Source organism: Canis lupus, chromosome 24, assembly GCF_011100685.1.
Source record: "Canis lupus familiaris isolate Mischka breed German Shepherd chromosome 24, alternate assembly UU_Cfam_GSD_1.0, whole genome shotgun sequence".
Taxonomy (NCBI): Eukaryota; Metazoa; Chordata; class Mammalia; order Carnivora; family Canidae; genus Canis; species Canis lupus.
The window spans coordinates 5385041-5450077 of NC_049245.1; the positions used below are offsets into that span (position 1 = coordinate 5385041).

General features: G+C 46.8%; 1 protein-coding gene, 1 long non-coding RNA gene and 1 other non-coding gene across 5 annotated transcripts; 2 read left to right on the forward strand and 1 right to left on the reverse strand.

Annotated features, from left to right (window-relative positions):
* Positions 1–23578: 23578 nt before the first annotated feature.
* Positions 23579–25349, reverse strand: LOC111092119. The gene is made up of 2 exons (XR_005377512.1): positions 24778–25349; positions 23579–23697 (listed from the first exon to the last, which is right to left on the reverse strand). It is a non-coding gene; the product is annotated as an uncharacterized LOC111092119 (long non-coding RNA).
* On the forward strand, positions 24899–55919 carry OVOL2 (ovo like zinc finger 2). 3 transcript variants are annotated; one of them, XM_038571523.1, is made up of 5 exons: positions 24899–25260; positions 25921–26748; positions 27385–27605; positions 40700–40889; positions 55226–55919. In XM_038571523.1, the coding sequence occupies exons 2-5, from the start codon at positions 26649–26651 to the stop codon at positions 55534–55536; spliced, it is 822 nt and encodes a 273-aa protein (XP_038427451.1). In that variant the 5' UTR covers positions 24899–25260; positions 25921–26648; the 3' UTR covers positions 55537–55919. The 3 variants fall into 3 exon arrangements, with proteins under 3 accessions (XP_038427451.1, XP_038427450.1, XP_038427452.1); XM_038571522.1 differs by lacking the exon at positions 24899–25260 and having other exon boundaries at positions 25695–26748; XM_038571524.1 differs by lacking the exons at positions 24899–25260; positions 25921–26748; positions 27385–27605 and adding an exon at positions 39399–39669.
* On the forward strand, positions 41796–41927 carry LOC119865803. The gene has a single exon (XR_005378157.1). It is a non-coding gene; the product is annotated as a small nucleolar RNA SNORA43 (small nucleolar RNA).
* Positions 55920–65037: the final 9118 nt, after the last annotated feature.

Consider the following 65037-nt stretch of genomic DNA (forward strand, 5'->3'; position numbering starts at 1 on the left):
AAATGAATTAATATTAGGAAAATGCATGCAATAATCTATCCTTTTCTAATAGTAACCAATTTCATAAATGTGCTTTTTAAATCATTTAAAAATATAATTGTCGGGGCAGCCCGGGTGGCTTAGTGGTTTAGCGCCACCTTCGGTCCAGGGTGTGATCCTGGAGACCCTGGACGGAGTCTGCATCAGGCTCCCTGCATGGAGCCTGCTCCTCCCTCTGCCTGTGTCTCTGCCTCTCTCTGTCTCTGTCTCTCATGAATAAATAAATAAAATATTTAAAAATATATATATAATTGTCGAAAACATATAATTGTCTTTGGTTCTTTCTGTTTGGAATGACTTTTTGCATTTTAAGGATAGGCTATATTTGGAAGTATTTGGGAGCTTGAAAAAATAAGTGTAAAAATTATATCATCATACAAACCTAACATATGTAAATAACCTCCTCAAATAAAGGATTTGAGGTTTAGTATTTTTCTTACATTTTTATTTGGAAACTTTTTGTGAGGAACATGAATGCATAAGACAAAGAAAGTATAAGTCAGACAAACATGGGGACAAAGAGAAAGAGCAGTATGTTTTCAGGAAGCTCCACTAGAAGCTAAATGGCACACAAAAACCCCTGCTCCTCTCATCATTCTGGTATGAATTCTGATCAGTACTTTATTACACTCTGCGGAAAGTTTTTCCTTTAGAAGTGGTCTGTAGTAAGTATGGTCTAATCCCCTCCAACCCCCAGGGAGGTATTATCGGTACTTTTAAAAACCTTTTCCTCTTGAGGAAAATGGTCATTTGTTCTTCTCCTGCAGCTGTGTTTTCACCAAGAGGGACAAAATGTCATCCTGAATTTGGGGGATTCCAAATATCAGCATTTTCCCCTTTGTTATCAACAGCAAATACTTATCGAGGGCAGGGATGGCATTTTCACTCTGCTGTGTCCCTGGAGCCTAGCAAAGTGCCTGTCCATGCTTGTTAAGTTACCGTAAGAAGTCTCAGGAGTATACGGCTGGCTCAGTTGGTGGATCATGCAACTCTTAGATCTTGGGGTCATGAGTTCAAGCCTCATATTGGGTGTAGAGTTTACTTAAAAAAAAAAAAAAAAAAAAAAGAGGGATGCCTGGGTGGCTCAGTAGTTGGGTGCCTGCCTTTGGCTCAGAGCGTGATCCCGGAGTCCCAGGATCGAGTCCTACATCAGGCTCCCTGCGTGGAGCCTGCTTCTCCCTCTGCCTATGTCTCTGCCTCTCTTTTGCTTTGTGTCTCTCATGAATAAATAAATAAAATCTTTTAAAAAATAAAAAGAGACATGCCCACAAAGAACCAACAGCCAACAGTGAAATTTAGCACTTTGTACAATACCACCTAGACATGGACAAATCAGATTAAAATAGTCTAAATCTTTTAAGCAATTAAAAACATATATACTGGGATACCTGGGTGACTCAGCGGTTGGGGGTCTGCCTTCTGCTCAGGGCATGAGCTTGAGGTTAGGAGCCCCTCATCGGGCTCCCTGCGAGGGGTCTGCTTCTCTCTCTGCCTGTGTCTCTGCCTCTCTCTGTGTGTCTCTCATGAATAAATAAAAATATTTAAAAAAAAAACACATATACCAGTAAAAGTAAAAATCTTGATTATATAGCTTAATGACCTTTTACAAGTGAATAAGTTCTTGAAGCCGCCATCCAGGTCAAGATGGTACACAGCATTAGCTCCCTAGACTACTCCCATGTTATATTGTGTATATAAGTGTCCCCTTCCAATGATGTTCCTGACTTAGCTCGTCTTAGATGGATTTTGCTTATTTGTGATCATTATACAAATGGGATTATACAATGTGTTCTGTTTTGTATCTATTAATATTATATGAGATTCACCCACACTGTTGTGCATGCCAGTAGTTTCTTCTTTTTCAGCTCTTGGTAGTATTTTGTCATACAAACATACTATGATTTACATTTCTGTTCTCCTGAATGGACACTTGGGAGGCTCCCAGTTTAGGCTGTCATAAATAAAGTGCTATGACACTCTTATACACATTTTTAAAAAATTCAATTTGTTGATTGATTTTGGGTGGAAGGTGTCATTTTATGAACTTTAACATGTGTGTAGATTTATACAATTGCCAAATAATCAAGGTACAGTCCCATCACCCCAGGGAACTCCTTGCTCTCCCTCATCCCTAGTTCCTGGCAATGACCACCCTACTCTCTCCATCACTATAGTTTTATCTTTTTGAGGATATCCTATAGATGAAGTTATATAGTATGTAACTGTTGAAGGCTGGCTTCTTTCACTCGAATAATTCCTTTGATATCCATCAACATTCCTTTGTATTGTTGACATGATTACATGCCTTTTGTTTTTTTTGTGGTTTTTAAATTTATTTTTTATTTTTTTGATTACATGCCTTTTGATGGGCATAAGCACTCACTTCTCTTGGGTACATGTAGCAGAAGAATTCTTGATCTTTGTTTAAGTACAGTCAAGTATTTTCCCAAAGTGATTGAACCAACAATGTAAGAGAGTTCCAATTGTTCCCTGTCTTCACCAGCGTTTGGGAAACATTCTGGTCAGTGTGTATGTGACCTATTAGCCATTCTTATAGGTATGTATGGCATGTATTAGATTTTAAGGTTTGTCATAAATCATGGAAAGAATTAGTCACCTTCTGTAGCAGTTGCTGTTGGTGCCTTGCTGGAATACCCTGGGATCCCTTTTACTCTCCCATAGCTGCTGCAGGTGCTATTGCTAACAGCTCACACCTGCAACTTTATCCAACATTGCCCTTGGGCCATTAGAGCTGCCACATGGATGATGGTCCGAAACACAGGGTGGTCCCAGCCTATGGCTGGCTATAATGGGGTGCTAAAACCCAGTTCCCTTGCCTCAAGGCAGACAGATTCAAAATGTTGCAATTTATACTTCAGAGCTCCCCATGGGATCAAGCGAGGCCAGCTTCACCTGAAACTACATCTGTGTTTGGCTTTTCCTCCTGCCAGGTCCCATTCTCCTTATTTCCTTACAAGATTTTCCTGTGAGCACCCAGACAAGAACCCCCGTTTTCAGCTCTCCTTCGAGGGAACCTGCCCCAAGACAGCTTACAGCTTTGCAGCATCCATGTCTCTATCTTCCCTGCCCAACCGCTCCACTTTCTGTGTACATGCTGAGTTAATAAAAAAAAAAAAAAAAACTTGACATTTGACCGAGACTGACAAAAAACCTGATAAGCGGTAGCTTAGACAAACAAATGTTTGTTTCCTCAAACAATATTAACCTCAAAGTGACAAGTGCCAGTTAAATTGTGGGGCTTGCAGGCAGAACTATGAGCTAAATGAAATTCCCCTTGACCATCCCACTGGGTCTTCAGGCCCCTGTGCCTGTATTGATCCTTCCTTCTGCTTGCTTCCCCTACAATGTGTCCTCATGATCTTGGGATGCTCGAGCCAGTCTTTTCCAAACAGTACCCCCTGAGAATTTTCAGGTTCCTGGGGTGCTTCAGCAATTCAGGACACATAAATTAATATTTTATGTTGAATGATAGAAACATTTAAATCCTGAGATTTTATCACTTGGCAAATTAATAACTGGACAGTTAATGTCATTAAGCTTTCCAAGGTGTCCCTCTAGTTATTTCTCTTCATAGGAAGTAATCAAATAAACTTGTTACCCAGGTGTTGATGACATTCATTAATTACTTTGTTCAATTAGTATTTACAGAGGTTCTGATCCAGACTCCTTAATTAGATGGGTTATAAACATAAATAATATATTGGCCTCTCTTTTGAAGACCATGTGTGTGGGGGTGCCTGGCTGGCTCAGTCAAAAGACCATTTGGCTCTTGATTTCAGGGTTGTGAGTTCAAAGCACATGTTAGGTGTAGAGATTACTTAAATAAATAAAATAAAATAAAATAAAATAAAATAAAATAAAATAAAATTAAAAAGACCATATATGTACACATATTATATTTTTCACTCTATTGTAGTTATCAGTTTGTGGTTTGCCTTGTTCATTAGATTATAAGCTTCTTGAGGTCAAGGACCATGTGTTATCCCTGTACTTCTACAACTAGCATGATGGCTAGGAAAGTTCCACACACCTATGTGGAAAGCAGAGTGGCTGGGATGGCTGGTGGAGGATAGAGAAAGAGAGCAGGTAAGGGAGTGGGGTAGATTAAAGATGGCCACCAATTCTTGGTGATTTTCCAACTGGGGAGCAGAGTCTATTTCTGCTCCTCTTGAATCTGGACTGATTTTGTGACTTGCTTTGATCAATAGAACGTGACAGACATGATGCAATTTCAGGCCTAAGCTTTAAGAAGTTCTGGCAGCTTTTGCTTTTGCCCCCAAGGGAAGCCAGCCCCTGTAGGCAATCCAACTATCCTGAGACAACCAAGTCAGTTGCTTAACTGAGTGAGCCACCCAGCACCCCTAGAACATTAATACAAAGTTAAAGCTGTAAAAGTGAGATTTGGGGGGCAGAGAAGATATATTTGACACATTCCTCATATCCTAGGAAAGGTACAGCATGCCTCAGTTGGTCGTGTTAGATGCCATGATCAGAGCTAGGAAGGAAGCTCAGGAATTCACTGCATGTGTTGAAACTCAATTATCGGGGTGCCTGGGTGGCTCAGTCGGTTAGGCATCTGCCTTCAGCTCAGGTCATGATCCCAAGGTCCCAGAATCGAGCTATGCGTTGGGCTCCTTGCTCAGAGGGGAGCCTGCTTCTCCCTCTCCTCTGTTGCTATCTCTGTCACTATCTCTGTCTCTCTCAAATAAATAGATAATTTTTTTTTTTTTAAAGAAACTCAATGATTTACTGTGGTCAGGAGGCTAAGGTAATTGAATGAAATGGATCAGTCACAGTAGGTGTAGGGAAAGGTGGGAATGTTGGGTTGGGAGCCACCAGCATTCAACTGCAGCCAGTTATAGTCATGAGGGAGCATGGAACCTTGTATTGCTGGATCTTCCACTTTTTTCTAGAAGCAAAGTAGCCATATTTTTATGTGAAATCTCCAGATTTCATACCCAGGCTACAAAATATGTCAGATTGCCAATTTGAGCTCCCTAATGCTGTGAATGAGAACACTGGATGAAATGTCATATTTGTCATTCATTGCACGTGTGTCTCTCCAAGCATCCTGAGGCTTTTGAAAGTGAATGATGGTCTGTCTATGGTTTGTTTCCAGCAAAGTCCAAATGGATCAGAGTCCATGCTTGAAGTTGTAAGTGTTGGTGGGGATATGGAGCAACCCCAATTCCCACACACTGCTAATGGGTGTGTGAACTGGTACAAGCATTCGGAGAACTCTCTGGCAATAAGCACCAAGACTGAGCATATACCTACCCTGTCCCTATGACCCAGAAATGCCACTCAAGGTAAATGTCCAAAAGAAATGCAATATATATTCACCAAGAGACATGCATTAGAATGTGCATAGAAGCGCTACTAGTAATAGTCAAATACTGGAATACAATGTCCATCAATGGTAGAATGGACAAACAAGGCATTCATCAATGGAGTATTTCCCAGCAGTACAACAAAACAAAACAAAACCCCAAGCAATAAACATTTATTGCTTGTTTGCTACATGCAATAACTAGATAAATCTCACAAATAAAATATTACGAAGGAATATTTTCCAAATGAAAATATTCCAAATGAAGGAATTGAACATGGAAGAGTCCATACAGTATGATATACAGCGTATAAGGGTCCTGGCTGTTGCACATCTCCAGCAACACTTGGTATATAAAGTTCAATCATAGGCAAAACTAATCTATGTTTAGGCATGACAGTGGTTAGTCTTGACAGGGTGGTGGTAAAGACTGAAGCATAAGGGGGTTTCCAGTGCACTTTTAAAAATATTTATTTATTTTATTTTTAATTTTTTAAAAGATGCTATTTATTTATTCATGAGAGACACAGAGAGAGAGGCAAAGACACAGGTAGAGAGAGAAGCAGGCTTCCTGCGAGGAGCCCGACACGGGACTCGATCCCAGGACCCCGGGATCATGACCTGAACCAAAGGTAGACTCAACCACTGAGCCACCCAGGTGCTCCTTATTATAGATAGATACATAGAGAGAGAGAGAGAGAGAGAGAGAGAGAGAGAGAGAAAGAGAGAGAGAGAGAGGCAGGGGTAGAGGAAGAGAGAGAATCCCAGGCAGACTCCCCTTGGGTGCCTGGAGCCCTACACCTGGCTTAATCCCACGGCCCTGAGCCAAAAACAAGAGTTAGATGCTCTACCATCTGAGCCACCCAGGCACCCACAGTGCCCTTTTTTTGATTTGTGCATTTTTCTTTATGCATGCTATGTTTTAAAAATATTATTTGGGGGCGCCTGGCTGGCTCAGTGATCAGAGCATGCGACTCTTAATCTCAGAGTTGTGAATTTGAGACCCATGTTGGGTAGTGAGATCACTTAAAAAGAAAATCTTAACAGAAAGTATTTTTTAAAAAGCAAAATTTGAAAAATGTAGCACTTCTTCAACCTGGATCCAAAAGGACAGCATTAACCTGGAACATGTCTCTGGGTGCTGACCACAAAGCCTTTGTTTTCTTAAATCATAGAGAATAGGGCAGTGCTCTGGGCAGCCTGCTGGTCCTTCTCTGGGATCTTTCCTCCATCTCCCCAAGTAGGGCTGTCAGACAAGGAGCTGCAGTCCTTCAGAACGGCCATGTGGTCTGGGCCTCTGCAGCCGTTACTGTAGAATGGAGCACTGAAAGAAATGACATCATATTCAGTGTGGATGTGGTGAGGTCAAAGCAGTGGTTCTCAGAGTAGGGCCCAAGAACAGCAGCAGTAGCAACAGCACAGGGAGCTTGTTAGAAATGCAAATTCTTGGGCCCTCCCCTGAGATGGAATGACTGGAGACTCTGGCACAAGGCTCTGGCAGTGAGTTTGCTAGCAAACCCTCTGGGGGATTCTGACACATGCTCAAATTTGAGAGCCATTGGCTTAGAAGGGTCGGCAAACTTTATCTGTAGAATGCCAGATAGTAAATATTTTAGGTTCTACAGGTCATATGGTCCCTGTGGCAATGATTCAGCATGCCACTGTAGAGCCTAAGCAGGCATAGGCGATCTGTAAACGAGGGGGCATGACTTGACGATTTGACTTAAGTTGGGTATTAGAGAATCAGGTGAATGCTTGGAGCATAAGGTAAATGCAGAGCAAAGGCTTTATTTTATTTTATTTTATTTTTTTTTTAATTTTGGAGAAAGAGAATGTTCCCTGAGTCTCCATCTTCCCTATGGTCAGTCTGAAGTCTACACTAGGCACCCTCTGGCTCTTAGTTATGAGTTCTTTATCGTCTTTGGCTGAGCCCTTCCTTCCAGGTTCCTCATCTTACCTCCTGCATGCTATCTTGACAATCTGTGAAATTGTGTAATAAATTTTCTTTACGTATTAAAGTCTGATAGTAGGTAATAGAGCCACCTATCCTAGGTTGCCTCTGCATTTTGACTTGGGATAGTATTTGTTGGAGCCAGGGGGAAAGTATTGCATCCCAATATCAGCCTGGGCCGATCGGTGGGTGGATGTTTTTGGAGTAGGGGAAGGCTTCCAGTTTCCCTGAAGTCACCTTCAGGGGACAGACTGCTTTCGTGTAAATCCTGATCTGCCTGTTTGGGCTCAGATATTCCTGGAAGGAAAGTAGAAATCTGTTGCCTTTAATTTTACCTGGGTTTAATTGCAGTATTCAGTGGGAGCTGCTGGTAGCTTGTTTTATTTTGGGTTCAGAGAGTCTGGAGGGAGGAGCTTCAGCTGAACAAACTGGCCATCCTCTTTCCCCTAGGCTGCCGCCCTGGGCTTGGGGGTGCCTGGCCCCTTAGGGACCAGAGCAGCCTATACGGCTTTCCCTGCTATGTAAGCAGAGAATAATCCCCACTATGTCTCTGAGCATTCAGGTACTAGTGCCATAGAGCCAAGGTCAGCAAGCACCTCCTCTCTCTGTTCTATTCAGCACCCCTCCCCCAACCCCTGCCTCCACCAGCCATGGATTGGACGATGCTGCGATGCTGCGATGCTGCCCGCAGTGGTGAGGGCAGACCTCTCAGTCTACTGAATCAAATCCCAATCTCTTCCAGAAACCCCCTCACAGACATACCTAGAAATAATGTTTTACCACCCCTCTGGGCACCCTGAGCCCAGTCAAATTGACACATTACATTGAACTTCAGAATTCTCCCAGGCTCAGTCAGTGAAATGAAAATCTCATCACATCTCATTGGCTCTGAATGGGTAACATGCTACCCTGTGTGACTAGTGAAAGATTAATGCTAATTGGCTAGGTCTGATCCATCCATTGTGTTGGAGCTGGAGTGGGACCATTATGGAAACTGAGGGAGAGAGAGAGGGAATGAGGGAGGTGGTGTTTTTTTCTATTTATATATTGTTTTCATTTGTTTTTTTAATAATAAATTTATTTTTTATTGGTGTTCAATTTACCAACATACAGAATAACACCCAGTGTTCATCCCATCAAGTGCCCCCCTCAGTGCCCGTCACCCATTCACCCCCACCCCCGCCCTCCTCCCCTTCCATCACCCCTAGTTCGTTTCCCAGAGTTAGGAGTCTTTATGTTGTCTCCCTTTCTGATATTTCCCACACATTTCTTCTCCCTTCCCTTATATTCCCTTTCACTATTATTTATATTCCCCAAATGAATGAGAACATACAATGTTTGTCCTTCTCCAATTGACTTACTTCACTCAGCATAATACCTTCCAGTTCCATCCGCGTGGAAGCAAATGTGGGTATTTGTCGTTTCTAATGGCTGAGTAATATTCCATTGTATACATAGACCACACCTTCTTTATCCATTCATCTTTTGATGGACACCGAGGCTCCTTCCACAGTTTGGCTATTGTGGCCATTGCTGCTATAAACATCGGGGTGCAGGTGTCCCGGCGTTTCATTGCATCTGAATCTTTAGGGTATATCCCCAACAGTGCTATTCAACATAGTACTGGAAGTCCTAGCCTCAGCAATCAGACAACAAAAAGACATTAAAGGCATTCAAATTGGCAAAGAAGAAGTCAAACTCTCCCTCTTCGCCAATGACATGATACTCTACATAGAAAACCCAAAAGCCTCCACCCCAAGATTGAGGGAGGTGTTTTAAGGAAATCCAAACCCGGGTGCTGTTCCTGAGAGAGTGACCTGGATGTATCTTAGTTTGTGTTCCCCCAGGACCTGACCCTGAGCTGAGTATTCAAACGCAAGCAGTTTATTTGGGAGATGATTCCAGGGGAGTGGGGAAGCAAGGTAAGAAAGAAGAGAGCCAATAAAGAAAGAACGTGCTATCAAACAAATTCCTTCTGGGGGCAGCTGAAGCCCAATCCCACTGGGGAACTCTGGATACCGTGTAGAGCCTGCCTCAAAGCTATCCCAACAGAGGGGCAAGGAAACTGGAGTAGTTATCCAGCTTGTCTATCATGGATATAGAGCTTCTTCTAGGGTATTAATTCTCCAGAACTTCAGCTTGTCCTACATACCAGCTAACCTTGCTCTTATAAAGCCCACCTCCCACACAAAAAAGTCCTCAGGCAAGAGAATTTTTTTTAAAGATGTATTTATTTATTTATGAGAGAGAGAGAGAGAGAGAGAGAGAGGCAGAGACACAGGAGGAGGGAAAAGCAGTCTCCATGCTGGGAGCCCAATGCGGGACTCGATCCCGGGACTCCAGGATCGCACCCTGGGCCAAAGGCAGGCGCCAAACCACTGAGCCACCCAGGGATCCCAGGCAAGAGAATTTGGAGGTGTTTGCAGCAAGCAGCCACAATGTGTAGAGGTGAATGCCAAGGGGATGTGTGTGATGTGGCAGCAGCGTCTGCCACAGGATGCCAGGACAACGGATCTGCCAACCTTCCCCCATCCCATGCTAGGGATCCTTTCCCATAGCAGGTGTTGGGTCCTTCTCGGGATCCCCTGGGCAGGACACATTCTTCCTTCTGACAAATGAAAGAGAACATCAAGCCCATACCATAGAAATAAGAGAGTACCCAGGCTCCCCTGAACATTCAGCACACCTGATTTCAGAGGTACTGCCCTGTACAAGGGAAAAAGTTTGCAGGAAGGCACAGTGTTCTGGGCCACAAGCTAAAGATCTCAGAGTGGCATGGTGGACTCAGTTGACAGGAACAGATAAGCTGAGTTTGAGACATCTCCAACCTAAAGCACATGGACCAGGATTGGGAAGTGTGGACATCCAAACAGAACTCAGCACTGCTCCTGGAATGGGGCTTGAGCTCACACCCTGAAGCTTAAATGAAGAGTCAGATGCTTAACTAACTGAGCCATCCAGGTGCCCCCAAAATAATCTTTATTTTTAGAGCAACTTTAGGTCTACATCAAAATTACAGAGATAGTACAGATACCCTACACCCATTTTCCTTATTATTACCATCTTAAATGTGTAGTACATTTGTTATAATTAATCAATATTGACACATTATTATTAACTAAAATCTATGCTTTATTCACATCTCCTAGGTTTTTACTTAATGCCCTTTTTTCTATTCCAAGATCTATCCGGGACACTGCATTACATCTAGTGATCATGTCTCCTTAAGCTCTTTTTTTTTTTTTTAAGATTTTGTTTTTTTATTTGAAAGATAGAAAGTGTGAGAGAGTGCACATATGCGGGAGTAGGGGCAGAGGGAGAAGTAGGCTTCTCTGGGCAGGGAGCCTGATGTGGGACTCGATCCAGAACCCTAAGATCATGACCTGAGTTGAAGGCAAATGCTTAACTAAGCCACCCAGGTGCCCCTCTTAAGATCCTCTAGACTGTGACAGTTTCTCAGACTTTACTTGTTTTTGATGGCTTTGTCAGTCTTGAGGGGTAAAAACAGGTATTACGTAGAATGCTCCTTGTTGGACTTTACCTGAGATTTTTCTCATGATTAGACTGGGGCTATATGGGTTTTGGGGGGAAAGATAATGGAGGTAAATTGCCATTCTCATCGCGTTTTACTATTATCAGCACATATTATCCTCATGACTTATCACTGTTGATGCTGATCTTGACCACCTGGTTGTGACAGTGTTTGTCAGATTTCTCCACTATAAAGTTAATCTTTTCTATACTGTCCCCTTTGGAAGGAAATCACACTTGAGGAGTGGAGAGTGATGCTTCATTTTCTAGAAAATGGTGCAGAAGGCAGAATAAACACCCTTCCCAGAACAAGAGGTCTATGTCCTCCTCCCCAGAACTTGTCAGTGGGTTACACAGTGCAGAGCAAATAAAGATGTGCAGGGGTGGTCAGGGAAAGGAGGAATCAAGGATGACTTTGAGGTTCCTGGCTGAGGATGCCGAATGAATGCCATTTATCGAGACGGGGCAGCCTGGGGTAGGGACACCAGGAAGGAGAGGTAGAGGGGGAACAGCAAGATTTTTTCCAACTAACTAGGATATTTTGGGGACATTCAGATGGAATTAGCAAATAAACAACTGGATCTGGGGAAATGGGGAGCTCTAAGGAAGGCGGAGGTTGCACTTATGACTTTGAAGGTCATGAGATTTAACATTAAGGATTAGGTGAGATTTCCTTAGAGAAGAATAGGGAAGATGAAAACAGCCAGGATCAAGCTCTCAGGAAGAGCTGAGAATAGAGGCCAGGCTGGAGGGGGTTCCACGGGAGGAGGAATGAGCACAAAGTGAAAAAGTGTAGGCACTTATTGTAGAATATGGATTGTGGTTCTTGAAATTAAGCAAACATCTGCAGGGGTTTATAAAACTGATATGCTGGGGCCCAGAGTTTCTGACTCAGTAGGTCTACAATGGTGCCTGGGAACCTGCATTCTAACAAATTCCCGGGGTGATGCTGATGCCACTAGCCTGAGAATCACCGTCAGCATGAACTATGCTTGGGTATGAATGGGCGTGAAAGAACCAGCAGGGAGTGGGAGTAAAGGAGAACTTTTTAAAAAAAGATTTTATTTATTTATTTGAGAGAGAGCATGCATGAGAGAGCACAAGCAGGGGGAATAGCAAAAGGAGAGGGAGAAGCAGGCTCCCCATTGAGCAGGGAGCCTGATGGGAGACTTGATCCCAGGACCCTGGGATCATGACCTGGGCCGAAGGCAGACTTTCAACCAGCTGAGCCACCCAGGCATCCCTAAAGAACTTCTAAGGATTAGAGGTAACAGCATATTTGCTTGCTAGTGGGAGCAGCCAATAGGGTGGGGGAGATGGATGGTGCAGACCAGAAGGGGACAAATGAAGGGACAGTCCTTGGCAACGATTTGGATCATTGTAGAGACTTGGCCTCTGGTAGGCCTTGCTTCCTTTACCCCAAGGGAGCAAGTGTGCTGATTTTGAAGATTAGCAGTGGGAGATTGAGCAAGTTTGCTTGTAGTCTTGATAAAGAATGGAGATTTTATCTGCAAGCTTCTGTACTCTATATTCTCAAGGAAGAATGAAGGGAGAGTACAGTAAACGTTAGAGAGTTGAGGCAAAGGGAGAAGGTATGAACAAGTCATTTTAGGGGACAGGATTTCAACTTTCCTAGACTGGCCTAATAGAACTTTCTGTAATCAGGTATTGTTCTATAACCTGTGCTGTTCAATATAATAGCTGCCAGCCACATGACACAATTTGTACTTAATTAAAATCAAATAAAAATATAAATATAGTTCCTCGGCTCGCTAGTTACATCTTAAGGATCAATGGTGTGTTCTTAGAGAGACATAGTTGAGCTGTGGAGCTGTGCGGAGGGGTGCTTGAAGTTTGAGAAATCAGCAGCCCTGGTTTGTGATTTTTTCTCCATCAACATTCACCAGTTCAGCAACAGGCCCAGAGAATGTAGGTGATACGGGCATTTGGGATGAGCTTTTCTCAGATAGGTAGGACGAAGGGAGAGAGGGCTGAAGCATCAAAGGTATTAGGGATGGAGTGATTATAACAGAATTGTTGAATGTCTGCTTTTGGACTCCAGACAAGAGGAGCCATGAAGCCAGAAGGACTCTCAGATGTGTCCTTAAATGTAGAAATGACCCTAACAGAATAAAACACTTATCTTAGATTTTCTATAAATTCCATCCCAGGGATCCCTGGGTGGCACAGCGGTTTGGCGCCTGCCTTTGGCCCAGGGCGCGATCCTGGAGACCTGGGATCGAATCCCACGTCGGGCTCCCGGTGCATGGAGCCTGCTTCTCCCTCTGCCTTTGTCTCTGCCTCTCTCTCTCTCTCTCTGTGACTATCATAAATAAATAAAAAATTAAAAAAAAACATTTAAAAAAATAAAAATAAAAATAAATTCCATCCCAGAGATAAATTGTTGACAAGGGGAAGTTTCTCTTTATACAGCACTCCAGCTAGAGAATGATAGAATTAGAGCATCAACAATCTTTAAGTCACTGATGAAATAATGCTCAGATAAGCCATGCTCATTAACAGCTGCTAAAACCACAAAAAAGGACAGGATATTTTGTGTCTCTTGCTGGAAGAACCCAATACCACCTGATGTGTCCTTGGGGAAAAAAATCAATGCTGAATCTGATCAAGCTTCTAGATCCAACAACCAACCTACAGAACATGTTAGCATGAAGAAGATAGAATCAGTAAAATCTAGACTGGAAAATTCTACTAAGTAAACAACTTGCTTTCTTCAACAAATTAATTGCATAGAGAGAAAAAGAGATGGAAAGGCACATGTACAATAATGATACAGTGGTTATGTATGTTAGGTATTGTTATATTTTAGGAACACATACTGAAATATTATCAGCTGAAACTATATATCTGGGATGTATTTTAAAATAATCTCAGTAGTGGGAGCATAATGAAGGAAGAGGGTGGGGTGCCGGTTGGCTCAGTCAATGGAGCATGTAACTCTTGATCTCAGGGTTGTGAGTTCAAGCTCCATGTTTGAACATCGCTAAAAAAAATGCTCCATTCTAGACATTACTTAAAAAAAGAAAAAGAAAAGAAAAGAAAAGAAAAGAAAGAAAAGAAAAGAAAAGGGGTGCCTGAGTAGTGAAGTTAGTTAAGCATCTGACTCTTGGTTTCAGTTTCAGTTCTGATCTCAGAGTTGTGAAACTGAGCCCCACACCGACTCCTCATTCAGCAGGGAGTCTGCTTGAGATTCTCTCTGCCTCTCCCCCACCATTCTCTCTCTCTATCTCAAACAAATAAATAACTCTTTAAATAAGAAAGAAAGAAAGAAAGAAAGAAAGAAAGAAAGAAAGAAAGAAAGAAAGAAAGAAAGAAGAAAGAAAGAAAGAAAGAAAAGAAAGAAAGAAAGAAAGAAAGAAAGAAAGAAAGAAAGAAAGAAAGAAAGAAGAAAGAAAGAAAGAAGAAAGAAAGAAAGAAAGAAAGAAAGAAAGAAAGAAAGAAAGAAAGAAAGAAAGGGAAAGAAAGGGGGCCATCTGATGATTAGTATAGCTGGTGATGGGTACCTGTGGCTTCATTATACTATTCTTTTCACTTTATGAATATTTGAAGTTTTCCATAATAAAAACATTAAATAAAAATAACCCCTTCTATACTGGATACTCTTTCTAGATCTAAATATGCATCCCTCCTTCATTTAGTAGCCAAGAATCTTGAATTCTCTCTGCTGGTTTTCTTGCATCCTTACTTTCTGCTCATGCCTTTAGCCATGCAGTCCTCCCTCTGCCTGTGTACCTTCCCCAGACCTGCTCAGACCAAGATCCCTGGGACCTGCACTCCCTTGACCCTGTCGGCCACATCCACCTTCCTAAACCTCTGCCAACCAGGATGACTGGAGTCAGACAATGGCTCACACCCAGGCTGTCCACATCCTGGCTTGATTTTACCAGAGAATCCCTTTTATTCTCCATCTTCCCACCTCTAAGATGATGATAATAGTAGTATATACCTTCTTCAGTATTTATTCCTATGGAACAATCCACCCCCAAATTGAGGAATTTGAAACACTGTTTATTATCTCCTATGGTTCTGAGGATTGATGGTCTCAGGTGGGTGGCTATTGTTGGGGTCCCTCAAGAGGCCACAGTTAGATGGTGCCCAGGGCTTGGGTTGCCTTCACTTAACTGTCTGGCCCTAAACTGGGGTGGCTGGAGTAGCTAGAACTGGTCAGGTATTTCTCTCTCTTTCTTCATGTGGCCTCCTCTGTAGCTAGCCTGAGTTTCTTCTCAGGATACTCGGACTTTTTATCTGACAGCTTGCTTCCCCCAGAGTGAGCATTCAAGAAGACAGGAAGTGGAAAGCTTAAACTGTAGCAGATATTTTTCTTTCATTATAAAAAATATGAAAAGGAAAAGTTGTAGGAATTACTTTGGTTGCTCAAGTTTGTCTTCAAAGGCCATGCTCTTTCTTTTTGCTCTGCTAACATTGGCATCTGGGCTTTCAACATCATGTTGGTATCCTCATGGTCACAAAATAGCTGCCACACCTCCAGACATCAAATCTGAGCAGGGTTCTATTTAGCACTCATTGGATGAAACTATATGTCACATGGCCAGAATTACCTGAAAGGGAGCCTAAGAAAGAGATAATGGAGCTTGGTACGTTACTGTGCCACACAATATTGGAGGTCCATTATCAAGGAAAAGTAGGGAATGGATATTTAGTTGACAAAAATGGTGCCAGATTATATCGCCCACATTTATGTGTGTAGGTCATTGTTGGGTACATGGTGGGTGGTAGATGTGAGATGGTGGCCATCAAGGATTGGGAAGTCAGGACTCCAGGTCACCTCTACTAAGGGACGTTTCTTACTCTTCATCTTGTAACAGAATTAACAACCACATCCTCTGCCCAACAATACCCAGTACAGACTTTTATCAAAGCACTGAGGGTACCTGGCTGGCTCAGTGAGAAGACCATGTAATTCTTGATCTCAGGGTCATGAGTTCAAGCCCCATGTTGGTCATAGAGATTACTTAAAAAAATAATAATAATTTGGAAGGCACTAGGACTCAGTTTTTCTGTCTCCTTTTTCTAGATTGTGACCCTTTGAAGTCAGGAACCAGGGTTTGTTCACTTTGGGTCCTCATCACCTAACACAGGTTAGGGAAATGGATGTGATACTGAGTTACAGGTTTGAGGAAAGTTTTGAGGGCAGAAGGCCTACTTAGGAAGAGTGAGGGAAGTCAGAGAAAGAGAAAACAAATCAGAAGAAACAATCAGGATGAGTCAAAGTTTTCTTGAAAAACAGGAACATAAGGGATATTAGCACATAAAATTACTTTTGCTGATTCTGTAAAAAGAATAATAAAAAAAGATACAGAAAGTGGTTAAAGAAAATCGAAATGAGGAGTAAGCACAAAAGGAAGGGAGAAAAGAGAGGGAAGAAGGAAAGGAGGGGAGGTATTTGTTTCATGGGGCGGCTATAACAAATTACCACAAATTTGGTGGCTTAAAACAATAGAAATTTATTCTTTCATAGTTCTGGAGTCCAGAAGTCTGAAATCAGTATCCATTGGCTAAAATCAGAGTGTTGGCCGGGCTATGCTCCCTCAGGAGACTCTAGCCCTCTTGGAGGGTCTGGTGGCCATTGGCATTACTCAGCTGTGACCACATCACTCCAGACCCTGCCTCTCTGGTCACATGGCTTCTGCCTCTCTTTCTGTGTGACATCTCTCTGTCACTCTCCTATAGGGACACTTGTGATGGCATTTAGGCCCCCACTCCAGATAACCTAAGATAATCTCCTCATCTTAATATCCTTAATGTAATTACATCTGCAAAGTCCCTTTTTCCAATAGTATCTCATTCTGGCTTCCCGGGATCAGGGCATGAATTTCTTTAGGGTCGGGAACATTTTTCAGCCTGCTGCAATTGAAGAGACAAAGGAAGAGGAGAGAACATGACTGTGTCATCCTCCCTCCCCCACTTGAAAGGCCACCTTCTTTCAGAACAGTATTGCCCCCAAATCATTCTTTCAGCCATTATCTGTAGGATTTTAGCTCTACGTATGCCACACCTATGTCATCATATGGTGGCCACTAGAATGGGCTACTCACATCTCCGACTACAGGGAGGTGGTCAGCCTTGGGTTCCCACTGCTGCTCTCTGAAATCCATCACTGCATTGGGGGTTTGGCCATGCTTCCCATGGCTTGTTTCAGCTGGTGTCACATGCAACTGCATGAAGGGAGAAGAGGGGTCACTCAGGTTAGAGAGGAGGGCAGAGGTCCAGGATCCAGAGAACAGTGAGGACCCTCTGCTAGAGGTAAGGGAGGGAGAATAAGATGGCTTTGTGGCAAACCCCTCACATTGGGATGGACCTTTGAGTCAAAATAAAGACAATAAAATCATGTCACATCGTCTTCCACCCTGGTTTGTGGATCTGGATTTATATATACCTATAAGCATCTTAAGAATATTACATTGGTAATTTTTAAAAAGAATATTATTTATTTGTTTATTTATTTGAGAGAGAATGAGAGTAGAAGCAGAGGAAGAAGGAGAAGCAGGCTCCCCACTGAGCAGGGAGCCCAGATATGAGGCTCAATCCCAGGACCCTGAGATCGTGAACTGAGCTGAAGGCAGTCGCTTAACCAACTGAGCCACCCAGGCATCCCTAGATCAGTAACTTTTATAGTGATAGTCAATTCACTCCCAAGTCATCCATTTACATTTATATTTTTGTGGTACCCAAAATGATAGAGATTGGTTGTTTCACATGTATGCAATTAATTTACTTGCCCTCTGTCTCACAGAAGTAAGCTGAAAAGTGACTGTGGTCTGGTGACTTGGAAAACCAGCTTGCAGTTTATTGGGAAAGAACACATTGCCTTTTCCATGAATCACGGGAGTATAGAGAAGGAAGGCAGTGTCATTTAAAAAAATGTTTAGTTGAAATTCTTGGCAGCAAGTGAGAATGCATAATTCTAACCGGCTTAAGCAAAAGAAAGAGACCAAGATAGAAGAATTTACTTGACCATTAGACTTGCTCCAGGCAGGCATAGGGCCAGGACTATCATGAGAAACTCGGTCTCTCTCCCATCTCATTGCTTTGCTCTCTCTGTGTTGGCTTCAACGTCAGGCAGCTCCTGGTGGCAAAGGTGGCTGGCTGTCCTGGGCTCCTATCCCATCCTCTCTCAACCTCAGGGAAAGGGTCTCAGTTTGGATCTCTTATGTCTGCCCTTGAAGCAATCACTGTGGCCAAGGTGAAGGTTCTAATTAGCCAGGTTAGATTCCCGCCTCCCACAGAAAGGGTGGAGTCAGCCTGCCCAGAACTGCATGTTCAGTTACTTGAAGAAGGCAGGTGAAAACACCAGGTGTCCTCCTTAGGTTGACTCTTCCCTTCCCCACACTCACAGATGTGCCTGGGACCAGGGAGAACTCAATAGTGTGAAAGATACACTGAGACCTTGTTCTCAGAAAACTCAGTGTGTTTACAAATTGAGTAACCCACAGGCAAGGGGGTGCCTGCCCCAACGGCACATCCCAAACCGACTGGGAGCCCTGATGGGTGGACTCACTGCTGGTTTCTGCTGAGCTCAGGATGCACATTCTTGGCATCATAGTGCATCCCTAATGAGGGGCTTAAGACCAGGGGTTCCTGACTTTTCTAAACCTTTGTTTTCTCTCTTGTGAAATGGGTACAAAATGAGCATTTCTCTCTCACAAAAGATTGTCTAGTGAAACAATATGTCTAGGGCATATTACCCAGTGTGTTGATCAGAGAAGGCATTTGATTAACGTTGGCCATTCTTATTTGAACAATAGGCAAACACTTCCTACAAACACATTCGCAAATCTGATTCCATTAGATTCTCATAGTAACCCTGTGCAGTAAGTGAGAGACACATTATTTTCCCATTTTAGGGATGCTCAAAGAATTTTAGGGAGGCTCAAAGAATTTAAATGATTTTGCCATATCCTTAGGGCTTCTCAGTGGCAGAGCCAGTTAAAGCCAAGTTGTTGGCTTCTCCATGCTACCCCCGTTACCCTCAAATCACAATGCTGACCAAGAGAAAGTAGGGATGCCTAAGGACAGCCTTCCAGAACAACACAGGCTATTCATGCCAGTCATCGTAGTCTAGACCAACCCTGACCAACAGAAATACAAAAAGAACCACAGATGTAATGTTAAATTTTCAAGTTGCCGCACAAGAGTCAAAGCAAAACAAAACAAAAACCCCAAATAACAAACAAACAAACAAAATAAGTGGAAGTTGATCTAACACTAATATTTTATTTAACCCAATATATCCATGATATATCATTTCAATGTGTAAATCAGCATACAAAACTTTTTTTTTTTTTTTAATCTGGGACTTCTCTATTACATGCATTACATGCATGTCCTTTTTTTTTTTTTTAAGATTTTATTCACCCATTTCATGAGGGACACACAGAGAGAAAGAGATGCAGAGACACAGGCAGAGGTTAGAAGCAGGCCCCATGCAGGGAGCCCGATGTAGGACTCGATCCCAGGACTCCAGGATCACGCCCTGGACTGAAGGCAGTGCTAAACCAGTGAGCCACCGGGCTGCCCAGTATACAAAACTATTAACGAAATATTTTAGATTTTTTTTCACAGTAAGTTTTCAAGATCTGGTGTGCATTTAACACTTACAGCACGTCTTTGTTCAGATCAGCTACCTACATGTGACCAAAGGGTGGTTTTGTTTTGGACAGAGGCAGACAAGGCATACACTAGAGTTCCAGAAAAGCAGGAGTATGAAAGACAGGGAACTAGGGGGAGAGAGATGTGGATTTTGCCTTAATGGGTTTAACAAGTACCTTGCAAATTAGACATTTAAAATAAGCACACGTATTTTGTGCATTAGTGTTGTTTTTATTCTGAATTACAGTGAAGCGGGGATGATGAGACACCATAATCCTGTCCTGGATTAGAGGACGACCAACCAAAGGTCTTTTTTTTTTTTTTTTTAAGATTATTTATTTATTTATTCATGAGAGACACAGAGACAGAGAGAGAGAGAGGCAGAGACAGAAGCAGGCTCCACGCAGGGAGCCCGACGTGGGACTTGATCCCGGGCCTCCAGGACCACACCCTGAGCCGAAGGCGGGGCTAAACCGCTGAGCCACCCGGGCTGCCCCAACCAAAGGTCTTAATGCTGTCCGGGGGACAATGCCAATTACAGAATAGATGAGCCAATATGTGGCAACAGAACCCACTGTAGCTAGTTGAATCAGAAAAACAGTTCATTAAAGGATGTTAGGTGGCTCTTGGAACCTCCAGGGCACCAGAGAATCCATCAGTCTCGGAAAGGAGAAGCCTGAAACAGTTCCTGGCTTCTCCAGTAGGGGCTCTGTCGTTGCCATTTGTAGCCCAGAGCACCTGAGCTCCTACCATCCTCCCCGAGCACCCCAGCACAGAGCACTGGACATGGCCACACAGACCTTCCTTCCTAAATGGAGTCTGTGGGTATATCCCAGTTGTAGAAACTGAGTCACATTCTTGTAGCCCGTAGCAAGGGGGTCTGGAAAAGCTATTTTCTGGCAAGTGAGACTCGTAACAGAGAACTACCCAGAAGTCAAGGTGAACAAAGAATATTGGGTTTCCTCAAGCACGGTGCTTGTCCACCACGCCAGTTACTCTGGTTTTCTCTTTTATTTTTATTTATTTATTTATTTAAAGTAGGCTCCATGCCCAACATGGGGCTTGAACCCTGAGATTGAGAGTTGCATGCTCTACCTACTGAGCCAGCCAGGAGCCCCTGGTTTTCTCTTTTAAAAATTATTGTGAAATACATCACACAGACAAGAGTGATTATAATATATGTACATGGTTAAATAATAATAATGATTATTCTTATCCTCCCGGTTGAGGAAAACAGCATTATTAGTACTATGGAACCGCTGTCCCTATTTGTCCCTCCCTAATTTTATCTCTCTTTCCAAGTGACCACCACTATCCTGACTTTTGTATCATTTTCTTGCTTTGCCTGTTGTTTTTTTGAGATTGAGATATAATCGACATATGACAGTTTATTAGTTTTAGGTGTTTAATGTCATGATTTGATACACGTATATTTTGCAAAATGATCACCATAATAAGCTCAGTTAATAGCGCCACACATAAATATATATCTTTTTCCTTGTGATAACTTTTAAGATTTACTCTCCCAGCAACTTTTGACTTTTTTTAAATTAAGCTTTTTATTTTGAGATCATGTAGATTTACATGCAATTGTGTACCTTTCATTCAATGTCCCTCAGTAGTAAATTTTATAGCACTAGAGTAGAGTATCACCAACCAGCAGGATATTGACATTGAGACAATCCACAGGTCTTTCTCAGATTGATAGTTTGACTTATACTCATTTGTGTGTGTGTATGTGTAGTTCTATACACTTTATCACGTGTGCAAGCTTAGGTATCGACTGCCACAGATCCTGAACACTTCCAGCACAAGGGTCCCTTATGTTGCCCTTTTATAAATCCTTAATTTCTGACAACTAACCAGTGATCTTTTCCCCAATTTTATTACATAAATGGAATCAGATAATACATAACCTTGGGATTGCTTTTTTTAACTCAGCATACCTCTCTAGAGACTCTTCCAGGTGGCTGGTTGGTGCTTAATGGTTTTAATGGGTGCGTTTGAATTCCTATATCAAGATATTGTTTACTTTCACTTTTAAAAATATTTTATTTATTTATTCATGAGAGACACAGAGAGAGGCAGAGACATAGGCAGAGGGAGAAGGAGGCTCCCTGTGGGGAGCCCAATGTGGAACTCGATCCCTGGACTCCAGGATCACGCCCTGAGCCGAAGGCAGAAGTTCAACCACTGAGCCACCCAGGCGTCCCTACTTTGATTCATTTTTAATAATAATTTGAATCTTATAGCACAATTCTTCTGTAACTTGCTTTTTAAAAAAAATATTTAATTTATTTATTCATGAGAGACACACAGAGAGAGGAGAGACATTGGCAGAGAGAGAAGCAGGCTCCACTCAGGGATCCCTATGCGGGACTTGATCCCAGGACTCCAGGATCATGCCCTGGGCCAACTGCAGATGCTCAATTGCTCAACGGCTGAGCCACCCAGGCATCCTTGTAATTTGCTTTTTTTCATTCAACAATATGTTTTTGAGATTTACCTTTGTTAATGTGTGGGCCACTCATTTCCACTGGATGCATTTATCACAATATATTAATCCAATGGGTTATGGATGGGCATTCCAGTTGTATTCAGATTTTTATTTCCAGTTGTATTCAGATTCATCATTCACATGAATGATGCTACTGTGAATATTCTTGCCTGTAATTCTAGGGGCAAAAGTGCAAGACTTTTTCTAAATTTAAAAAGTTGGAGTTTCTGGCTTATTCAATATGTGCATGTCTAATTTTACCAGATAAAAATCCAACTCTTTCCCAAAATGTTTGAATCAATCTCTACACCTATTAGCAATGCATTAATTTATTGTTCTTACATCCAAAGCGACACTTAGCAGGAATGGCAAACCTTTTAATTTTGGCAGTCTGGTAAACATGAAATAGAATTTCATTATCATTTTAATTTGCATTTCCCTGTTTACTAATGAGATTGAGCATCTTTTTATATGTTGATGGTCATTCATGTTTTCTCTTCTGAAAAATGCCTGTTCATGTCTTTTGCCATTTTTCAAAAATGTTTCTTTTTCTGACATTTGAATTCTTTATGTTATCTGAATTCTGATCATTTATATGCCAAATGTGTTGCAAAATTTCTCTCAATTTATGATTTAGTTTGTCATTCTCCTTACTGTGTCTTTTGATAAATGGTCATTCTTAATTTTTCCACAGACAGATTTATAAATTTGTGTGTGTGTGTGTGTGTGTGTGTGTGTGTGTGGTTTGTTCTTTGTGTCTTAAGAAATTCTGCTCCAGGGTAGGGGGATGGGTAACTGGGTGATGGGCATTAAGGAGGGCACTGATGTAACAAGCCCTGAGTTGTTATATGCAACTAATCAATTACCGGACTCTACCTCTGAAACTAATAATATGGCTATATGTTAATTAATTGAATTTAAATAAAATAAGTTTTAAAAAATAAAAAATTCTCCATGTGCATCAATTGTACTTCAATAAAAATAAAATTCTGCTCTAAGTTATGATCATAACGTTATTCTCCGTTACCTATCTATCTATGCATATGTATACACATACACATTTAAACATTTAATCCACTGGAACTTGGTATGTGTGTGCATTATTCAATTTCCTTTATTTTTCCCCAAATGGATAATCTATCATTTCCATTCCACATCTCTCCCCACCCTTCTGCAATGCCCTGTCTCATAAATCAAAAGTCCACATGTGTGTAGTGTGTTCCTGGGCTCTCTACTCTTGTGCGGTGGTCTAGCTGTGCACGCTATTTTAATTACTATTGATATCTGATAGAGTGAATCTATACACCTTGTCCTTCAGGAGTCTTTTGGCTATTCTTTCACATAAGCTTTAGAACAAGTTTGTCAGATCTCCGAAAAAGATCTTTTTTTCAAGTATTAAATCCACAGATGACTTTGGAATGTTGTTGACATTCAGAAATGCAATTGACACACAGATTTTCTATAAAACAACCTTACAAAACTCTCTTATTAATTCTAATAATTTGTCTCTAGATTCTTCTGTTCCCCATAAAGCTAATCATACTGACTACAAATGAGGAGAGTTTTGCTTTTTCCTTTATGATCTTTATATTTTTATTTCTTTTTCTGTCTTCCTCTATCCATAAAAAACTCGGTCGGTCTCATGCGAAGTGGAGTGTTGAGAGTAGGTAGCTTGGTCTTGTCCTGGGGTGCTGCCTCCTACAATTTTTGTAAAAATTGATCAAGCTGTGTACTTATGATTTGTACATTTTTAAAAACACTTATATTTTGGTAAAAACTAAAAAACAAAACAAAACAAAACTTTTTTAGGACCATTTCCCCATCATCCTAACCTCTCCTTACCCACTAAAGATACCACTGAGCAGGTTTGTACCTGTCTATTTTCTATCTGACTACACATTACTGGAGAAAAGAAGTCTTAAGTGAGAACACCCATACCTATTTCCATGCATTTGAAGACCTGCCAGGGGGAGGGGGCACAGGCAGAGTCTCAGCACCCCCAGAGGGAAGAATGCAGAGGAGAGATGGAAGTGCAGGCAAACAGACTTCCACAAAGCAGAAGGAAAAGCTTTCTAACAGAACTGTTGCCTAACCAGAATAGATTTCTTTTTGAAAAAGTAAGCTCCCGGCACTGTAGGTATTCAAAGAGGGCCGGACACATCCCCACTAAGGACTCTAGAGAGGGCCCCCCCCCACACAACTGGTGGAGAGGTGAGGGACAGGCTGTGGGCCAGATCAGGACTGCTGTCTCTTTCAACCACCAGCTTTGAGGTTTTTAAAGAATTGAGCTTATTTCTTAATCTACTTTTAGGGAATGCTCTATTAGCTCCCCATAACACTTAGAAAAGTAACCCTAAAATAAAGAAGAGTCAACAAAAGCAAAACATAGAAAATATTAATACTGATAAATCCCTCTCGAGTCCGATCAAGGAAAAAAAAAAAAAAAAAAAAAGAAAGAAAGCTAACACATTAGAATTCCTTTCTCCCAAAGAAACAGCCAGCAAATATCAAGGTAAGCGTGCAAACAACCGTCGTAGAAAAAAGTGTAGTTATTTTTTTCATCCCGAATATCCTAAACGATGCACTGCTTCTTGATTTTCTAGCCTTATATCCTGTCATTTTATACTTTTTTCAGATAAAGGACAAAGTGGTCAGGCATTCATTGATTTGAAATCCAATAAAAGAAAAAAAAATGTTAATGGGGTTGACTGCCTTTTTCACAACATGAGCAATTTTGAAGAAGGCAAGTCTTAAAGATTTTTATGAGATGGGAGTTACTTCTGTGATTTCGTAGTTTTCTCTATTTTACTTTCACTCAACCAATTTCTAGAAATTCTTCAGTTTGTTGGTAGATAAAAATACGTTCTGATTCTCCCATAAGCTGCGCCATCAGCCTCATAGACTAGAAAGAAGCCTCGCTTCCTCGTGCCGCTAGAGAAATGTCTTCCTTCACCGGATCAAAGTCTGTTTTCTTCTTCGTTGATTGTTCTCAGAAAATCTGGAGTCCAGACAGGCTTGAGCCAGGAGAGGGTGACCCCTTGAGGGCGGACCCCGCGGCAGGGCGCTTCTCTTCCCTTCTCAGACCCAGGAGAGCTGCGCCCCCTCTCCGCGCGCGGGGAGAGGACTGAGCTGAGCCGAGAAATCCGTTACCAGGCTGCTGTGTCCCCAAGGGCCATTCCAGCGCGGAAGAGGACCGGGCGAACCGCTGTGTTGATCCTCGGCCCTGTGGGCTGGGCGCGCGGCGGGTCAGGTTACAGACAGGTGAGTCCGGCGGCAGGGCGAGCCGCGGGCGCCGGGGAACTCCGGGCTGGACGTGCCCCGCAGTCCCCGGAGGGGTGCGCCCCCCGCCACGGCGGGGTCACAGCTGCGCATCCCCGGGCGCACCCGAGCAGGGGCCGAGAGGGACCGCGCGCGCGCCCCACGAGCCGGCTCTGCGGCTCTGGGAAACTTGGCATCTTTCTCTTACCAACTCCTCTTCCTTCTCTCCCAACTCCCCCTCCAGGTATAAAGACAGAGAGGAAAGCCAAAGCCAAAAATAAATAGCTCTGCAGCCACCTCCCCAGTAGCAGCCCATCTTCACTTTATTGGGAAACGGATTCCCAGCCTCGGGATTTGGGGAGCGGGCGGTTAGGGGGGGAGACCCTAATGGGAGGGGGTAAGGGTGAGAGATTTGTGACGAAGCCGCGTTTGTATAACATGCCCTTGGCTTTTGTTTCCATTGTGTGTTTATTTGGGGGGTCGGTGGGGCTCTTGGGGTGGTAGGTCTTGGGGTGGCAGCTGCTTTTTCCTAGATTGTATGGCACAAATCGGTAATAACGACGTGTTCTAAAGCTGCCGAACTTTAAATCTTATTGTGTTTATTTGGGGGGAGTGTTGTAAATGATGGTAAGCTGAAGCCCCCCAAAACCCCCCCTTTACCAGATCAGAGTCCTGGAGAGTCTCTCTGCCGCCTCCACCTTCCGCCCGCCGAGCTTTCAACTAGCCGGGGAAACCATCTACCAAGTCCGGAGGGACTGAGCCATTTTCTTGATTGCCTGTCGGAGACAAATCCACCTGGGGGCGGGGAGGGGGGTGCCACTGGCAGGAAGCTCCAACTCTTCGGATGGATGCCCCGGGAGGCGGGCCTGGGGACTCACCTCTAAGAATTTGCCCTGGGGTTCCTGTGAGGGGGACCGGAGCAAGAGGCTGATTTAAAAAAACGTTCTTCCCTTTTTAAAAAGGGGAGGGGGGGAAGAATCAGACGTTAAATTCTTTTGCAAACATTCATGCCTAAGGAAGGGCTGGAACAGGCAGCCCCGGCCGCCGGAACCGGTCGGACAGGTAGCGAGCTTGTTGACACCGTTATGTTGCAGGGCGCATGCTCACTCCCAAGTTTCCTGGTGCCTTTTCTATTCCACCTTATGAAACTTTTTCCTCGGCGTGGTCTCACCCGCGATTTAAGGCATAGGTGTCGCCGAGCCTGGAGGCTGGGAGTCGCCGGGCGTGCGGGGGAGAGGCCTGGGCCGCGGCGCGGCGGGGGCTGGAGGGAGAGGGCCAGCGAGGCGGGAAGGTGGGCTCTGGCCGCCGGGAGCCGGGCACCGAGCCCCCGCCGCAGCCTGTAGCGGGGAGCAGGGGAGGAGGGGGCCGCCGGCCGCGGAGGGGGCCGCACGATGCCCAAAGTCTTCCTGGTGAAGAGGAGGAGCCCGGGGGTCTCCGTCCGCAGCTGGGATGAGCTCCCAGACGAGGAAAGGGCAGACACCTACATCCCAGGTGAGCGCCGCGCGGGGGCCGGGCCTGGGCGCGGGAGTCCCGGGGTGGGGGCAGGGGGCGCCGGGTCCCCTCGGCTCCTCGGCGAGGGCTGGGCTCCCCACCGCATGCCCCCCTTTTGGGGTGGGGGAGGTCCCAGGCGCGGGAAGACCGAGTGAGGGGCTGGAGAACCCGCGACGCCCTGCGCCCCCTTCCCCCTAGTGGGCGCCCGTAATTGCCCGGCGGCGGGACCGTTGACTGCCGCGCGGGCCCAGGTGGCCCAGGACGGGAGACTCAGCCCCGCGTCCTCACGGGGGTGCACCAGGATCCGCCAGGCCCGCGGGCTAGGTGGGTTGAGTCAGACCCCGGCCCCCCAGCCCAGGGAGAGGAAACTTGGCGCGCGGGGCCCCCCGCCGCCCCGGGCCCTCGGTTCCTGGTGGGCGCGGGGACTGGGGCCGCGGGGCCGCGGGGCCGCCCCTCCCACCCGGAGGCCGAGCCGGGATTCGCTCGCCCACTCCCGCGTGTTGCCCACTTGGCCGGGTGCCCAGGTCCAGGGCGGGGCGGGGCGGCGGCGGCGGCACCGCCCGCAGGTCAAACTGCCGCGGACGCCGGGGCCTGACGCCGCGTGTCTGTGTCGGGGCGCCGCCCCTCCCTCCGCAGTGGGCCTGGGCCGTCTGCTCCACGACCCCCCCGAGGACTGCCGCAGCGACGGCGGCAGCAGCAGCGGCGGCGGCAGCAGCAGCGCGGGGGAGCCTGGAGGCGCAGAGAGCAGCTCGTCCCCGCGCGCCCCCGAGCGCGAGATCCCCGAACCCGGCGACGCCGAGGGCCCCGGCGGACACCTGGCGGCGACGCAGCGCCCGGGCGCCAGGTCGAAAATCAAGGTACGGTGTCGACTCTGCCCGCCGCCACCTCGTGCCACGCCCTGGCGTCGGGCTCCCGGAGCGCGCGCCCCTCCCCTCCCCTCCCCGCCGCGCCCCCGCCGCCCGCGCCCCCCGCGCCCAGCGCACCCTCCGCGCCGCTCCTGCACCTGCTTCTGGGTCTCGGGCGGGGCGGCTCCGCGCGTCCTCCCGCCCGCTGGGTGGCGGCGGCCCGCGCCGCTGGGCCTGGAGGCCGCCTGCCCCGAGGACCCGGGCCCGGCTTCCTGCCTCCGGCAGCCCCTGTCCTGCGTGCGGGGCCGGAGGAATCACCAGGCCGTCGGGGTTCCCGGGTGCGGGCAGGAAGGACCAGGCTCTCCGGGATTCCGGTCCCCGCGGCGCCTTTCCCAGCGCTCGGCGGAGTCGGTGCACACACCTCCTGGCGTTCTGGGGGCGGGGGCGGGGGCGGCAGTTCAGGTCGGCACACGGTGGACCCCCCCCCCCCCCCCGGAACAGCGGTCCCCACTGACGAGCACCGAGTGCCCGTTACGCTGGAGGTCTGTGCGGGCACTTTGAATTTGTCACATCTCTCGACTTCTTGAAGTGAATTGATGGATAAAGGGGCTCAACCGCAACTGCCTCTGCGCCGCCCCAGGTGGTGTTTGTTACCCTCCATGATCATTCTTTCGTACCCCGCCCCCCGCCCCTCCTAGAATTGTAGGCGACATCTTATGGGACATCACCTGGCTTTACTGGGGAGAACTTCCGTGTTCGTCTGCTCAAGTGAATCCGCTACCCGCAAGATTAGGGAATCCCATTCCACTGATTTAGTCAGCTGGAGCCGGGCCGTGGTGTTTTAGGAATCACATGATCCCATTTCCTAGCCTGGCGGGACTCCGCGGGCTCCAGGCCCTGGGTGGGGGGCGATCATTCCTGCGCGCGCCGGGACGGCCCTGGAGCCCTGCCGCCGGGGCGGGGGGCGGGGGGTGGGTGGAGGAACTCTGGTGTTTGCTGTGGATTGGGTAAGACTAGGTTACTTTTCCTGGGCGAGGCTATCCCTCCCTGTGCATATTCCTGGTTCCCGGGGTTTGGCTTGGGGGCGGACTAAAGGTGCATTTGGTTTTGAATTGAGGCTAAAGGCTGGAGCAGAAATCCCCAGGAAAGACCTCTTTAAAGGTTGCTGCGGCGCACGGTGCTTGGTGTTAAGTGTGCTGCTGAGGTTCAAAGTCAGCTGGCCTGAGGCTTTTCTGGGCCAGATGGGGTTAAGTGGGAGGGGACAGTTTGCCCGGGGCTGGTAGCTCTCCCCTCCAGGAAATTCTACAAAGTGTCCCACTTGCATATTTATCACCAGGCTGGAAGGACAATTGCAACGTTGTTTTGGGATTGACTGTTAGTCGTTTTGCTCCTCTGTCCCCCAACTTCCCAGATTACCCCGGGAAGAAAGCGGCAGGAGAGAAAGATCCAGTCCCTTAATTAACGTTTTAGAAGCTCTCTCGTCCCAGGCAAACAGTGCCATTGGAGCCCTGGATTAAAGGAATAAATAAATCACGACCTTATTTCTAGGATCTTGCCTACATGCTGCCCCCAGGACCAGGGGTGGGGGGCGTTTGCTCTGTGACCCTATTAGCACAGCTTCCGGAGAAGTTTTATTTTGTTCACAGAGGATGTTTAGATTCCTTTTCCCTCTCAGCCTTCATCCATAAATGGGAGACATCTTGGTATTAAGATGCTCCAAGCTTCCAGAATTATCATCTATGGTATTGGCTGTTTTCAAATGATTGTCCAAATTGCCTGTGACTTAGCACATTGTGTAATTTTAGAGTTCTATACAAAACCTGCTGTTCCCAAGAATTAGTTTCTTGAGGCACCTGGGTGGCTTAGTTAGGCAGCTGCCTTCCGCCCGGCCCGGATTGTGATCCTCGGGTCCTGGGATGGAGCCCTGCACTGGGCTCCCTGCCGCCCAGTGGAGAGTCTGCTCTCTCTGCCTGCAGCTCCCTCTGCTTGTTCTCTCTCTCTCTCTCTCTCTGTCAAATAAATAAATACAACCTTAAGAAAAGAACATTAGTTTCTTAACTGGAAGAAAAGGAATGCCACTCCAGGATGAGGCCCATATATTGATGCATAATGACTAAGTTGGAATGACTTCAAGACACTCACTGAGCTGTTAGTTCAGGGGACTAGGGGAGGAGCAGGTTTGAGCCAGTGCCCCCCCAGAGAGAGGCATCCTCCCATCTAACTATTCTGGAGCATCTGCTGTGTTCAAGGAGATAACGTTCCCAGCCTGGTCGGTCTAGAATCATCTGACTGTAGCAGTTAAGCCCCTAGGCTCTGGCTTTGTCACTTAGCTGCATGACCTTGGGCAAGTTGCTAATCCCGCTGGGCCTCAGTTTCTTTGTCTGTGAAATGGGAATAATAATGACACCTACCTCATAGAGTGGTGAACATAATAAATGAATGAAGAAGGGAACGTAGTAGGTGCTCATTAACTCTAGCTAGAATTTTCCGGCTTGGTGGGGAGACACAAATATTAATTATTAACTCTGTTACAGCAAAGGGGATGGATGCTAAAGCACACACAAAGATGTAATAAATTATGAGCTAGGGAAGATTTCTTGGTGTAGATTTGAGGGCAGTGGAGAAGGGGGGAGAGGCAGGCTTTGCCCAAAGGTTAAGTAAGTAAAGGACTTCAAACTCTGGTGTCTGAAGATGGAAAATCCACCTGCTGGAGTTAGAGGGAAGTGTGAAAGGTGGGGAACTAGGACAGGACAAGATGGTGAAGGGGCTAAGCCAAGAGGTGTGGCTGCCCCTTCATAGGCAGAACAGGGATTCTGGAAAGGTTTGAAGAAGGAGGACCTCAGTTGGGTCCATTCTCCCAGCTGTGTTAGGGATACATTATCGGTCCCGAGTCTTAGTTCCTGGACCTGTTGCATGGAAAAGCAATGGAACTGACCTCTCAGAAGGGTTGGTTAGGTGAAATAAGGGGTGCAGAGTGTCTCGCACTTCTGTGCATGTGTAAACCGCCAGGAGGGAATTAGCTAACAGTGATGTATGGCAGGTTTCCGTAATGTCCAATATGTTGTTGCCTATGGTAGGGACACGGGATTTGCCAATCTGGCTGTGCTGGTGAGTGGATCTAGGAAGGAGTTGTAGGTGCTGGTTAGGAAACTGGCCTTTTCGAGCCTATCTGCCTTTTGACTGCCTCAGGGCAGTTTGCAAAATCGCCTCTTTACTCCTGAGAACTCCGTAATTTTCCAAACAGATTGAGGTGGAGAGATTGTGTATATCTAAGAAGGCAGTAGTGACAGGTCCAGGTGGCTCTAAGCCTTTCTTGTGCTGGTACCATTTGCAGGACTCCAGCTGTGGGGTAGAGACCCCCCAGAAAATCTGATCACCATTGCCCTGCCTTTGAAGATTTATTAGAAACTAACTCTGAAGTTAAATTAGGTAGTTGATGGATATTTTTTCCTTCCTGTCTCCCTTTTTCCCCTTCTATTCTCTTCCTTTGGCCTCTCCCAAGGATGCTTCAAAAGGAACTGAGTATAGAATTCCTTCTAAAATAGTTTTGGTCTTCTACCTGGCTCTGTAGTCCAGGTCTTTGAGTCATGCCAGACATAGGAACGTGCAGTAGTCTTTTTTTTCTTTCTTTCCGTCACTTATCACTCAGCCCCAACAACCATTTAAACCGTGGCTGTTCCTGCCCATCCACCCGGCACCCATCCCAGACACATGATTTTGAGGTACATCTCAGTTATCATATTATTGCAACCATAAATACCTCAGAATGTGCCTGTAATAGGTAAAGGCCAAAATACCTGATCATACATTCACAGCGATGTTCACATTGCTAATCGTCTCGTAAATTTTTTTTTTTTTTCTTTCAGTTTGCTGAATCAGGTCCACACAGTGTCTAATATTGTAATTGATTGACATGTCTTTCAGGTCTCTTGTAATTTGTCCATGTTTCCTCCATCTCTTTTCTGTGTCCTTACAAGCTAATTATTAAAGAGATGAGTAATTTTGCCTGGAGAGTTGCTAACAATCTGGATTTTGAGGAATGCATCACATCAGAATCTAATGCTCCTTGATCTGTGTCTTCTCTAAATGGGTAGTTGGTTCTGCAGCTGCACTATCCACTACGGCAGCCAAAATTACATGTGACTATTTAAATTTAAACTAAGCAAAATTAAAAATTAAGTTCCTCAGTTGCACAAGCCACATTTCAGGTGCCCAGTGACCATGTGTGACCAGTGGCTTACTGTATTGGACAGTACAGATTAGAACATTTCTATCAATGCAGAAAGTTAAATTGGACAACACTGCTTTAGATATTTGATCAGGTATATTCATTTTAGTTCAAAAGTGTGTCGAGGGGGGAAGGTCAACTATTAACATCAAGAAGAAAACAATATTTGGGTGTCTCCTTGTGATTGCAGCTATTGATACTCGGTCTAATTATTTTAGGTTATTAGGGGTTGTGATATTCTGTCCTTCATTTCTGAGCTGATAATCTTGTTTAGAGATATACTTCCCTTCATCTGTTGTTTGGTTCCCAGTAAGACAGTTCATTTAGGAAAGGCCAAATAAGATTCCCTGTTTACCAGTTTTCAAGCTAACCTGTTGATTCACCAGAATTCTACAGCAGTGGCCAACTTGTTTATTTTTAAAACATTGTTGCGAATCACGGATTTAAGCAGTTTTTAAAAACTCATCCATTTGATATTTGGAGGAGAATATAAGCTCTGTCCCTAAGTCCTTGCCTATTGTCTTTTTTCTCCTGAGACTGAATTGGATGCCCCTCACCCCCACCCCCATTATAACTCACTGACCATGTGCCTGACATTTGGCTGACCAGACTCTTCTTCTTGACTCTAGACCTACCGACGGCAGGGAACATTCCTACCGGGCTTGTATCCCCAGCACCTGGTACAGTAATGTCTGACTCATAGGAGGACATAGGTCAACATAGAACAGAAGTATAGGCGGAGGAGCCAGTACTCCCTGGATGTCAATAACACATTTGGAGGAAAGTGGGAAGTAAGAAGAGAACATAGGGGATCCCTCGGTGGCTCAGCCGTTTGGCCCCTGCCTTTGGCCCAGGGCATGATCCTGGAGTCCCGGGATCAAGTCCTGCGTCAGGCTCCCGGCATGGGGCCTGCTTCTCCCTCTGCCTCTCTCTCGCTGTGTCTATCATAAATAAATAAATCTTTAAAAAAAAAAAAAAAGAAGAGAACATAGATCTGGGAAATATCTAGAATAGGTGCTCAAAAAAGACTAAATTAATTAATAAAAGGGGGAAAAGGAATAGGAGAACTATGTAACTGAATTGCACTGGCTTTTCATTTGAACACAGGTGAAGTAGGTTTAGTGGCAGACAACAGAATCCATTGTAGTTAGCTCCAGCTGAGCCTGGTTAATGATAGGTTAATAAATGGACTAAAGATAGACCAGAATATAATCCCAGAGCCACACTGCAGAACCGGCCCACCAAGGAAGCTACACTTACAGCCTCTCTGGCTGCCTGCTCCTGCATCACACTGCTGCTGCCAATGCAGAGTATAGAGTAATTGCCATGCATCTGCCTCTGCCCTATTAACTCAGGCCCAAATACAAATCTCCTGATAGTGCATCCAAGTCATATCTAAAACCTATAGCTACAGGGGAGTCTGGGAAATGTAGTTTGTAGCTTTTTAGCCTCTGTAGTACAAGAAGGTCCACCAGAAGAAGTAGGAATAGATGCCTTGAAGAGTGTCCATCCAGCGAACCGTTAAAGCTTGTGTGGTCCAATCCCTTCATTTTCAAGGAATGAAGGGGAAAACCCAGAGAGGTTTCATTGAATTTGGCACAGTTTTTAGTAGCAAAACCCCACCCAAGGATCCTCACTGTTTTAGGGTTGTTGTATTACACTGTGGGGGAGGTATCTTTGACTATTTAGCCATTAGCCTTGACAGTCTGACTTGAAGCTGTTTCTCACCATGATATGAGAAACAGTAGGATTTATCCCCTCTCTCTCCCCCATATCATGTCCAGACCCATGGACCTGTCCAGGGGGGTGTAGGCCTGAGTTCTGCGGACAATAGGCCACACCCAAAATTTCAGTGTGGGCACCTACAAGTCATGTAACCTACAAGGGCAGGTTAGATCTCTTGGAGCCTCATTTATTTTCTGGATTATAGGGACATGTTCTCTTCATTATCTCTGCATTTGAGAAGGTTCTCCATTCTACCCTATAGTAGAGTTGTGAATCCCAAAGAAGTGGCACATGGAGCAAGAGGGGATTTTTTTTTTTCCCAAGGGAATCGGGCAATATGCTTAGCATGTTTGTTTGTTTGTTTTAAGTAATCTCTGTGCCCACCATGGGGCTCCAACTCATGACCCCAAGATCAAGAGTCCCGTGCTCTACCAACTGAGCCAGCTAGGTGCCCCTAGCTTAGCATGTTTTAATGCTGAAGCATACAAATGTGTCAGTGGAAATCTTATCCAAATGGCCACCACCTTCACAGTACTCTCCCACAGGAAATAGGACCATTAATAATTTAATAAACTTGTCTGGTGGAAGCATCAACAGAAAATAAAGGATTTTTTTTTTCTTTAGAAGTTTGATGGGTAAGTGACCTTAGCCAGCTTGGAAGTTGGTCAGAGGGCCAGCTAAGGTCCCTACCTCCCCAGACACTCCTTCAGTTTTCGGCAGCCCTGATACAATGATTGTTTTGTTTTTGCTGCAAAGACCTGTTTTTTTGGAAGAACTAGAGGGGAACCTTGTGTGTTTTTTAAAATGAAAGTCAAGATCCTGCAGAAAACAGAATAGCAAGCAAGAAAGCACAAGCCATGTAGTTAGATAATCACTCGGCCTCTCTTCATCTTTCCTGCCCTGAATTAATCTCCAGACCTATGTCACCTCCCACCATCCATTTCATTAATAAGCTTCTTTCGAAGTGTTAATTTTGGATTAACGGTGAAGCTTTTCCAGAAGGTAGCGTGGTGTCTATACCACCCCCAGTAGGTCTGGAACAGTACCCTATAATTAAACACATTAGTAATTTCCATATCAAAACACACGAATATTGACACCAAATGGGATGAAATCTGCATAGCTCCACGTCTGCTCGCGTCCAGTTTTATCTCCAAAGGGAGATACGTGAGACTGTTGGTTTTCAGAGCTCTTTGGATTTCAGGGTCATGGGTGAAGGACTGGGGGTTGTCCGCTCATACTGAAGATCAGTTCCCCTTTTTTCCATCAGAGAGAGAAAACTCAAAAGGCCAACAGAGAAACAAGGGATTCAAGGGATTTTGACCAATTATCTTTTATTAGGATCACAGAACTTTGGAGGTGGTCGAACTCTAAGAGTTATTGACCTCCAGGTCCTTTTTTTTTTTTTAAAGAAAAGATTTATTTATTTTATTTGAGAGAGAAAGAGAGAGAATGAGTGGGAGGGGTAGAACGAGCTATAAGCAGACTGCACTGAGCATGGAGTCTGGCTCCTGGTGACCTCAGGACCCTGAGATGGTGACCCTGCCTGAAAGCCGAAAGGGAGTTCGCTGCTTAGTTGATTGTGCCACCCAGGCGCCCCCTTGAGGTCCTTTTAAAGTAGCCTTTCTTTCTTTCTTTCTTTCTTTCTTTTCTTTCTTTCTTTCGATTGGGGGGAGGGGGAGGGAGGGAGGGGGAGGAGGGGGGGGGAGGAGGGAGGGGGGGGGAGGAGGGGAGGGGGGAGGGGGAGGGAGGGAGGGAGGGAGGGGGAGGGAGGAGGGAGGGAGGGGGGAGGGGAGGAGGGAGGGAGGGGGAGGGGGGGGGGGGAGGGAGGGAGGGGAGAGGGGGAGGGAGTGAGCTGGAGTGGTAGAGGCGGAGTGATGAGGGCGGTTATGTAGGAGGAGGGTAGGGAGGGAGTGGCGGGGGGAGTGGGTTCGGGATGGGGTGGGCGGCGTTTGTTTATTCTTAGTTTGATTTCGGGTATTTTTGTTGGTTTTTTCTTCTTTTCTTCTTCTTTCTTTCTTTCTTTCTCTTCTTTTTTTTTCTTCTGTTTTCTTTGTTCTTTTCTCTTCTTTCTTTCTTCTTTTCTTTCTTTCTTTCTTTCTTTCTTCTTTCTTTTTTCTTTCTTTTTCTTTTTTTAAGGTTTTATTTATTTATTCATGAGAGACACAGGCAGGGGAGAAGCAGGCTCCATGCAGGGAGCCCGATGTGGGACTCTATATCGGATCCCGGGATCATACCCTGAGCCAAAGGCAAACGCTCAACCGCTGAGCCACCCAGGCATCCCCCATTTTATCATTTTTTAACAAAGTAATCTCTACACCGAATGTGGGTCTCGAACTCATGTTCCTGAGATCAAGAGTCTCATGCTCCACTGACTGAGCCAGCCAGGCACCCTGCCATTTTATCCTATTTATATGTGGGAAATTGTGGCTCAGGGATATTCCATGACATCACGCAAATCGGTGATGGCAGGTGTAGGTTTTACTTGATCCTCAGCATCCCTTGTCTGTTCATTCCATTCTCATTTTGTAACTAAGATGCCCAAGATGTAACTAGTTTGGGTCTACTACTTGGAAAGTAGTATAACAAGGTAAGATTGGTTAACCTTATTTTGAACTTTTAGGGGGTCCGGTGTTAAGTATAAACCTCTGTAGACATTGCAGAACTGGCCCAGTGAGCCAACTTGTGACCCGGGGAGGGATTGCTGGTGCTCTGACCCATGGGATGTCATTCCAGACATCAGATGTGCTGTCTGTATCCTTTGGCCCATCCTGGAAGAGAACCTTAGGAAACGTGGCAGGTCTGGTGCTCTGGAGAGAATGTAATACATTTCTTATTATTCAGTTCCCTATGGCTCTTTCACAAATAACCCCACATTTCGCAGCTTAATTTATCATTCTGTATTCCAGCTCTGTGGAATGACTGGGCTTAGCTGGGCCATTCTTGCCTGCTGTTTCTCTTGTGGTTGTGGTCAGATGGCAGCCGATTGGAACCCTCTGGGGGTTTGACTGGCCTGGATCACGTGTCTGACAGCTGATAACTGTTTCCTTTTGCTAGCTGCTTTAATGATATGGTTCTACCGTCTTGATAAAGCCCCTATTCATGGACATAGAGGTAGTTCCTGGTCTTTTGCTATTATAGACAGAATTTTTGCCATTACAGATATGTGAAATACACTCTGGAATAAATCTCACATTTAGGAATTTGTCCTATAAATATTCCTTCCTTTCCGAGAATTGAAATAGTCTGGCAGAAGCTGACTTCATCAGCCATGGTCTTTTGCCATGTAATTAACCTTATGTCTTTCAATAGGGCCCTTTTAAGGTTTCAAATATAGTTTGTTGATGTCTGGATGCTGGATTGTCATAGAGAGAGGGACGTGGCAAACAGTCCTTCATGGGTTGGAGGGTGCACCTTGGGGAAATTCCCTAATGAGCCCCCTGGTGCTGGCTCAGTTTTCTATTCTGTGCAATGGAGATATACACGAAGGTGGAGAAATGGAAAAATTGCCTTTGTTGAAGCACACGTGGGGAGTTTCTATTTTTGTTCCGAGAAAACCAGAGGAAAACTCTCCCTGGGACTGGGGTGGGGGTGGGGGGGAGGCTTAGTTCCCAGTCTCCTCCCCTGTTCTCATGTTCTCCCCTGTGTAAAAAGACTTTGTGTATCATCTTGGTCAGATGATCCATTGGCCCTGCACCTCCCTTAAATTGTCACTAACCTCCTTTCTTTTCTTTTCTCTTTTTTTTTTTTTTTTAAGATTTTACTTATTTATTCATGAGAGACACACACACACACACACAGAGGCAGAGACACAGGCAGAGGGAGAAGCAGGCTCCATGCAGGGAGCCCGACATGGGACTTGATCCCGGGACTCCAGGATCACGCCCTGAGCTGAAGGCAGATGCTCAACCGCTTGAGCCACCCAGGCGTCCCATCTCTTTTCTCTCTACCCTTCAAGATGTTTTTTTTCAAACAAAATAGTGCCAGTGATTGGAGGTTTTCATCTGGGGCTATAATAGAAGGTATCCATTTTACGTGTAGAGCATTTTAAAAATAGGAATTGACCAAAAGGCTTCAAGTCAACAGGAGTTCGGGTTTGGACTGCAAGTTTGCAAGTCCTTGAGAATGTTCTGCAGGAGTACAGGTCTAGCTTTCTCCATGATCGTAATCAAATTACCTGAGTCGGTTGTCTGTGTTCTGTTTTATTAGGCACTCACCAGCTCTCAGTGACCTTTCTCCTGTGTAGACTGGCCTTGAGAAGCTCCAGGTATATTCAGTTGCCAAGACTTGGATCATATTTAGTCTTATTTATTTATTTATTTATTTATTTATTTATTTATTTATTTATTTATTTATGAGAGAGAGAGAGAGCGAGCACGAGCACGATCAGTGGGGAGGTGCAGAGGGAGTGGAAGAAGCAGACTCCCTGATGAGCAGGGAGCCTGATGCAGGGCTGGATCCCAGGATTCTGGAATCAGGACCTTAGCCAAAGGCAGACACTTAGCCAGCTGAGCCACCCAGGTGCCCTGGGTCTTATTTAGTCTTTTCACATCCTTTAAAGGGCTTCAGTCCCCAGAATGGGGACTTTTGGGCAAGGCGAAGACCTGCCCTGACCTGGTGACAGAAATAGGAAAGCCTTGGGCTCATCTGGGTCTCCCTCAGGATGAGTGCCAGGCCCTACACCTGTGGGCTTGCAGGGCAGAGGTGGGATGTGAGCAGTTGGAGGCCGAGGATATCTAGCTACCACTCAACAACCCAACTCCTCTGTGCCTTCTCATGCCCACTCTGCCTTTTGAATAGAGCTGAGTTTCTTTAGAGCCCTGAGGTAGAGCCCCACAGAGGATACTACCCTCTCTTCCTTAACTACTTTCTTGGGCTCAGGCTAGCCCTATGGAACCACGCACAGTCCTCCGTTTCCCACTGCCCTTTTCTGGAATTACTCTTTGCCATTGTCATTCTCTTCCTCCTCATCTTTGCCTGGCTAAGGGGCTCACTTCCTTGGAAGCACCTGCCCTCACACCCTCTACATGTGCAGTAGGTCCCTCTCTGAGTTGTCCATTGTCCAGATGTCGGTGGCCTTTTGACCAGTCTGCTACCCCAATAGACTGGCAGTGTCTTGGGGACAAGTCATCCTCGTGACTGTACTGCCTCCAGCTCTGAGCACAGGGCCTGCTGCCGATTGGGCACTCCATATGCCACCTGAGACACGTTAAGCTCCATGCAGATGAAGAGGCCGACTGAGTAACTGTGTTCTGGGGTCTTTTGCCTTCCCTGAGTCTCTTTGTATTTTGCCACTTGTGAGCCACTGCCCATCAACGTTCTTTTATGCACCAGCCCAAGTCTGAGCTTGGGGCATGGGGAGCAGGAATGTGCACAAACACTTGCTAACTTCTGCAAAAGGCATTTAGTTGAGGAAACAAGAAGAATGCTGAGGAAACATCTGTGCATGATGGAACCCTCTGGAACGAGTGGAATAAAGTACCAAACTGTGTGTGGGCCAGTACTTGAGCCTCACGTCTTCAGTACCATCCATGCCATAGTGGCCCCTCCTGGGAGCTGGTTAGAGACACAGCATCTAGACTCCAGCACACCTCCTGAATCAGAACCTGCATTTTAACAAGACCCCCAGGGAATTCATGCACACACCAGGGTTTGAGGGCCCTCATCTGAGGGATACAGACAACAGTTTGGGCAAGAAGCTGCAGTAGTTGGAGAAGCTGCATCAGGGAGGGAACAGTTGAGCTGGGTCTTAGTGGGGGGGGAATACTGAGGGGGAAGGGAAGCAGAAGGGTGTTGGTGGTGATGGAGGTGTTGAGGCAGGCAATGACCAACTCTTTCTGTTAATGATGTGTGTATGAAAATAAGGTTATTAGGCCCTTTTGTAAATAGCAGAGCAATTGGATCAAGCTTCTAAAGGATTTGATTTGGTAGCTTGGAAACCTTTGATGAATATATAAGATCTGGTGTTTTCACCACTTACTTATAGATTCCTTTTTCTTCCTTAGAGGCCGCTAACATGGTCGAGGGAACATGGGACCAGAAGCCCAGGGCCTGGGGTTTGGAAGCTGTGGGATGCTGACCAAGGCTCTTTCCAAAATGATCATTTTGTTTGTTCATACTCCGGTGGGTTAGAAGCTGAAGCATGGCCCGGCAAGGCAGTTCTACCCTGGGAGGAGTGGCCGGAGCCACTTAGGGGCTGGCAGCCATGGGCTAGGTTTTAGCTGGCTCCTCAGTGCCTCTCTGAGTGGCCTTGCCCTCCACATGGCTGCTTGGACTTCCTCGAAGCATCGGATGCCTTACATGGCAGCTGGCTTCCAAGAGGGAATGTGTGGAAACTTTAAAGTCTTTTTTGTGTTGGTTTTGGTTTTACAGAGAGAGCAGAATGTGCATGAGCTGGGGGAGGGGGCAGAGAGAGAAGGAGAGAGAATCCCAAGGAGGCCCCATGTTTGCTCAGCAGGGGGCCACAAGGAGCCGTCTCAATCTCACAACCCTGAGATCATGACCTGAACTGAGATCAAGTCGGATGCTCCACTGACTAAGCCACCCGGGTGCCCCAGCTGCTAAGTCTCTTAAGACCTAGAATTTACACAGGCCCTGCCCAGATCCCAGGGGAGAGGAAATGGTTTCCATCTCTTGATGGATGGAGCAGCATGCAGGCAGGGAGGAGGGAATTGACTGTGTCTGTCTTTGGGGACTCTGTAGGATAGGCTCCCCGACGTCTCCAGGACCTGGACTCCTTTCTGCTCTTCCTCCTCAGCCCTGCCTCCTCTCAGTCGTCCAGGCTGGCTGCTGGAGCTCTAGCCAGCAGGAAGGAGTAAAGGAGAATGAGGGCACCACCTTCCCCCATGGAAGGAGTATATTTCATTAGGGACTTGCTGTCAGGCTGGCAAGTGTAGACATTTAGCTGGGGGCTGTTGGACCCAGAAATCAGAAGTCTATTCTGAGGAAGAAGGGGAGAATCAATGCTGGGGAAAGCTGCCGGTTGTTTCTCTCGCCTTCCCCAAAGCCAAGAAGACCCTCTGGGAAGTGTTAGGAGTCAGGAACCCCAGGCTGGGCAAGCCTGGAGACATAGGGAGGTGCACTCCCAGGCTGAGCCCACCTGGTGTGCTCACTCTGCACCAGGACCCTCACCCTCTCTCTCTCCCTGTCCCAGTTCACCACAGGCACGTGCAGCGACCCAGCGGCCCACAACTGTGAGCTGTGCGGCAAGGGCTTCCGCCTGCAGCGCATGCTCAACCGCCACCTCAAGTGCCACAACCAGGTGAAGAGGCACCTGTGCACCTTCTGTGGCAAGGGCTTCAATGACACCTTTGACCTGAAGAGGCACGTCCGCACGCATACAGGTGAGGAAGGGGGCGTGTACTCCGCGGTTGCTTTTGTCCTCCTGGCCAATGGAGTTCCTGCTCCTTCACCACCAAAGAACCAGATGGAGAGCATGGGGCGGTATCGAATTTCAGGAAAGATTGAAGGCTGGGGGCATTTGAGGCCAGCACCTCTGGGCTCACCTCCTGGTTGTGTCAGCACCAGCTGAGTCACCTTGTGCCCGGCAAGCCTCTTTTCTGACAGTTTTCACCTCTGTAAGATGTGGTAATGGTCCAAGTTCTAGGACCACTCAAGACAGATCACTGGCTGGGAGTGTTCTGAGGATTTGTGAAGTTGGACGCAAGGCTGGGGGCATAGCTCAGCCCTCATCCAACTGACTGCTAGTGTGGGTTCTCATGCCACTGGTGGTGTCTTCTGCCCCTTTGTTGGGATGCAAGCCTGTCTCAGAATGATTTCCTAAGAGCTCAAAAAGAGAAGGAAATGTTCGGCTCGTATGTGAGGCTGGCAAGTGTCTTCCTCCCTTCATTCCTTGCTCAGTTTCCTGACTTACAAAGCGTGGATCTGGGTCCTTACCAGCTCAGTTCACAGAGAATCCTAGAGGTGCCCATTGATCTCTCTCCCAGCCCTCTGACTAGTTAAGGCCTCTTTAGCTGTCATTTGGAAACATCTGGCCTCTAGGCTGCCCTTTGAGGTCCACAGTTCCTCAAAGGCTCTCCTTTGAGGCCCACTTGAAAAGAGGGCTCTTTGGAGGATAATTCTAAGGATGCCATTTCCTTGCTGAAAATCTCCAACTCTGGGCGAGATGAAATCCAGACTCCTCATCTTGATGGGCTTCATGTAAAGCTCCTTACAATCTGAGTTGCATCTTCAAATCCCCGTCCTGTCCTGTCCCATCCTATCCTATCCCATTTTGTCTCATTTAAACCCATCCCTTCTACTAGCACCACAGATACAGCTGCTTTGCTGCACCTGGGATGTCAGGGCAAAGAGGAAGTGGCTATTTCTACGCTCAGTGCTCAGAACAGTGGGCACTAAGAATGGTTTGTAGCCAAACATGCCTCAGCTGCCGGGGATGCGGTTGCTACTACGTGCGCTCGGCAGGCACACCTACCCCGGGCTTCTGCCTGGGAATGTGGAGCCTGGCACCAAACGCTTTTTCTGATTTGTCTGTAAAGAGACCCTTTATGGGAATTGAGTGCACCATGCATGTATATGAGCTTTTGGCACAGTGGGATTGACCGGGAGGAGGTCTCTTTCCTGAAAACAGTCCCTCTGTAGGTCTGTCTGCAGAGGGCTTTCTGGAAGTCCTTGGGCAAGTGTGTTGTGCATCCCTGGCTGAGAGCTGCTATGAGTGGCCTGTTGTCCCTCCCTGTGCCTCCAGACCCCTGCTTTAAGGACCCTTTGAGAGGAGAGGATGTCTCGTCAGGCTGGGGATGGGAGGGAGGCCAGAGGGCCGCACCTGGCTTTGTAAAGGTCAGGCCTGTGTGGAGCCCAGTGAGCCATGGTCCAAACCAGGACGCTGGTGAGTGGAGGGATGTGACTGGGGCTGAAAAAAAAAAAAAATAAAATAAACCCATCCCTTCCTAACCATTCAACCCCGTCCTGGTCATGACCCATTCTCCCGATAGTCCCATAGCATTTATTATCTATAGTCTCCTGATCCTCAAACCCTTTCAGAGTTTGGGGTTTCCTTTGGCATCTTGGGATAGGAAAGTGTCCACTCCTCCCTCCAGATGGAGTTCCCTGTTCTTTAATTCTCACACAGGGCCCCCCTCTCTGATCCTCCGTATTCAGATTTCTTTTATAGCTCTTATCACACTGTTTTGTGCTGGCCAGGAGCTGTTTCCCAGGCCAGAGTGTCATCCACCTGAGAGAGTGGGCTGGCACACCCAAGAGTTTCTTTTTCCTTTTAAGAAACCTTTTCTCAAGTGGATTTTTCATTTAAATGTAGCATGCAGCCAGAGGAGCACACAGATCATAAATGTACAGTTTGACAAGTTTAGGAATTTTTACAAAATGAACACACCCACGTAACTAGCACTGAGATCCAGAAACAGAATACAGCAGTCCCCCTTATCCACGGGGATACATTCCAAGACTTCGGTGGATGTCTGAAAACCCAGGTAGTGCCAAACCCTATATATTCTATGCTTTTTCGTATATATATATTCGTATATATATACACACACCTATGATCAAGTTTAATTTACATATTAGGCATAGCAAGCGATGAACAACAATAACTGGTAATAAAATAGAACAATTATAGCAGTATACTGTAATAAAAGTTAAGTGAATGTGGTCTCTCTTTCTCAAAATATCTTATTATACCAAACTCCCCCTTCTTCTTGTGATGATGTGAGGTGATAAAATGCCTGCAAGATGAGATGAAGCGGGGTGAGTGACGCAGACATTGTGATGTAATGCTAGGCTACTGACCTTCTAATGGTATGTTAGAAGGAGGATCATCTGCTTCTGGGCTGCGGTTGACCATGGATAACTGAAATCGCTGAAAACAAAGCCACTGATAAGGGGGACTGCCATACTTCCAGCCCCCAGAAGTCACGGCTTCTCCCTCTGTCGCTGTCACCTTTCCTCCAAGAGGCACCACTAGTGTGACTTGTAACAGCATGGATGACTGTCTGGTTTTGAGCATGGTAGAAATGGAATCATATAGTGTGTACTCTTCTGGGTCTGGCTGTAAAGCTTCTTTATTAGTCCCTAGCACCAGGGAATCCGTAAAAGTTTGATCTCTGTGTGGCCAGGCTAGCTCCTTAGGGTGGCACAAGGAGAATACTTAGTGGTGGGCCAGGGGTCCTGTGGGTGGTAGAGCATCCTGAGGGGGGCAGGTGGAGCGTTCTGTAGGATGTGGGGAGTCCTGTATGTGGTGGAAGGTCCAAGGCTATCAGTGGACCCATCAAGTGGCTGGGCTCGAAGACAGCCGACCCAAGGGGCTGGAGGAAGTTGGGGACTCCTCACTCAGTCATCTGTCACTGGCTGTCCTGGAGTGTTTCTTGGCTTTCCATCTCTGTCTGAAGATGTTCTTGAGGACGTGGCCTGCTTCTCCTGAAACTCTTTGCCTGGTGGGCGCAGTGATTACCCCCTGACCCTGACCTTTAAGACAAAGTGAAGTGGGCTCAGGGGTCATTGCCGGCTGATTGGAGTAAAGCACTGAGCCCAAGGGGTTGCCTCATCTGTGACTGAGTTGACTGTTAATGGAAATATCAGGGACTGACTGCTTCTCTGAGAAGAGTTTGCAGGTTGAGTCAGTTGCACTGTGCTTTAAAACTACAGATCAGAGCTAGCTGATTGTGCAACCTTGTCTCAATTTTTTAAATCTTTTTTTTGGGGGGCGGGTATCTTAGTTTGTCCATTTCTTTTTTTTAAATTTTATTTATTTATTTATTTTTTAGTTTGTCCATTTCTAAAGTGGGCATAGGTTTAGTACCGATCCGAAAATAATGGTTGTGTGGTTTCAGGATAATAATTGCATATAAAGTGCTTCATACATCATAAGCACTTAGTAAATATTAACTATCATTAGTAGTAAACGTTCAAATAATTAGCAGAGGTTTCCTGAGACCCTGCTATGTGACAGGCCCTAGGATTCCCCTCTGTGCTCATGGAGAGCTCAGCTGGCATGGGGTGAAATAACTCAGACATCCGACTGTCACAGGAGAAAAAACTGCAGAGGTGTTAAGCAAGAAAAAGTAGCCCAAGCCTGTGGGGGGCCTGGCAGGTGCATTGTTTCTGCCAGGGCTCCAGGGAGACTTCTTGGAGGTGTCCTTTTGGCCGGTCTTAAAGGATGAGCCAGATCTCCACAGCTAGACAGAAGGAGGAAGGGCCTCGCAAATGCCAAGTGTCTGAGTTTGGGTTGCAGACCCTGACCTAAGGATTTGATTGTAAGCAGTTTATTTGGGAGGTGATCTCAGGAGGCCCTGTGAGGGGTTACAGAGGGGAGGGGGGAAGGGGGAGACAGCCAATAGGAGCAAGCTAATGAGCAGGTTATCACTGTGAGTAACTGGGGCTCAACCCCACTGGGGATGCCCTGGAGAACCACATAGAATGCACCAGAGAATTGCTCCAGGGATGAAGAAGCTGGGGTATTTATCCAGCAACTCCCATCCCTCCTTGATGGGCATCCATCCTGGGGCCTCATTTCCTAGGCAGCTCTTCCCTCCAGCAGCGAGATGCAGGAAGCCACTGACTTTCCTGGAACTGAGGTGACCCAGTGGAAGGCTGGGGAGTGAGCAAGTGAGGGAGATGGCTTGGCAGAGACTGGGAGTCTCTGCAGAGGGTGACACAGCTTCTTCAGATGGCAGCAAGCTGTGAGTAGTCACTTGCCTTCATGCCAGGCCCTCAGCATTTATCCTGCTATCTCAACCCCAAGGAGTTCACAAGCCCCACCTCACAGATAAGGAGACCAGGCTCAGGGTGGTCAAATAACCATAGGTGGTGGAGTTGAGAACCAGACCAGCTCCGTGCTGGAGTTCACGGTTTTCCATTTTGTCAGTCCCCTTCTCTGTCCCCTTCACCTCCCAGTGTCTTCCTCACTCAGTTTTCTCCCTGAGGCTGGGGGCTCACCAGCCCGCCCCATTCCAGTTACTAGAAGCTTACTTGCTCTGCAAGAATGTGAGGTGAGGGGACACTCAGGCGTGGCACAGACTTCGCACTGCAGCCTGGCAGTGAGCAGGTTGCACAGAAGCCCAAGTGTGCATGTTTGGTGGCGCCAACATACCCATTCAGTGAGCGAGGAAGACTCAGACTCCTGACTGAGCTCCTCCATCTCTTTCTCCTCAAAGGTGACATTCCTAGTGACTCATAGAGCGGTTGAAAGTTACTGAAGTTGATGAATCATAATGTCTTCCACCTAGTGTTTTCCACAGTTTACCCATGAAGGGGGGCATCTAAGAGGGGGAAAATGCAGCCATCCCAGCCACAGCAGGCCCCGGCCACAGGTAGCCTCCAAGTCCCCAACCTGCGGCTGGTCTGGCCGAGATGTGCTGTTACGCGTAAAACCGACACCAGATTTTGAAGATTGAATGCAAATTAAGAATGTAAAACACCTCAGTATTTAATGTTGATTCCACGCTGGAATGCTAATATTTTGAATACGGTGGGTTAAACAAAATATATCATTAAAATTGCATCTGTTTTCTTTTTACTTAACTTTTTTTTTTTTTAATTTATTTATGATAGTCACACACACACACACACACACACACAGAGAGAGAGAGAGGCAGAGACACAGGCAGAGGGAGAAGCAGGCTCCATGCACCGGGAGCCCGACGTGGGATTTGATCCCGGGTCTCCAGGATCCCGCCCTGGGCCAAAGGCAGGTGCCAAACCGCTGCGCCACCCAGGGATCCCTTACTTAACTGTTTTAAAAAAGATTTTACTTATGTATTCATAAGAGACAGAGAGAGAGAGAGAGGGAGAAGCAGAAGGGGGGGGACTTGATCCCAGGATACGCCCTGAGCCAAAGGCAGATGCTCAACTGCTGAGCCACCCAGGAGTCCTTCTTTTTACCTCTTTTTAGAGAGAGAAAATGCATGCATAAAGGGGGTGAGGAGTGGGGAGGGAGGGGCAGAGGCAGAGGGAGAATCTTAAGCAGGTTCTACACCCACCTTGAAGTCCCGATGCGGGGCTTGGACCCCGAGATCATGACCTGAGTCAAAATCAAAAGTCGGATACTTAACCAGCTGAGCCACCCAGGTGCTCCGCTTTTTACTTATTTTAATAAGGCTATTGGGCATTGTGAGATTACAAAATGGCTTGCATTTTAATTTCTGTTGGATAGCATAGCCTGTAAGATCGAATCTAGAGAAAAAAAGAGATCGAATCTAGAGATAACGATTTAAAAATTTTTCAATCATAGTTTTGACTTTTAAAGTGATCAACAAGTAGAATTACAGAAATATCTTGAACCTGTTTTTCCTGCCCTGGGCTTATTTGCTGCTGGAGATGTGCCTCCAGGTAATAAGGGACCAAAATGAGGAGCAAAGGGCTTACTTCAGCAAACTGAAAAAGGAGTCCTGGCTCTGGGGGTGTGGTCATGCCAGCAGCTGGAGGACCCACCACAGCATCCTGGGGAGCTCTACACAAAACAGTTAATCAGTTAAAAGGTCAAAAATTTGGGATTCTCAACATTTTTAAAGTTTGTGCAAACAACCTCACTGGTTCCAAAGATCTTACCAGAATTCTGCGAATTGGGTCTTGATTAAGCTATGAAGGTTGGATTTTTTGCTATTGACGATAACAAGTAAATGTATTTAGAGCAGAAGCAAAGATGTGTGAACACAAATACGGTAGACACAGTTGAGTGAAGGCTATGTTTGTTTACAGTCTGATTAGACCAGTCATGACTGATTGAAAGCCTGACCTGAGATCAGTATCCATGCAGTGGGCAAAGTGAGTGGCACAGAGAGCCAGGATGAAGCTCTCCTCCCCCACATCTCCTGTCCTGTGCTGAGAGGGACAGGGCATCTAAGGAAAGACTCAGAATACCAGGAGATCTCTTGAAAGAGACCCAGGGAAACCAGAGCCTGTAAATGTCTTACCTTAATATCCAAGTGGATGAAAGAAAAGATTAAGATTTTTTTTTTTGGATGACTTCACGGAAAAAAGTAACTCAGAGGGTGTGTGTTTGTGTGTGTGTGTGTGAGAGAGAGAGAGAGAGAGAGAGAGATGGGGAGAGGAGATGTTAGTCAAATGACATCTGATTCAAGGTTGGAAAACAGAAACTGATGCACCAAAAACACTTAATGATTTGTGAAAATAGATCAGCGAGCAAACAAGGGGCTTTTTTCAATCCAGACTGTCTTGGATCGGGTTCCCTAGAAGCAGCTTCCGAGCTGGTGATTCTTATAAAATGATTTCTTGGGGGAGGGCTGTCAGAGGAAACCTGTGAATGGGGTGGGGGAGGGGAGCAGGATAGAGCAGGGGCAGGGGGTGAGCAGAGATGTGGCCTTAGTCTGGTCCCCTGGGGGTTCTCTAGTGTGAATGGCACTATAGGCAAGTGGGGGACATTTCGATGCCATCAGATATTGGCTGAGGGAAGCCACTCCCCTGGGCCGGGAGGTCAGTTGCCCGTGCTCATTCCTTGGAGAAGGGGACAGCCGGGAACTGTTAGCAACACACACGGTAGATGCAGAATGAAGTGCCTCAGAAACAGGGTCTGCAAAGGGACTGGCAGCAGCCACCACACACATAGTGGAGGAAACTGCTGTATTTGAGTGGGATTGACAGGTCCACTAAGGCTAGTGTGGGAGATTATGGTCAAAATAGAGAGAGGCAAAAAAAAAAAAAAAAAAAATAGAGAGAGGCGGGGATGCCTGGCTGGCTCAGTGGTTGAGGAACTAACTGCCTTGGGCTCAGGACGTTATCCCAGGGTCCTGGGATCGAGTTCCACTTCGGGATCCCTGTGGGGAGCCTGCTTCTCCCTCTGCCTGTGTCTCTGCCTCTTTCATAAATAAATAAATAAAATATTTAAAAAAAATAGAGAGAGGGGGCCATGAGCTTTAAAGAAACAAATGGATATTCAGTTTGCTGCCCGGGAAAAACATCATGGGCCTGTTTTTTTAGAGGCAGTTCTTTTGGATTTGTTTAAATGTTTAGGTTGAACCAACCAGGATGCATCCTAGGATTGGCCACCCATGGAAGGAAATGATTTGTTTCTTAGGGGGAGAGCTGTAAAGGGCACACACACCTGTGGGGTCCCCAGCTCAGACTTTATGGGGTTGTGCCATGAGGTAGCACCCACGTTAGTCATAACTTTATGACTCTGGAATAAAGAAGCCCGTTCAAGGCGCCTGCCATACCTGTGCTAGCTTCTAGGCTCCAGAGAGAGAAGCTGAGGAATGTAGATTCGAGGGCCGGGAAGTGGGGAGGGGGCGCGGGTCAAAGCTGAAGTTAGTATCTGCCCCACCCCTGAGACGCCCTCTGGCCTGATCTTCCATCGGCCACATTGAGAGGGCCAGGAAGGCAAACAAATCCCATCTTGATTGAAGAAGAGGAAACAATGGTGTCTTTGTTTGGAGCCACCAGGTAGGATTGACTGGTAGGGGGGAAGGGGGGAAATGCAGATTGGGAGAATTTTGGAGTGGGGCAGATGGCAGGAAAAAAAGAAAGTAAACTCCACCCCTAGGGAAGGGTTGTGTGGTGGGATCACCTCCTTCACTCATCAGGCTGTCCCTGCTCTATTTCATTCTGGCTTCCCTTTTAGCTAAAAAAGTAATATGAAAGGGAAAAGAAGTAAGCCTTCCTCCCCTGCCAAGCCCCAGTTCCACACTGAAAGCAAACCACCATTTAAGTTTTCCCCCAGAAGTTGTTAATACACACTGCTTTTTTCATGTCATATATATCTTGGACACTGTATTATATCTGCACGGGTAGACACACCTCTTAAATAATTGTCAGAGCATTTTTTAATACGAGATTATGACAATTTCAAATGTGGAGGCACCATCATTTCCCCTTGTCCCAACTAAGCAACTTGTTTCCATTCTCAGACTTTTCTTTCCTCCCTCCCCTCCCCTCCCCTCCCTCCCTCCCTCCCTCCCTCCCTCCCTCCCTCCCTCCCTCCCTCCCTCCCTCCCTCCCTCCCTTTTTAAAATGTCAGACTGCCATGAATATTCTTATACATCTTTTGTCTACCTGTGTGAGTCTTTCTGTAGATAATTTCCCTAAAGTGGGCCAGAGGGTAGACAAACAACAGTCTTTGATGGGCATGGCCACATTGCCTCCCAAGGAGGCTGCCCTAAATACTCACTCCCACAAGGAGCTTCTTGCTAAAGTTCATGTTTGTATCAATAATAGAGCACTTAGCTAAGGCATGGAAAGCAAGCAGAAAGCACCAGTAGCAAAGAATTTTCTTTGGAGGTGTGTGATTTGAAGCTTGATTTTGGTAATAGGAAAGACAATTTGAGGAGAAGAAACGCTTTTGGATAACCCAATGCAGTATTTTTTGGATGAGGTCAGAGCACATAGGGTACAATGTTCAAAAGGGTTGCTGGCGAAGGAGGTCTCTCCACCCTTCTTCCCGCCAGACACCTAATGACTACATTGAAAACAATGATCCCCTTTTTCTTTCAATGTGAAATAAGCAACATACCCCAAAGTGCATGCAAATACAAGTGTATGTACAGATCCTACGTAAAGACAAATACTATGTATGTCCCCACCAACCAGTTTATGAATAGGACGTATTTGTGTCCTGTAAACTCTCAGAGCTCTATTCCACTGGGTGCTTAATATGTGCTGGGCCCTTTGCAGGTGATGGGTCCATTAATCCTCAGAGCAACCTAACAAGGGGGTATGAATGTTATCCCCATTTATTTATTTACTCAGGAGAGACGCTGAGGTTTGGAGGGGTTCAGCCATATCTATCCAGTGCTCATGGAACAAGTAGCTGATGTGTGATGTGTGGGTTTTCAGAGGCCTCCTGCTGTGTGGGTGTCTGTAGGTTACTGATGGTTGGTGTGGGCTTGATGTTTTCCCGTTCCTGGTATCCCACTGCAGGCTGAGCAAGGTTGGCCTTTCCTCCAGAGCACTAAGGTGGGTGAGACTCCAAAGTTGGGGAGGCCTTGGCGTCTGTCCTCTTTGCCCAGGCATTCTCTCTGGCCACCTTTGTCTCCCACCCACCCCCGAGTTCATGGGGGGATGGGTGCTGCAGGAGGAAGGGGTTTGTTTTCAAGCCCAGAAAGGATCACCCTGGAGGCTGCTGCATGACAGCGTCTGTTTGCACCAGTGAGCGAGGGATGAATGTAGTATTTCCAGAGAGGGGAGGTGAAGCAGGTGTGCCAAAGCCAGAATTGCCCCAACTGGAACTTTTGGTGCCTGCTCTCTTCCATACGTCTTGGTGTCTGCAAGTCCCCTATCCACCCAGCCAGGCTCACATCCCACCCTCCCTGAGAAAAGCCATCCTGCAGCAGTCATCCTCAAGCTATTGTCTGGACGATGCAAGGCTCTGGAATCTCTAGCCTTTGCTGTCTGGGCCTTGCTGGGTGCTCTGCCCGTGGAAGGTGCTCAGCTGACCTGTTGATGCAGGAGAAGCAGGTGTGCTCCTGGCATGCTCGCCTCTGCCAGGGGGCAGGGATCCAGCAGAGTCCTGGTCCACAGTCACTTCCCATGACCTTTTTGTGTCCCCAAGGGGGTGGGGTCTCCTAGAGCAGGACTGGAAGCCTCATCTTCCCTGGGGCCTGGGAGTTTGCGGCGGCGGCGGTTGGGGGTGTGTGTGTAAATGTGCCACTCTCACATGTTTAGTTTGATGGTTTTTTTTGTTTTGTTTTTAAAGATTTTATTTATTTACTCACGAGAGACACACACAGAGAGGCAGAGACACAGGCAGAAGGAGAAGCAGGCTCCCTGCAGGAAGCTTGATGCGGGACTCATCCCAGGACCCTGGGATCACGACCTGGGCCCAAGGCAGACGCTCAACCACTGAGCCACCCAGGCGTCCCTAGTTTGATGTTTTTGTTTTTTTTAAAGATTTATTTTTAAAAAAAGATTTATTGATTTATTCATGATAGAGAGAGAGAGAGAGAGGCAGAGACACAGGCAGAGGGAGAAGCAGGCTCCATGCCAGGAGCCCAACGCCGGACTCGATCCCGGGACTCCAGGATCATGCCCTGGGCCAAAGGCAGGTGCTAAACTGCTGAGCCACCCAGGGATCCCCCCTAGTTTGATGTTTTAAGACAGTAGTGGGTTATTTCCAATAACTGCTGAAAGGAGTAACTGGTCTCTGGGTGAATTTCTGTTGTGATGAGCTGTGGGTTTGAAATCAGGTTTGTTGCTTGATCTGCCAGAGATTGGGGGAGCCCGCTGCTGGCATGGCGCAGAAGGCCTGAAGAGATACAAAGCCCTCTAACAGGCCTGAGCATGAAACCCAAAGCAGCCCTCTTCCTTACATTTGTTTCTTGAATCTTTTTCTGCAGGCCAGGGCCGGTAGGGGTTCATTCATTCATTCCTTCATTTAAAAATTATTTACTGAGCACCTATTATGTGCCGAATGCCGAGGCTTGTAAAAGAATTTCTTACGTTCTGGCAGTTTTTCTAGAATGTGTGGAATATAATATAGACTTGCATTCTGCTTGAGTAGAATTTCATTGACCCAACACACTTTTCACCTGAATGTTACGGGATATGTTTCATGTGTGTACTTCTGGATGTGGACTGGATGAAAAATGAAAGCAATTTGGTTTGTTCAGTTGGTTGGATGGGGGTGGGGAGTGGATATTTTTTCATTTCAACTTCCTTTATCATCTGTGTACTTCGTGAACAGGAGGGGCTCTCTTGCCCAATTCCGTGAGCCACCATTAAGAAAGTGAGGACTTTTAACCTTGGAGAGAAAATATTGGGACCAGGACTGCTTGCAGACCCCCCGAAGTGCTGTCTTCATGCCTCACTTGGTAGAGTTTGCCTGTGAAGCCCTCTGGTCCCAGACATTTGTTTGTTGGGAGTTTTTTGTTTATTGATTCAATCTCCTTGCTGGTAATTGGTGTATTCAGATGTTCTGTTTTCTTCCTGTTCAGTATCGGTCATGCCTAATTTGGTGTGTCTTTAGACCTGTGACTCCCAAAGAGGTCCCGGGACAAGCAAGCCTCTGCATCACCTGGGAATGTGCTAGAAACCTGGGAGTCCCAGCCCTATCCATTCCAGAATGAGAACCACCAGGGCTGGGGCCAGGAATCTGTGTTTTGGCAAACGCTCACCCACCCTGCCCCCCTATCCCCCCCACCCTGGGTTGGAGGACCACAGCACCACGTCCAATTCGGGCTGGGGTGGGACCTGGTGGGACTCTGCATTTACTACAAGCTCCCAAGTGGTGCAGTTCGATTATCCGTCTGAGGAGTACATGTTAGGACCCGGTTGTACAAGGCAGTCGGTCTATCTCTGGCTTGTGAAAGATGGCATTTGGGTATAGCAGTACAACAAAACACCCTGGTGCTGTTGAAAAGGAATGAAACCCAGCTGTAAGCACCAACATGGATAAATCCTCCAGATTATTGTGGAGCTAAAAAAGTAGATTTTGAAAATATCTTAGGATAAGTTTGCTTCCACTAAAGCCAGGATAGTAAAAGCATGATAAATCCTATGTTTGTGTACAAAAATATTTAAACATTTTTAAATGGAAGTTTTAATACAGCTCCTTTTCAATTTTTCAGTATATTTATTTCAACAATCAGAACAGGATGGGGATAAAGAATAACCACTTAAAAAATACATGTAAACATCTCCCTGAAGTGCACATCTTTCCTTTCGTTGCAAGCTCCAGGAGGATATTGTCGGGTCTTGTCCTTGTTTAAGATTTTGATAACTTGTTCTTAGGGATTTTTTTTTTTCCGTGTGTTTCAATTTTTGAAACATTATCTAACTTGATTGATGAGTTTTTGGCCTGCCCTTAAATTTTGCTTTGGTGATTCCTGCGCAGGATGACTCTGCCGGCCTCTGGGCTCTAAGATGGTCTGATGGTGGTGGCTGACCCCCACCTGTTCCTGGTACCCCTGGCATGACACTCATCCCTTACAGCCTACATTAGGCCTTACACACATCAGTTTATGTGGCACTCTAACCTCAGAGTCAGAATGAGTGCCCTCCGTGAAATGGGCAGGTCTGTGCTTTCATGAGGCTGAGCTCCCTGGTGTGGATGGCACATGGGAACTATCCATCTAGAAGGCAATCCCCACGAATATTAGCCGGATGCTGAGGCCAGCATGAGATCTCGTTTGGAAATGCTTTCATAACTGTGGCAGATGCCACCCATGTCCAGCCCACGCCCCTGGCTCCTGCCGTTTCTGGGCACACCCATTGACGTTGTGACTGCCCACACCTGCAACTCTGCCTGACAGTGTTCTTGCTGGCACAAGCCGGGGAGGGAGAATCGGCACCTCCCAGGGGCGGCCCCTGACAGTGCTGCTGGGGGTGGGGGTACCCTAGCTGTAAGGGGCAGGATGACTCAGAGGTCAGTGTCCTAACTTGTCCAGGGGAACTGGACTCTGGTTGCCCACAGCAGTGACCGCCTTGCTGTCCATACCTCATAGGGCTCCTTCCTCTCCCAGCCCCCATGTCTTCGCTCACTTATAGGCGCTGCTGGAATCTTTGTCAGAGGGTCTGTTTCCGGAAAACCACAACTAAACTAAAAAGAAGTTTTGCTTTGCCCATTATAAAACCAAAACATTAAGGCATACAAGTGGGAAGACCAAAACCCTTCCTCCCAAAGCCAGGTGGTGTTTCTTTGCGAGGTTGGCATCCCTTTTTATGTTTGCTCATGGGGATGTTGTGAACCTTTGTAGACGTCTACACCTTGTTTCCTGTCTTAATCATTTTCCTCACGTCAAATCCCTGGTCGTGCGGATATTTTTTCCTCCCTATTTTTCCTACCCCTCCTACAACCGTTTATCCACTCTGTGCCACAGGTTTGACTTTTCCATGTACAGGTAGTACCATGCTGTATTTATCATTCTCTGTAGGTTTATTTCATATAATGCCCTCACTGTTCATCCACGATGATGTAAATAGCAGGATTTCCTTTCTCATGGCAGAATAATATTCCATTGTATAAATACACCACATCTTCTTTATCCATTCATTTGTTGATGGACACTTAGATTATGTGCATGTCTTGGCTGTTGTGAATAATGCTGCGGTGAACACAGGTGTGCAGATGTCTCTTTGAGATCCTGTTTTCCTTTTCTTTGGATATGTATCCTAGTCGTGGGATTTCTGATCATATGGTAGTGCTCTTCCTTTTTTTTTTTTTTTTTTAGATTTTATTTATTTACTCATGAGAGACACAGAGAGAGAGAGAGAGGCAGAGACTTAGGCAGAGGGAGAAGCAGGCTCCCTGCGGGGAGCTGGATGCGGGACTCGATCTCGGGACTCCAGGATCACGACCTGAGCCAGACAGACGCTCAACCATTGAGCAACCGAGGCGTCCTTGGTAGTGCTATTCTTAATTTTTTGGGAAACCTCCATACTGATTTCCATAATGGCTGTGCCAGTTTACATTTCCACCACCAGTGTACAAGGGTTCCCTTTCCCCCACATCCTCAAGGACCCTTGCTATCTTTTGTCTTTGATGATAATCATTCTAACAGGTGCGAGGTGATATTTCATGGCAGTTGTGACTCACATTCTCCTGATGATCAACGGTGTTGAGCACCTTGTCATGTACCTGTTGGCTCTTTGCCTGCCTTCTTTGGAAGAGGGTCTGTTTAGTTCCTCTGCCCGGTTTTGAATCAGGCCATTTGGTTTTCTGCTATTGGGTTGTGCATCATGATTTTAAATGGCTTCATGGTTGGGAGGCTCTGGCTTGGTGGTGACCAACTGGTGATGTGTCCGCCCATCAACCTTGCAGGCATTCGCCCCTACAAATGTGACATCTGCAACAAAGCCTTCACCCAGCGCTGCTCCTTGGAGTCGCACCTGAAGAAGATCCACGGGGTGCAGCAGCAGTACGCCTACAAACAACGTCGGGACAAGCTTTATGTCTGTGAGGATTGTGGCTACACGGGGCCCACCCAGGAGGACCTGTACCTGCACGTGAACAGTGCCCACCCGGGCAGCGCCTTTCTCAAAAAGACATCCAAAAAACTAGCGGCTCTTTTGCAAACCAAGCTGATGTCCACACGCCAGGGGAATGCCAACCTGAGCGAGGAGGAGAAGTGAAGAGGAGGAGGAGCTGGGAGAAACTCCAGAGCTGGCACGTTGATAGGAGTTTTGGGTTTGGAATGTCCCCCACCTTATGTGGGTTTCGTTCATTCCCCTGTCCTTCCAGGGCCTGAGCTGGGGGATCTGTTCTAATGAGGGTTGTCAATGATCATAGAGGAGCCAGGCCCCCCGTAACCCACATCCTGTTGAACAGTCACATTAACAAAAGTTTGTGTTGATCATGATTGCTGTGAGATGTTTTCCTTTTTTCTTTCTTTCTTTCTTTCTTTCTTTTTTTTTTTTTTAAAGGATTTTCATATGTGGAGGCAGAGGTGTTCTTAGAGAGACTATCATTTATGGTGCCTTGAAATAAAAGTACTTCTACTTGCAGTGCTACTCAAGTAAGGAAAATGAATTTTATTATTCTGAAAGAGTTTAAAGGAATTATTTTAATAAATGAAATGTTCTCATGGAACTTCCCTTATAAAAACAAAACAGAGCACTGAGGGCTAGCTCCCTGTTTAGGGCTTCTTGTGACATTCGCTTGAGGTTGTTTGGGGTGGATGCTTGTGTATTGGCGGGTGAGTTCAAAGAAGCAACTCTTGAGCCCTGGGTAGCAGAGCAGATGAACAGGTGCCTCAAGGCTGATGAGCAGAGATGCCTGGGGTGGACGGGGAAGGTCACTCACCAACGCTTTCGTCACTTTTTGAGATCCTGGGGTTACTGTGGAGATGCTTCTGGGTTTTTGGGGCTGGGACTTGCTGGCTGTAAGTACTTGTCCCTTTGTTGAGTCTGGCAGTGGTGGAGAAGTGGCAAACGCTGGAGCGTGAGGAATGCTCGCCGGCCTGGTGCACACTGTGCTCTTGTGGGAGGGACAGCAGTCTCCTTTGGGGCATGTGACTGCTGAGTGCTGTGACCTTTGGCCACCTGCATCTCCTCACCTGGGAGGTCTGGCCCCAGAGGCCCAGGAGGTTAACGATAAAGCAGACCTGAGCCCAAGATAGGGTAAAAGAGAGGCAGCAGCCTATGGGGATGAGAGGTGGTTTCCAGGGTCCTTCTGTGATTGGGGGGTGGGGATAGCAGGAAGGACCCAAACCGTCAGGGGGAATCATGGTGGCTGAGAGAGAGATTTTCCTCAGTCCCAGGTGCTGCCCAAACTGAGTGCTCATCTGCCCCACCCTGTGGCCCTTTGGCTGCTTTCCTCTGGTGCCCTGGGTCTGAGTTCCCCAGCCTCCTCTTCACCCTAGAAGTGGAAGGAAATCTTGCGTTAGGACCAGGCTGCTTCTTGGTCTGGGGGACATGTGGGTGATGGGGCCATTTCCAATTTCCTCCCTCCTCCTCCTCTGTTCCTTTCCTTCTTCTGCTTGCTTCCACCTCTCTCCTGGTTTCTCATTGCCCCCTCCTTTCCCACACCGTGGGCCAGGCATTCTGCCAAGACCTGGACAATTTCAGTGGCATGTCCTATAACTTGAGTTAGCATTTCTCTTGCAGGTCAGCTTTTTCTTTCTGAAGGAGGAAATAAACCCTTCTGTTGAGCACCTATGATGTTGGGCACCCAGCTGGGCACTGCCGTCTGCATAGTGTTCTCTGGAACAATTCTCAGAGCACACCTGGGGGGGTCAGCATCCCAGTGCCCAGGAGCAGATGAGGCAGCCGCTGGGGCCATCCATTGGTGGCCAGAAGAGAGGGCCAGCTAAATCTGGCCAAAATCCCTTTTCCCTCTCCTCCTCCTTAAGAAAGGAAAGAAAACTCCCCAGGTTCAATTTGGACTACACAAGAGGCAGACATGAGACTAGGGCAGGCTTTGGGATCCTCAGTCCTCATCCTCAGAAAACCTCAGGGTTTTTCTGAATGGCAGTGCTCAGTGGCACAGAGCCATCCTGAAGGGTCGACGTGGTCCTGCTCTGCCTCGAGTAAAGGTCCAGGTGCTTGGGCCAAGGCCACAGCACCCTGTGGTCTACATGGCCACGTTCAAGAATCTGCAGTGGCTGAGGATGGACTTGGGACCCATAGCAGCAGAGTGGGATGGCATGGTGGCTACTTGGTGAAGCCTCCTGGGACAGCTGGCATGGAGGGCTTGGCCCTGGCAGCAGCGGGCCAATTGCTGACATCACGTTGTGTCTCCTAGCACTTGATACAGAGGAGAGAGTCTAGAAAGCATTTGATTTGCTTTCCTCAGTTATCTGGGTAATTGTGACAACAAAAATGAGTATTCCTATAAGGGAATTATCTAAACGACTAGCAGCTGGCCCGTAGCCTGTTTTGCACAGAGAGTTATGAACTAACGGACATGGTGTTCTCTTTAGGGATAGAGTTTTATTTATTTATTTTTGAGACTTTTTTTTTTTTTTTTTAAAGTAAGCTCTATGCCCAAAATGGGGCTTGAACTCATGACCCTGGGATCAAGAGGCTTATGCTCCACTGATTGAGCCAGCCAGGCACCCTGGAGCAGATTTTTATTAAATAGAATTCTTGGTTGCGAATGTATTGGCTGACAAATCTAGGGTTGTCCAGCTTCACGGATAGCTGGATCTAGGTGCCTAAATAATGTTCTCACTCATCTTTCTCTCTGTCTTATATATCTAGTTTTCCCACAGGTGACTTCTTCCCCAGGCAGGCTCAAGTGCAGGTTCATTGCTCTGGACTTCTGTCCTATTGGACAGCAGCAGAAGGGTTTGTCTTTCAGCTAAAGATCTTGGCTGATGCTTCTTGTCTCTGATTGGCCTGATTTGGCTCTTGGGTCCTCCCCTAAGCCTTTCACTATGGTCTGGGAGACAGGGGCTTTGTGGGCCTAGGCCTGAGCCATATGTTCCTGCCTCCCCTGAAGCCGGGGTGGCATGAGCAGGTCAGCTATATCTGGGAGGGGAGTAGGAAAGTGGTTCCTGAGCAGAAAAGCCATGCCGTGACCAGAGAGGAAATGGATGTTGGGCAGGTTTCCTAACTAGCACAAGCCACAGCTACCGTAACAAAGATTCCCCACCAATTCTGTGGCTTAAAGAAGAGAGAAGATTGTTTCTCACCTAGCAGTTCTGGATTGGCGGTGGCTCTCCTCATGCCATCACTCAGAGACCTGGACTTCTTTCCTTCATTGCTCTACCATGCCCCAGGGTGCTTTTAACATATGCATGGTTGAAACTGGATCTCTGTGTAGATCCGCTGGTAGAAGCGTTTTGGTTTGGATTTCTCCACAGATTCTGAGGCAAGGTTTCAAGTTCAAGGCAGCTGCTTAGGAGGCAATCCCAGGACGCATCTGTAGTGAGAGTAGGGAAGCATGATGAGAAAGAGCAGATAGCTGATAAGGGGAATATAATCAAGGAAGTTACTACTGTGGCAACTGGAGCTTGACCGTACTGGGGATTTCTGGGAAACAGTTAGACATGCCTTGGCGTTACCCCACTTGAGAGCATAGGAAACCATCTGTCCACTACCTTCCCGTCCTTTGGGATTTAGTTGAGGGAGCTTCCGGGCCCTTCCAACTTGCCCTGGTCAAGCATGCTTCACATGACTGGAAAAGCTCTGCTGAGTCACGGGGATTGGCTGTAAGTAGTCTCCAGCGCATAGAGCTGAATGCTGAGACCTGAGTAGGGTGTATGGGATGTGGCAAGGGTCTGGTGTAGGTGTGAAAGGGTCACACCCACTATCCGAGGCTGCTGGCCCAGACACGGCATTTAGCCCTTCCATTCCCATTCCACGGTGAGGATTTTGCTGTATTACCTAAGTGGGGGGGGGGGGGGGGGGGAAATGCAGCCTTCTCAGAGATTACGCTCTTGTGTGCCAAGACCAGGGAATCAATTGGGGTGGACATCTCGAAGTCTGCAACGGCAGGCAAAGCCAGCTGACATCCACCCTAGCCTCCTCCCAATCCTGTTTGCCTTTCCTGCTCTCAGCCAGTGGTCAGGAAATCCAGCTAATATGTCTGGAATCATGATTTAGCCAGAACGAGTTCTCAGGCTGGGGGGTCTCAGGACCTTAGGTCCATGGGTGGTGGGGATAAAAATACAGTCAACATTTTATATCCCTTCTTAGAAACTGTGTATTAACTTGTATGAAGTCCTGCCAGCAGTATCTTTGCTTTTGATTGGTATTAGGCCAGCACAGTGTGGAAAATTATGCATGTGCTGGTCAGAAGTGCTGACTGATGGTGCATTTTGGAGGAAGGGATCTGTTATCAGTTAATGTGGTTTATTTGGTTGATGTCTTAGGTTGGGTTTCTAGGAGCAGAGCCTGAGACAGGGATTCTGCGTTGAGTGATTTCTTGGGGGAGGTTCTCAGGAGAAGCCAGTAGGGACGAAATGGAAACCAGTTACAACAGGAAGAAACCAGGCAAAGATGTGGGCTCAGCTGGAGTCTGGCCTCAGCCTGATCTCATGGGGACTTGGAGGGTAAATGGCACCATAGACGCTGGTCCTTCTTGAGGCTGGGAGACCAGTCCTTGCCTTTGGGTAATCCCTGGTGGGGAGGGGGTAAAGGACATGACCACTGGGCTATTTAGCTGCCAGTGCTCTAACCAACTGGGGGCTTAATCACAGGAATGGATTTTTAGGGGTGAAAAAGCTTGAAGTCTGTAGGCTCTGGCTGTTTCTCCATGGATTATTTATTTATTTATTTATTTATTTATTTATTTATTTATTTAAGTAATCTTTGCAACCAACATGGGGCTTGAACTCAATCCCAAGATCAAGTCGCACACTTGTCCTACTGAGCCAGCCAGGTGCCCCTTGCGTGACTTTCTTGAATTTCTTTACTCGTATATGAGCAAACAGGAATATGAGTATTGTTGTTCTCTTGTTTTTTTTTTTTAATTAGCAGATAGCATTATGCATACTGTTTGGAACCTTGCATTTTCCTTTTTTATGATGCATCTGTTGGCTCTTTCTATAATAGGACAACAAAGCTCTCATTCTTCTTTATAGCTCTCTGGTGTTGTGTTGTATGCACACATGTATCATCATGTAGGCTATCAATCTTCTACTGATGGACGTTTATGCTGTTTCTGTGTTTGCCTACTATGAAGAATGCTAGATGAGTGATTTCATATATATGTCATTTCACATATGCGCAAACTGATCTGGGATAAATTCCCAGAAATGTCATTGCTAGGCCACAGGGCATACCCACCGTCCCACCAGCAACACGTGAGACCAGCCCTCTCCTCACTACCCTGCCAGCATCGTTTGCCATGATTTGGATTTTGGGCCAATGTGTTAGGTGAGAAATAATTTCTCAGGGTAGTTTTACTTCATATTTCTCTCATTATATGTGAGAGAAAGGATGTTGAGTATTTTTCCCTACGATTAAGGGTCATCTGTCGTTCCCTTTCCTGTGAACTGCCTCGAACGGCCATGTTTCTACTGATTTATTGGCCTCCTTTTCTGTCCAACTTCTAGGAGTCTGTTTGTTTGTTTAAATACATCAGGAAGTTTAGCTCTTTGTGATGGAAGCTACTGGCTTTCCTCCCAGATTGTCATTTATCTTTCGATTTTGCTCATGCTGCTTTTCCTCGGCCAAACAGAAGTTTTGTGGTTTTTATGTACTTTGAATTGATCCATCTTTTTCCTTTATGGCTGTGAGAGAGTCGTCGTTAGAAAGGCCTTCCCACTCCAAGGTTATATCGGAATTTCGTCGTGCCTTTTTTTCTAGGATTTTAATGGTTTCGTTTTATCACGTATAAATCTTTGATCCGTTTGGACTGTTTCCTGGCGTATAGTGGGAGGTATAGATCCAACTTTATCATTTTCCAGATGGCTGACAAGAGATATTTTTTAACAGGGAGCTGGTCCAAAACACACCAGAGAACGCTTTCTTCAGGAAAAGGTCGCGTGCTTCAGCAGAAGGTGTTGCAATTATAGTACGGAGCAGTTTTCTTTAATTAGCAAAGATTCATTTGTTCAACAAGTATTTACCGAGGGCCCACTGTGTGCCAGGTACTTTTATAGATACTGAGGTGAGGGGAAAATAGACACAAGTACCTGCCCTCCAGGAGTTCCCATTCTCTTCCGGGGAGACATGAGAAATCAGCAAGCAAATATATAGAGCGATAGCTAATAGAGAGAAAAATCAAGTTTGATGTTTCGGTTACTAGGACTGTGTAACAAATAGTGTGAAGACTTAGGAGTTCTGTGGGTCACGGATTTGGATTGGAGGCATAGAACAGGGCAAGGGTGTAGCTTTTCTCTGCTCTATGATGTCCAGGACCTGAGCTGGAAGACTTGAGGCCTGGGGCCTGTGAACCATCTAAAGGCTTGTTCGCTCATGCAGCTGGTGGTTAATGGTGGCTGTTGTCTGGGGCCTTGATTCGTCCCCTTCTGGGCTCTCTGTGTGCACTAGTTTGGGCTTCCTCTGGCGTCGTGGGTTCCCGGGGAGAAGGTCCCAAGAGACAGAGTCAGGAGGAGGATGAGCACCTGTGAGGAGCCCACCTCTGGAGGCTTGTAGTGTCACATTTTATCTGTTTAGAAGGGAGTTCCTAAGGCTGGTTCATATCAAAGGGGAGGGGAATAAGACTCCCTTTTGATGAGAGAAGTGGTTCTAGAAGAGTTTGTAGGACCATACAAATTTCTATGGCCATTTTTAGAAAATGCAGTGTGTTGCATCAGGCAAGGAGAGCTGGGTTAGGGATGCATAAGTGATGTTGGTGGAGATTATTGACATTTTATATAGAGAGTGAGTACGCGTGGCTGGAAGAAGTGAGGGAGCATGCCTAGTGGTTACCTGGTGGAGGCGTTCCAGGCAGAAGGAACAGCAAAGGCAAAGCTATTGTATAAGGACCTAGGCTTTTCCTCTGAATGAACTGGGAAACCATTGAGACTTTTGAGCAGAGGAGTAACGTGATCTCACTCATGTTTTAATGGGCTTGCTGCGGTTGCTGAGAGAACAGATTTGGAGGTGGGAGGCATGGGTGGAAGTGGGGAGACCAGTTAGGAGGCCATTGTAAAAATCAAGGCAGGACAGGATGAATGCCTGGACCAAGGGCAATAAAGTAGGAGGTGGGACAATGGCCGGATGCTAGATACATACTTAAAAATAGAGCCAGCTGGGTTTGCTGATGAATTGGATGTGGGTTAATGGACAGACTACACATCCTGGTTTGTCTCGGACAGTGCTAGTTTATATAATGAATGACCTGGCACTCTAGTTAGGAAAAGAGAGAAGAGTCAAGAATGGCTTTAAAGTGTATGGCCTAGGGCCTGGGTGGCTCAGTTGGGCATCTGCCTTTGGCTCAGGTCCTGGTCCCAGGGTCCTGGGATTGAGTCCCACATAGGGCTCCCCTCAGGGAGCCTGTGTCTCCCTCTGCCTATGTCTCTGCTTCTCTCTCTGTGTCTCTCATGAATAAATAAATCCTAAAAAAAAAAAAAAAAAGTTTTTGGCCTGAGCAACTGGAAGCATCATGGTGCCATTTACTGAGACGGAGTGACCACAAATTGCTGGTCAGAGAGGGGTGGCATCAGGAGGAATCAGAGATGTCCAAGTGTCCTGTGAGCACAAGGACTAGGTGAGTAGGTGGTGGGGTGTCTGAGGTAGAGATGCAATGTGAGTGTTACTGGACTAGAGGAAGATGAATAAAGATGAATCCAGGAGGCTGCCATGGTCGTCCTCTGGCCATGAGAAGAACCCTGGGCACGGCAGTGCAGAAGTTGGGGTGTGAAGAACTCCCATGGAGAATAAGAAGGGGCTGCCTAGGAAAGGGGGGATGCGGTGAGAGGCAGTAGGGGTGCTATGAATGAACATCTTGCTCAGGTGTACCCCCTCATCTTGAACAAAAGACTGAGCACAAGCTGATCCTCTGAAAATGACTTAGTCGTCATTATGCATGTGGCCTGTTGTCATACCATGTGTAGACTCAGCTCCTGCAGCCCGCAGGCCTGCGGTGGGACTGCTTGGCTCCGAACCTTGTGTGTGCATTTGCATTTTCCTGCTTCCCCTTGTTGGCAGGTGTCCCTTTCTTTCTTGTCCTGTCATAGGCCCTCCCTCTTTAATCCAGATCTTGCCAGGCCACAATTGCTCGATAACTGGCTTATCATTCAGCGCACCAGAATCATAAAATGAGGGGCTGTCCTGTGACCTTTGGTCACCAGTGAGGCTGCTTTGAAGGCTTTCTTCCTTTCTTCTTCATTTTCCCTGGATAATTGCTTACTGGAAGGTAACTTCTAGATAAGTGCAGTTGAACTATAAAAGTTGGTGCCAAATTAATTCAGTAGTCCAGTACTTACCAGGCACACGGTCCCCTCAGGACCCATGCACCAGAGCCAGCTGATTATCGTTCATACAGCAAATATTGGCAGCAGGCCTGCAGGTAGAACAGATAAAAATCCCAGCCTGTGTTGAGTGTGCACGCTAGAGGGAAAGGCTAGATCACAGTAGACAATAGCTAAGATAAATGAGTAAACGTCAAGTATGCAGTTGGTGCTCAGTGCTGGGGAGGAATCAGCAGGCAGAGAAGGTGCCGGGAGGGGAGGGAGGTCGCAGTTTAAATAGGGTGACCCGGGGTACCTGGTGGCTCAGTCGGTTCAGCATCTGCCTTCCGTTCAGGCCATGATCTTGAGGTCCTGGGATCGAGCCCCATGTCGGGCTCCCTGCTCAGCGGTCTGCCTCTCCCTCTCCATCTGCCTCTCCCCTCACTCATGCTCTCTCTCACTCTCTCTCTCAAATAAATACATAAAATCTTTAAATACATACATACATACATACATACATAAATAAGGTGATCCTAGGAGGCCAGGGTGAGAAGCTGAGGGGGAGTCGTGACCCAGGGATCAGGTGACACTGCACCACAGCCGGCCCGTGCTTCCAGGCAGATTGCTCCCGGGTCCCTCCGCTTGGCCTGTGCTGCCGAGGTGGTCCAGCCTCCAGCTGCCTCTTGGCCCCGTGGTGCCCCGCCCGGCTCCCCCATGGTGGACTCTGCTCTTGTCACACAGCCCAGGCACACTCCTGTCTCCGGGCACTGGTACGCCCTCGGGTCGCTGCATGTCTCGCTCGTTGACTTATTGTGGTGTCTGCTCAAATGGCAGGTGGTCAGTGAGGCCTTCCGGGTGACTGGCCCCCAGGGATCCATGCCTCCCTGCGCCCAGTGCCCTGTGCAGCCCCCTGCGCGCGTGCATGCACAACACACACACACACACACACACACACACGAATCCCTGCCGCTGGCCCTGTGACCCACTTGAACCAACACAGTGTGTCAGAGGTGAGGCTGCGCCAGCTCTGGGCCAGAGCCGTGAGATGGCCTGGCAGCTTCTTTTGAATCTGGGGAGCCTTGGGCTGCCGTGGAGGAAGTCTGGTCACCCTGCTGGAAAGGCCGAAGGGAAGGGCTGTCCGGATAGGCCACCTGGGCAGGGGCAGACCCCGAGGTGACCAAGGAGAGGGGCCCAGCCGTGCTGTCATTCCCCGTCAGGGCGTCGAATACGTGAGTGGGTCCCCTCAGATGCTCTGACTCAGTGAGGCCTCGGAGGACGAGAGCCCCAGTGCAAATCTATGGGGAGTGGAGGAGCCCCCCAGCTGGGCCCACTCAGTCCACGGAATTCT

Excerpts from the sequence above, each read along its gene's own strand:
- OVOL2 (XM_038571523.1), top strand. The coding sequence starts at position 26,649 with ATGCCCAAAGTCTTCCTGGTGAAGAGGAGGAGCCCGGGGGTCTCCGTC. Across the intron at positions 27,606-40,699 it reads GCGCCAGGTCGAAAATCAAG|TTCACCACAGGCACGTGCAG; the intron begins GTACGGTGTCGA and ends TCCCTGTCCCAG. Across the intron at positions 40,890-55,225 it reads GCACGTCCGCACGCATACAG|GCATTCGCCCCTACAAATGT; the intron begins GTGAGGAAGGGG and ends TCAACCTTGCAG.